This window comes from Phaseolus vulgaris, chromosome 2, assembly GCF_000499845.2.
Source record: "Phaseolus vulgaris cultivar G19833 chromosome 2, P. vulgaris v2.0, whole genome shotgun sequence".
In the NCBI taxonomy this organism is placed as follows: Eukaryota; Viridiplantae; Streptophyta; class Magnoliopsida; order Fabales; family Fabaceae; genus Phaseolus; species Phaseolus vulgaris.
The window spans coordinates 8539800-8611888 of record NC_023758.2 but is presented as its reverse complement, the minus strand read 5'-3'; the positions used below and the strand labels follow the sequence as shown (position 1 = coordinate 8611888).

Below are 72089 nucleotides of genomic sequence, written 5' to 3'. Positions count from 1 at the left end.
CCTTCTCATTTATTACTAAATATAATTTAACCTGCCTCTGTAATTCTTTGTCGTTCTTTTAATAATAAAAAAAAAAAGAAAAAAAAGATTGATAAAATACTTCTTAAAATGTTAGAGATTATAATGGCAAGAAACAAAAGTTTGATGATGAGGCAGAGCATGAAAGTTAATTGTGGTGTATCTTAACGGTGCAATGGTACTTTAATGAGTAGTATGGTTACTGTAGGTTGATTAAGAGAATTGATGCAGACAAGTTAGAGAGTCCGAAAAAAGTGCAAACTGTTGCTCCATCCAATAATCAATGGATTGTAATCCATGTGATGCAACAGCATGGTTCTTTCCTTCAATTTTCTTCTTAAGCAGAGTAATGAAGCATTTGATGATTTAGTGATTAGTCCTAAAACTAAAACGGCTGAACAAAGGGAGTGGATGGAGAGAAGAGAAGAAAGCAGACTTTATTAGGGTGAGTGGCCACTATCTCAGGTCCTCTAAGATGCCTGGCTTCTCTGTAGCAGAGGCAATTGGGCGAATGCATGAATTCACATTATTAGGTAATTATGAGAGAAATTAAAAGGGTCACAATTGATGTTGAACTTTCAGGAATGGGTACATGCAAGTTATTAAAAACCCATTCCCAAAACCACATCCCATTTTTGTCCTTTTGGACTGTAAAATTTCATGTTCTACAAAACCCTTATGTACAAACACTACAAGTATTTTGGGGTAATCCAATGTTAGAAGTAAACCAGAGGAACTTGATTCAAGATAGGTGCAGTGAAGGTAGTGGAGTTGTCGCAGGAGGAACCATGCAATCAATTATATTCCTAGAATGAAGGAAAATAATCCATACCTCACCCTAAGAGAATCTCATATAATCATTGCAAATAAATACATTAAGGGAAACAATAACTCATAATAAGTTTTTTTTTATGTATTATTGTACAACACAGTCATCAAATTGTTGCTGTTCAGGTCAACTTTTCAAGACTAAATGCCATGTTCTTTTATTTTTTACCTAAGAATTATATGGAAGCATATGTATGTAATGTGCAGGAAAGTTTAGTAACCAATTAAGATTGTATTTAGTATGGTATTGTGTCACAATTATGTTTTATTAAAACAATCCATTTATTTACTATCTATATATGACCATTTACAACTGAATTTCTTTAATCTATCTATTACAAAAAAATATATAAAAAATATCAAATAAAATCCATTTATTTAATTTTACAAATAGTTAATGATTCATTAATTAGTTATATAATTTAATAAAAAAATTAATCAATATTAAGGGATATTAAAATTACTTCAACCAGTTTTTTCATAATGAAATCTTTTTTTAAAATTTACTCTTCTAAAAATTTTCAAAAATATTCTTTTATTTTGTATTACAAAAATTATTTTTTTTAAAAAAAAACTTTTTCAAAATTTTAATTTTATGGTTGAATTGCATATCCATCCATGAAAAAATTGTTAATGGATAAATTGGACTTAATGATATTTAATGAGTAAGATTAGATTTAATTTTAATGAATTTAAATTAATTAATAAATTCTGATTCGTTATAATATAAAATAAAATTCATTAAATCCATCAATTTTTTCATTTCTAGTATTAGTAAAAAATTAAGACTTGCATTTTAAGTATAACATACTAATAAACATATCTTTATATCAGACCAAAAACTAAATATAGTCTCAGCGATCGAGACGAACAAATGTAAAATTTGTATTTTTGTTTTTTCTTTCTCCAAAAAAAGTTTTATTCTTTTAATAAATCTTTCTAAAGTAAAAAAAGAAAATAATTTAAAATAAAACATAGATAAACTCTCTTTTTCTTATTTCTTTTTTCTTTAACACTTATATTCTAAATTTTTCTTATATTTTATTTTTTTATAATCTTTTATTTCTATTTCAAAAAGATTAATAAAATATTTCATTTGAAAAAAATAATTCGAAGATTAATTATTTTAAATAATAATAAAATAATTATTTATTTTTAAAAAATAGTTATCCTAATTATTTTTTATAGAAATTATAAAAATATTTTATGACAAAATTTATGAGTCGATTAAATGAGTGATCCGATGATGCAGTTTTCAAAATCAACTAAAATATTTTTTAAACTTTGACTAGAAAATAATATCGAATAACTTCAACTAAATAACATTAAAAATTAATATTTTTTAATTATTAAATTTATTCCATTTTAAAACAATTTTTATTTGATGATAATTAAAATATTTTATCTATCTAAATAAGTAAATTAAAATTTTACAAATTAAAATTAATTTAAAACAAAATCAAATTAAGAAAAGTAAAATTTAATATATTTGCATTTCCTAAATATTATGAAATTTTCTATCAAATGTTGAAAAAAATAGCTTAATCATTGAGAATAATGGCACAAGAGTTTGGATGAATGAAATGAGTCTGCTATAATAATCTGTTCTCACATTTTACTCCATGTTATTTAGGTTTTGTTTCTTTCCATGGATGTACGGTTCACAAGGAAAGAAATGAGAGGATATTAATGGTTTGGATCCAGGGTTTTGCAGGAAAAAGGAGGAGAGGATATACCTGTGAACAATAAATATCTTCTCCCCTCAAAATGAAGAGATGTAGAGGGAAAGTCACATCAGCATGTGATATTTCTGATTTTACCTCATTCATATGCAAGGGTTTTTAATATTAAAAAACAATATCTTTTTATTTATATAATGTGATTTATTTTCTAATTTTATAGTATATATTTAATATTTTAAGAAATTATTTGAAGTTTTCTTTTTATTTAATTTGTTGTTGTATTTATATTAATATTTTTTTTTATAATTATTATGTTTATGAGTTTGTAATTTATTTGATAATAGTTTTTATGAAATTATTTTCTATTGTTAATTAATTTATATTTTTTTAGTGTTTTTTATTATTATAGGATTTTTAATAATAACAAATATTATAAGATCTGATTTATTTTCTAATTTTATAATGCATGTTTAATATTTTGAAAAATTATTTGAATTTTTTTTATTTAATTTATTGAGTACATTTTTTTATAATTATAATTTTTAAATTATATCTACTTATATTTAATATATATTTAATTTTAATTTTTAAATCTATGAAATATGTGAAAGTTGTTTATTTTTAAACAAAAATAACTCATTTCATTATTAAAAAAATTTAATAGGTGAGGATAAATTTGTAAAGTAACATTTAACAATTTAAAAAATAAATAAAATTCTCTCACAACCATCTTATCACTTACAAACTTCCATGAATTTTTCTCACTCATCCTCTCTAACATATCCCAATCCAAACCACCTCACTTTCTTCACACTTTCTTTTCACATCCTCACACATCCACTCCCAAATCCAAACACTCACTCAATGACAATTTTTTTTAATAAATAAATGTTTAACAATTAATATAAAAGTTGTAAATAATTTTTAAATAAACACTATTTCACAAAGATTGTATGTAACAGTTACTTTATTGTATTTGTTTGTAAAGTTTTATAACATGGATATTTTATTTTATTGAGTCCCGCATATTATTTTGTAGTCTTGTTAATTTGGGCTTAAAAAAGACAGGTTAAAGAGTAATTAACATATCTTATTAAAGATTTTAATTATCTGGAAAACATCAGATATTTTTATTTAGTATAATATAATTAAAAATATTTTATTTTAATGTAATATCCTTTTTTATTGTTTTTATTCTCCTAAATTAACCAATAAATATTAACTTGCTTTGGTTTTACTAGCATTTCTCTAACTTACACGTTAAAGAAATAAAAATTTGAACTTTTATCATGTATTCTATATATATAAACAAAAAAATCATATAGTATTTATTTTTATTTGATTTTTTTATTAACTACATTCAATTCTTTAATTTGTGTCAACATTGATGTAAGTAAAACTGAATTTAAATCTATCAGACAAAATTTCAAATATATGTTTTGTTAAAATGAAAATAAAAGTAATTGACTAATTAGTAGAGAAATTATTATTAAAAGTGATTAAATAAATATATATTTTATACAAGAAAAAAAAATTGTGTACTAAAAGTATAAAATAGAAAACATTTTCATTATGTGATATCCAAAATAAGAGCTCTTAAATAAGAAAATGTTACTAAAACATATTTTTTTAACATACGATTCTTCTTAGATTCTTTATTATTCTCTAAAATTCATATAGATTTAATAAAAAACATGTAGGTAATATTATTTTCTATTATTAAGTCTCTCATTAACATATTTTTATTACACTTTTGGGTCAATTTATTGGGTTGAATGTCAAACAGGGCTAGTTGCTCTTGCCTTTGGGTTTTGATTGAAATGGGTTTGAAAGTAGCCCAGTAAGTGCAGGTATTTTCTTTCTGCACCTCCACAGTTTCTTCCTGCACTTCCATAATTCTCTTAATTTCAAAATTACCTTTGGAAAAAAGTGTTGGGTTTGTTTTTTCCATTTTCAAATTGTATAATCTCTATAACTTTCAGACTCTACAATTCAAAATAAAAAATATATTTAAATTTTTTTATCCAACTTTTTTTATTTGATTATTAATTTACATATTTATTATAAATAATTTAAAGTAATATTATTAAGCTATTTATTCTTTGAGTCCAATTGTTACTCAAAATCTCTTATAGACATTTCACGTGTACATAAAGTGGGATATGAATATGGTTGAAACAAAAACCCTCACTTCATCATTCATAAAACAAAAACCCAACTTATAATAGATGAAATTTAAACTGAAAATCTTTAAAAACAAATTGTGCTTTGGCTATAAGTTACTATAACCTACCATTAACATTTGTTATACCCATTTAGGTTAAGAGGGAGCATGATGACAACATGGTAGTTTTGACCAAACCCCACATCCTATTAATAGCCAAAAAGGTTGGTCATATTTCATTGTCGTGTCCACAGAAATCAAAGGGTTATCTTTCATTTTAAATTTTATTTTCCACTTTTATCTCATAAAAAAAAGGTTTTCAATTGTTATTGCGCATATATGAAATCTCAATTTTGAAGGTGGGGTCATCAAAGTTTATTGAACCAATATCAATTCTTAGTGAACCTACATGGAGCTGAAACATTGTGGTGAGAGTACTCTCACAATTAGTTTCAAAAATGGTTTTGATGCCCCTAATTTATTGTACTAATGCTCTATTATTTACCTGTACCATATTATTATAATTATCTTCTGCATGTACAAATTATCCATTGTGCATAACTTGTTATTGATGAAAAGGTATTAGTTTCATTAATTTATATAATATCATTATTTGCATAGAATAATTAATGTTAATATTTCATTTATATAATAACACTCTAAAAACAATTATCCACTGTAATATAAATCCTTATTACCTCTACAAAGTATAATATATTTTAAAATACAACTTAAACATACACATATTATATATAATATAAATATTTATTATTGATAAAAAAAAAATATAAATATTTATAAAAGAAAAAATAAAATAAAATATCTATTGTCCCTTAGATATTGTTTATGTACATATCCCTATATCATGTACACACTATAGTCATAACAGATCACTACACAAACAATACATATAATGATAAACTTAATAAATTTCTAATATAAGATAATGCATATAAAAGGAAACAATTTTATTAACAATCTATAAACAATTCAACACAAACATACAATAACCATATAAATCAAACATAGATCTATACATCAAAGGATATTCATCTAATAAAATATCAACTAATGTCGTCTTCTAGACACGATTGTGAAAAGGCTCATAGATGACATCAACATGTCTCTTCCGTACGTCATTTTGATAACACGAATCATGTAAGTATATGACTTGGACTTGTCAAATGACTCATCAATTATGTTAGAATGAAATCACTCTTTCGAGAAGAAAATGATGAAAAAGTTGAATATATCTCAAGTAAATGGTGTATGGCATCTTGGTAGGCCTAACAACCAAGATGAAGAAGAAGAAGAAGACCTACCATTACCAGAAGACCATGTTGAAGGCGGTCAACCTTAGCCCTCAATCCCCCATGATGCGCAAATGACCAAATTTGGGGCGGAATTCAAAACATCCAAAAAAACTATGACGAGCATGAGGTTGAATATCAACACACGTTTGAACATGTTTCAACACATGTTTTGACAGGGTTGTTCAAAGGATGGACCAAATGGAAGATAAAATTAATCAGATTGAACGCCATTAACAAAAATGATTGTATATGATTATGTTATTGTTATTTTTCATGCTAAACATTATTATAGTTCTCACTTTTTTTCATGTCTTATTGAAAATTTCTTTTAATACATTTGAAACATTTTTTACTATTTCCAATAATAAAAAATAGACTTAATTACCTTTTTTTTGGAGGATTGGGGGCTTTGCTTCAGTGCACTTCAATGTTTGGGTATCACTCTTCATTATCGTAGCTGTAAGGGGTGGGATGTGTAGAAGTGTTGTACTTCTGGCCATGGTGGCAGGAGCACGAGTGCATTCGTTGCACCCATTTATGATTGTGGAGATTTTGTTATTTTGAGAACAAAAATAACTGGAAAAAAAATGTTGGGAACAATTTTGGGGTTGTCCTAAGTACAAGTTGACATTTATTTAACTATGTTTTTGTGAACATATGCATGTTAGGTGAAAGATATTGATTCTTTTAATTTTATGCTTTTCTTCAAAGTAGAGTAGGAGTGACGTAGTGTTGGGTTGTAATTTCTTCAAATGGTGCATTGAAGATGTTGGCGATGAAAGGGATGCAATTATTGTCAAACAAAGGAATAAGATATGTAGTTTAGAGAAGCGTTTAAAGGTGTCCATAAAATGGATTCAGATGTTGTTAGGAGGGGTGTGTTTTCTTACTGTTATTAATATTATTACGTTAGCAATTTTCTTCATATTGGCATGAGATGAGCATGTGTCTCTTTTGGGATTGTAATGTAATGACTTTATGTAATGTGCAGTTCATTGAATGACTATTTCAAGTTCATGCCATGTTATGTTGAAGTACAATTTAATGTGTATTTTCACATGAGTTGAGGTTATTGATATATTTTTCATTTCAGTATAATGTCAAATGAATGAATCATGTTAATAATTACAAATACGTTTAAATATTGAATAAATTATTGTTATAAAAACTATTATACAATTACTAATTGTACTGCACAAGAGGGCTCGTGATCTCGGTCCAAGTATTTGTTGAGAATAAAAGAGAAGCACCCGAGAATAATGGTGCACATGTTAAACAAAATGTTTTTTTCCTGCTGTTAGCACCTGAAGATAAGTGGTGCCAGTTCGCAAGTGGTTTTTCTGTTATAATGAAATGCTTTTATGTTGAGATTACATTTTCGTTAGAGAAAGTTGTTGACGGGATATCTATAAAAGGGGCTTGAGATCCATGATAAAGGCACGTTGTTTCTGAATAATAAGTTTGAAACTGATTTGATGTCTCTAGTGCTCTTACTGACTTGATCATCGAAGTGTAATCAATAGGTAGAGCCCCTCTGGCCGAGTTCCAAACTTGATAGAGAAGACAAATCAGAAGCGGAGCTCTCCATCCAATCCACCCAAGGTCAACCGGCGAGAACACTAATATTATTTAAATTCAATAAAAAATTATTTACTAATTATATTTTATAAAATTATGAATATTAAAATTATTTATTTCTATCTAACAATTTTAATTTTTACAATTTTTTTATAATTATGAATACCAAAATTTTATTTTTAATGCAAAACAAAATTATTTTTTGATAATTTTTTATTCACCAAAATATTTACATAATTTTTAATTTTTTTTGTTCAAAGTCATTTCCTACACATATTCGAAAATTATATTTTAATTACAAACAACTAAAATGCACAAATAAATAAATCATATTTAATTTATTTATTTTAAATATAATGGTAAATTTGTATATGCTTAGATAATTATTTTTATTACAACATTTCGTATTTCAACAATGTTAAGTAACCCGCATTTTTCTGAAAATAACAATTTAATCCTACTGAAAATAACTTACAAAATTTTAATTAACTCAAATCTAAAAAACATACCTCACATTTCATTATTCGAATATTTTTCATCACATATAAGGGTAAATTTGTAAAGTTACATATTATACCTTTAAAAAAATTAAAAATTCTTTCACAATCATCACATCTAATAAATTCAATCTATCATACTCAAATCAAAACATTCTCACTTTCTTCATAATTTTTCCCGATAATCACTTCAAATTCACTTCTCAAATCTTGACACGCCCCTTCCAAATCCAAACATAAACTAAGGCAAGCTCTCTATCAAACCCCTCTATCAAATCTATCAAGAATAAACTCTTTTTATGGTTTCAATTTTGCCTTCACTTTACAAACCTTTGGAATTTTAAAAGGCTTATGCTATAATATCACAAGGTGCAGGAAGAAACAGTCTGAAGGCTGTACTTAGTGCTGGCAAAATGGTTGATTGGCCCACATTGGCCCAGATTCTAAATGATCTAATTTGGCCCAATCTTAAATTAGTCGACGACTGTTTACATTCAATTTTTAGAAACAAAAAAAAAAGGATTTTTTAAAGTTGAAATCATATAAATAAAAGTATTTTCAACTTTTAAATTTAGTAGTATGATATATAAACATTAAAACATGTATATAATTTAATATATAATATTATTTCCATATTTTCTAAATTATAATTACTATTTTTAAAAACAAAATTATCTTACCTAAATTCCTTTATGTAGAAATTAAATATATTGAATCAAAATTAATCTACTTCAATTTAAACGACTATTATTTAATCTAATCTTAGCAAATTTACTATCTATCCAAACATGTAGGTTATCTTGAAAAGTTATATTGATACTGTGGTTGGATTGAGAAAACTATTTAATGTTATTGATATTTTTGAAGTATATTTCCACAGGTGAATACAGTATCAAGCCATGAACTTTTATGCAAACTTCCTTAGAAAAAAACAGATACGCCAAAAGTATTATATTCGCTATGTATTTTTTTATTAGGCTTAATTAAGTTTTAATTATAACATAAATTTAGTTATTTTTTAATTGAATTTTATTAAAAAAATTATTTTATTAGGTGTTTAAGATATTATATTCTTATTTTTTTCTAGGTATTCAGTTATCTATCTTTTGTTATCAATGGAATAAAGTAACTATTATTTTTATCTTCTCATCTCTAATTCAGTAATCAATTTGTTTATTACTTCTTCAACTTTTCTTAATACATCGGTAAATTTGTTCATTTTGCAAAATCAAGTTGACCAGTAGTGATTTGAAGAATATTGAAAAAGGAATGAGCGTATAAATAAATTAAAAAGGATAACATAAAAAGATAATTACGTGACAAAAATCAAACCCCACAAAATTTAAATAGAAATAAAATATATTTTAAGTATTTAATAAATAGAATTTTTTTCATAAGAACTCAATTAAAAATGTTTGATAAAGTACTTCTAATTTAATTATTTTATTATTATTATCTTTTATAATTTTGATAAAAATATATAATTTCTATTTCATATAATTTTATTTACTATATAAAAATAAGATATACAAATATATGAGGGAGATGTATATAGGATATAGGCAATTACTTTTTTTTTTGACATAACTGATATTAAATCACTACTAGAAATTATTAAATAATCTAATTTTAGACATAAAATATAAATAATCTAATTTTAGACATAAAATATAATTAGTCACTTTATTAACTAAATTAAATGTTAGAGACTATTTTTTTTTATATTTAAAGTAATTTTTATTAATAATAAAATTTATAAATTAGTTTTTAAATTGATATATAATTGATTACCAAGGTTTTAGCTACCAATTACTTTAGATTTTGTACTTGTAAAGGGACTAGACAATACCTGCTACCGGTTGGACAATTGATTCTTCTCCCTCGGTCGTCCTTTCCTTCCTCTCATTCTTCTAGTTTTTTTTTCGGCAAAGAATTAAAGAAATAAAATAAAATAAATGGGACACTTTAGGGGTGTCCCAACCCTTATACAAACTCATTCAAGCTGGGTTAAGATGCCTGTACAAAACATACCCCTTACGACATCATGTAAAAAACCTGTTTAAAACCCCTTACAAAGTCTATGCTTCTAAACACAATCTAATCATGACAGCAAAATAAATAAACTCTAAAACAGTATCCCATCAATCTTCACACTCCAACAGCTATAACTTGCTTTCAAAAGCCAAAAAGTAATTTACTACATGTTCTAACAAAACATGCTTTGTGCAGCAGAACACATTCTCACAAACTTCCATGTATAACCAAGACCAATCATACCACCTATTTGAACAACACCATCGGTAGCAGCAAAAGATCAAGAATCTCGATCGGGCATGCACCTGCAAAAGGTTCTCCAACGTTCAAGTCAGTATTCAATATTTGGATGTTATTAATGTAGTAATAAAGTCTTACCTTTACTCTTGTCTAATGTTCTTATTTATACATTTTGTAATGAGCTCTATAATGTATGAGCCATATTTAATGTGTATCATCATAAAAATGTAATTACCTGATTTGTCGTGTATGATTGTTACACTAGCCAGTCGAGTGGTCTCCAATACCGAATGTTAACGGATTGTCCGACCCCAATCGTTACACTAGGCCCCAAGGTCGAGGGCAATTCTTCCAGAAAAGTCTAGATGTGACCATTTTGTGTTTCGAGGTTGGAGGGGAGAAGACTGAATGTTGATTACTGTAAATTAGATGTTGATGGGACACTTTTCATGATGTTTCTTTAAAGTCAATGTAACTGCCCGATGAGAACAAATCTAATAGTTCCATTGGCCGTGACTTTTCGAGTTGCAACTGTTAGACCCGTTAAATGTGAATAAATCTAATTGTTCTAAGATGTATGACATTTCATGTTCCCGTGGTAGGACCTCTATAAATAGTGGTTCCTTTCATATTTTATCCTTTGCTTATTCTCTCTAATTCTGAATACCAAGTGATATTCTAAGTACCGAATTGTGGTGAGGTATTTTCCACTTTATTCAAAAGGATAGTGATAGTCCTCATCTTCTTCTTATACATCTTCTTTTGGGGGAGCTTTGGTCATGATAGGGAATGACCCAAAAAGGTTGGTTGACCTGATGTGAGTTGATTTTAGAGTTGCCCATATTATGGTGCCACTTTGTTTATGGTTTTGAATTATGGTGTGAGAACCAAAGAAGATCCCCACTGGACACGAACTTAACCAAGTGGTTAAGTAAGTGTGAATGTTCACTTCTAGAGGACAAAAGGAAAAAAACACAGTATATGGTGATTATGATGATCATTGTGGAATTGAAAGAGCATAAAATGAAGCAAGAAATGAAGAAGATGGCCGAATTGAAACAAGATAAAAACAAGAACACAAAGAGGAATTAATGGCATATTGATAAGGAATGAAAAGATGAAGGAAGGAAAGCTTATGAAAGGTGGATCATGCAACTTGGAAGGTTGGGAACTTCCAAGATGAGTGGTGAAGGCCGCCACTTGAAGAGCCCTACACCCACAAGATAAGACCAAGGAAGAGAGCACTCAAGACTCACTCAACACTCTGGCAGAGTTTCTTTTCTATTCAAAATTCAACGTGTTAATACATGAGGCAAGACACCCTATTTATAGGAATGAGTGCCTTGGTGGACAAGATGTGGGGGAGGGGTAGATTAGTCCATGAGAGGGACGAACTAAGGGGTTTGACCTAGGTCAATTTTGTCCCTTAGTCCTAGCTTCTAGAAGTTAGGACTACATTATAACTCTAATGGACTAGGCACAAGCTAAAATGATAAGTACACCTTCCCTTTTATGCTAAATGGACCCTACTTTACTGAAATTAAAAATAAAGAAAGTAGCTGATGCTCAGCTCCCATGGCTTGGGCTCTACTCTTGATGATCCTTTGAGGAATGATGGGCTCTGAAGCACTGGCTAGTGGTGTGTCCTGACCTAGCCCTGGATCCTGTGTCATGCTCCGAGTCATCCTTCTGGAGGGTTGGGCTTGGTCAGTGGGTGCACTATCTCTCAGGTCCTCATCATGCTCTTTGGGTGGGAGAGAATTCGTCCATGAATTTGCAAAACTTGCAGAGAAAGGAGTTAGATCACTAACATTAAAAGAATGACTCATTAAATACGTTTCAGGTAAATCTAACTCATAAGCATTATCATTGATCCTTTTAATGATCTGGAAGGCACCATCGCCACATGGTAGGAGTTTGGATTTCCTTTGAGTAGGGAAACGATCCTTCCTCATGTGAAGCCAAACCCAGTCCCCGGATTCAAAGATCAATGCCTTGCGCCCCTTATTGGCGTGTTGGGCATACTTGCCTACCTTCCTTTCAATTTGGTGCTTGATGTGGTGGTGCAATTTTTTAATAAAAGATGCTTTGTCAAAATCATCCTTGCACAACACCTCATCAAGTACAAGAATAGGAAGGAGGTCAAGGGGTGTCAAGGGATTGAACTCATACACAATCTCAAAAAGGGTGTGAGAAGTAGTAGAGTTGACTACTCGATTATAAGCAAACTCAATATGAGGAAGTAAATTTTTCCACACCCTCACTATAAGAAAAATTGGAATTACATACAGTCAAAATCCGTATGTAAGACTCAAAATTCGTATGTAAAACAAGTTTACATACGGATTACATACATGCAAAAATCCGCATGTAATACTGTCGTAGGTAAGTGTTCCATAATCGGTATGTAATTACATTGTATGTAAAAAAAATCATTATTATTTTTATCTTTTTTAATTATTTTCAATTATTATTTATTATTAAAGTTGGAAACAATCTGCACTGGATAGATGTCCAATTGACTCCTAGGTCCAACCATGGTATCAAACATGTGAGCGAATTTGTTTTTATCAAGTTTCTTCCATTCATTAATATTATCATCTACCTACATATAATAATATACAATTTCTTGACAAACTAATTCCTTGATAATTAAATGAAATTATCCAATAAACATTATTATACAAAAGAATAAAATATAATATTTAAATAAATTACAATTGAAACAAGTGAAATCCATTGCATCCTAATGTCTGGTGTATCTTTATCCTTCAATATTAATAAATTGTTGACTAATTGCCAAAAATAATTACTTAATCAATAATTAAAGTATTTAAATAATTTTTTTATTACCTCTATCCATGAGTCTATAAATTATTGTGTGCATGTTGTTTATTACATTCATAGTTTTCTCATTAATATGAATATTAAAATAAAAATAAAAATAATTAATATAAATCCTTATATCCAAACTGTGTCTATTAAAACTAACTAGTAACATCATCACCAATTTTAGTTACATTTCTAAAAATCTATAATTGTATCAAAATTATTGTTTGATTTTGTATTTGATTATTCCTTCGTAATTTTGTCGACATTTTTAAAAAATAGAAAAGATAAATATTTATTTTTCACTTTTTTTTATATATTTCGAAAATATATTAATATAACAATATATATAAAAAAATGCCTCAATTTGGTTTTTTATTTTAGCTAATGAAAAAGTTAACTCTAAGAGTGAAAATGGGTCTCATTTAGACTCGGAAACTTTCTCAACATTTCTTGAACCACCCATTCTTGAACATTTCTCCTCTGGTAAAAAAATTAAACAAAAAATTTGTTTCACAATGAATTAATTAAAATATACACTCTATAAGTTATCTTTTATATCTTTACATTAGTTTTGCTTTTTATTATGTTTTGTTTCAAAATTTAGTTTTGGATAATACTCCGCCCCTCTATTTTGACTTTGTTCCCAATGAGTTACATGTGGAATGGCATATTCCGTTGGTTTACCATTTTGGTGAGATAACTCTCATAACATCACTTTTTAAATTGTAAATGCAGTTTTGACAAAGTCGTGTTAAATTGGAACGATTTGTGCATATGAAGTCGTGCCGAATTGGCACGACTTGCCTAAATTTGTAATTTTTTTTAAACGAACCCCATTTTGGTAAAAAGCAAAAAAAATAACCCCATCATGGTCAAAAACCCGATTTCTTTCTACATACACAAAAGAAGACAACCAGGTACCATGTTTTTATATTCTATTCATCATCAGGGACGACAAAAAAGGAGATACAAAAATTAAATAAGAAAGTATGGGTAGAAAAGATCTCAATAGTTTGGGTCATTTTTCAAAATGAGAGTGGAAACAATTTTTACATTATCCCTTGTAAGTAGATTTCTAATTGTTTAACAGTATAAAAAGGACAATGTATCAAATTTGAAGTTGATTTCTACATTGTAAATTTTCAATTGGATTTTTATTTTGAAGATATATAGGAAAGATTATCTAAGATTGCATTATATTACGCATATAAATACTAGTTTACAACAATTAACAGATATTTGAATGGAATTTGATTTCTTTCTTTCCACAGTTTCACCTCACCAAGAGCAAACAAATTTCTATTCCATAATAAAAGAGAAACTATAGACAAATAAACAAAAAATCACCTATACTGAAGTCCTGACCAGGACCAAATCTTTTGAAAGAGTTGTAGGGAAAGGAGGATTTGCTAAGGTCTACCATGGCCGGATAGAAGATACTGACATAGCTGTCAAAATGCTCTCTCTCAACCCAAAGGTATCTGCAATTTAAGGTGAAGGTGGTATGACTAACTTCAAATATGATCATTGTCCAAAGGTACTTCACTAACTTTTTTATCTTTAAGTATATATAATACTTAAATTATAATATTTATTAATTGATGAGATTCAGTCAAAATTTGATATTGAAAAATGTGCTAGAAAGTAGATTTTAGGAAGCATATGCCCAAGTTGGAGGAACCATAAATGTCGATTGAAGGCAAAATATTTAATTTTGAAAAATGTTAATGTTGACTTAGGTTGGGTTTGTTGTTCCGTGACACATTGGGATTTGGATTTGGATTTGAGCTTGAGGTTTGAATTTGATATGCATGTAACTAACTGATTGAGTTAGATGTGGTAGTTGTTATGGTTGTTTGTGACGATTACTGTGAACTTGTATTGTTTCATTAAGTTTGAGGTTTTACTAGTTTGGTTATTTTAAGATAAGGAGAACTTGTGCCTCTATGGACATCCAAATGAGACTTGGGAGGTGAACCTGCATATAATGTTTCTTTAATTCCTTTGTGACAATTTTTCCATGTACAGGCTTGTGGGTGATAGGGGTGAACCTATTTTTGATATACTATCAGTTTTTCCTTGTCATAAAGAAATGTATGTTTATCAGTTTTTGATGTACATTCATATTGGGTTGGAAAGAGAAAACTACTACTCTTTGAAACATATTAGGAAGGGCTTCCTGCCTATGGCTTGTTTGGGGGCTTTGTGGCTCTATACAGAGAATTTATCACTAGGATAGGGGAAACTGAAGCCAAGGCTGAAGGAGAACAAATAAGCATTGAAGGATTCATAGGCAAGGGAAGGATGAGGAAGCTCAGAAGTTGTGGTTGAGGTTGAAGAATGAGGTTGCAACTTAACTAAAGGTGAAGGGTTTTGATGTTGAATAATTGCACGCTTTACAGTGAATGACTGCCAATGTCATTCCCATGATACATGAACTAGTTGTGAGACTGTAGTTGTAGTACATGCTAAGAATCTTATGTATGCTATATGGTAAATAAAAGTGACAATTTATTGACATGACATATCTAAATTCACTTTCAAACATTAAAAATTCATTGAAATACTATTAGTGTTTGTATAGACAGATTTTTATTACTAGCTTGTGTATAAAATAAAAGCATTTAAATATAAATTATTAAATTCATATGTTACACAATCCAAACCTAAGTAATCTATATAATTTTATAATCAAACAATTTACTAAAGATTTTTAGTAACATTTTTATAAGGTTACTTTTTTATTAAAAAATAGATTAGTAACTGTTCTCACCGGTTGACCTCAGGTGGACTGGATAGAGAGCTCTACTTCTGATTTGTTTTCTCTTACGAGTCTGGAACTCGGCTCCGTTGGATAGAGGGGGCTCTACCTGTTGATTACACTCAAACGATCAAGTCAGTGAGAACACTAGAGATATCAAATCAGTTTCAGTGTAAGTCTCAGAAACAGCGTACCTTCACCACGGGTCTCAAGCCCCTTTTATAGATATCCCGTCAACAAATTTTTCTATCAATAATGTAATCACAACAGAAGAACATTTAATCATAACAAAAAAAAACCACTTGATAACGGGCACCGCTTATCTTCAGGTGCTAACAGCAAGAAAACATTTTGTTCACGTGTGCACCATTATTCTCGGGTGCTTACTCTTTTATTCTCAACAACTTTTTAATTAATATATAACTAACACATATATAACTAACATGCACATTATAACAAAAATAAATATCTCTTTATCTTTTATCTTAATTACCTTTTCTGGGCCGACCCCTACATAGACCGAGCTCCCGACCCATCTCTAGGGCCCAAATGTCAAGCGGTCCTCTCCTAAATACCTGGGCTGAGGTCATGAGCTCTCTTGCACAATATAATAAAAATGTCACTTCTTTATTAAAAAAATTCACTACAAATTTTTAGTGACATTTTTATAATGTTACTCTCTTTTTAAAAAATATTATTAAAAATATTTAATAACAGTTTTAAAATGTTACTTATTTATTGAAAAAGGTTACTAAAGATTTTTAGTAACATTTTTATAATATTACATTTTTATTAAAAATTATTACTAAAAAGATTTAGTAACATTTTTAAAATGTCACTTCTTTATTAAAAAAAGTTACTAAAAATAATTATTTATAATGTGATACAAACCAAGCCAACAAGGAGATGACCAATGATGCACATTACCATTCACACCATGAGAAGTCATCTCAACAATCAAGTGAATACCTCACCAAGGATCTAGCGGACCTCACCAGAGGGAGAAATGGACAAAAACCAAATCATCTAATGTTCTTTTTGCTGGTCTTCTTAAGAATAAAACAAGTTGTAAATAATTTGGGCTCAGTTTAGGGGTTCAAATAGCAAGATAGGCTTAGAATAGGTGTCTTTAGCATAATATGGGAGGTGTGCTTAGCACTTTAGCTTGTTTTTTACCTAGTTTCTAGAAGAACAACTCTAAGGTGTGGTTTTGACTTAGTCAAACCCTTGATATGATTCCAATAACACAATATGAATGATTCTTGACATTCTTAGGAATCATCTTGAGTTGGATATGAGATAGGCACTTTAAGATAGAATTGGATCAAGGTTCTATGATCAAGAACTCACCAAGACTAGTACCAAAACCCAAACTCATATGGAAGTTCCAGGTATTGTCAAATTGAACCGAACAAAATGGAAGAAAAGGCAAAGGCACCGAACAAAAAACACAAGAACAGAATTGCACCGAACAAATAGACTAGAAATGAAGAAGAAACAATGAAGAACAACAAAGTAGAAAATGTACCGAAGCAAAACACAAATGAACTGAAAATGCTGAACTGAAAAACAAAGGAAGCAAGCTAAGACATGATCATAAAAAGAGAAGGAAGGAAGGAAGGAGAAGAGAAAGCTCATGAAGATGGAGGAATGGTTGGATGATCAGGCCACTTAGAGGATGGTGACTCCAAGATGAGTGTGCAAGCCGCCACTTGAGGTAACCATAGAACTCTCAAGATAAGACTAAGTGAGGAAGGCACAAAGCTCTCCAATTCTCTCAAAAATTGAGTATAGTTTCTCTAATCAAAATTCAGATCTGAATTGTACAAGCTAAGCACCTTTATTTATAGCCTAGAGGTGCTGAAAAATAGGTGGGAAATTTCAAATAAAACTCATTTGAAATTCCCACAAAAAACAAGTCACATGGGAGGTGTGACCTTTTTCTACTATGACACCTCCTAAAAACTACACATACACCACTCTCCTAAGTCACATGGACAATGTGACTTTCTTTTACATATTCACACTCCTTTATTTAATAACCACACCTCCTAAAACTATACAAGAGTATTTCAAAGCTTGGCCTTGCCCCTCATGGGATGGACTTGGGCTTTGGCCTTCTTGGGCTTGGGCTTGGGCTTTGGGCTTAGGCCTCATCTTTATTTTATGTCTTCTTTTAATTTTGAGAAGACTAGAAGGAAGAACTTCAAATGTGAGGGTGGATGTCCTCTTCCTCTATTAATAAAAGCCTCCTTTATTTGATTCTCATCACCCTAAAGGCAACTCCATATTTAGGTTTTCCATCCTACTCTTGCTTCTTGTTTTCCAAGGCACCATCTCCTATAAATAGGGTGCCATACTCCTTATATTTTTCGTGTTGATTTTGAATAGAAAAGTTACTTTGTACAAATTGTGTGAGGTGTTAGTGAAGCTTGTTTCCTCTTAGCATTAGGTCTCATCTTGAGTGATTGGAAAGCTCTCAAGTGGCGATCATCTCACTTATCTTGGAGGAAGACCACACTCCAAGTGGCATAACCACCTCTCTTCCATCTCAGAAGCTTTTCCTTCCTTCATTTTTTTTCATTTCTCCATACTCCATGTATCTTTGTCTTCTTATGTTCTTGTTTTTCCTCCATTGTCAATTCGGTTTCTATCATGCTCTTTTGTTTCCTTCCATGTTCATTTAATTTCTGCCCTTCATCATCAATCACCATATACCTATATTTTTCATTTGCCCTCTAGAAGTGAACCTTCACACTTACTTAACCACTTGGTTAAGTTCGTGTCTAGTGAGAATCTTCTTTGGGTTCTCACCGTATAATTGATAAAATCTCAATCCTAAGTAAAATGTCACATCTAAAATGGCTAAATCTAAAATCAACTCATATCATGTGGTATTCAGAGCTTTGGTTTTTTTAGCATATTTGCTTTCAGTTGATTTGACACTTTACTTGCACCTTTAAATTCTTGCCTTTACGTTCAAGCAAATTTAAATTCTTGCCTTTACGTTCAAGCAAATTTAAATTCTTGTCTTTATATTCAAGCAAATTTAAATTTAGTCTTTACTTTTCGACATTTTTATTCATTAGCACTTCTTTTTCGCTTTTGAATGTTTATGTTATGTCAATTTTTGTTCTTACTCTTTTTGCTTGAGTCATATGTTCTTAGTGTTTCTAGGAGTCCTTAATTGCTTCTACTTACTTTGCTTTTAATTGTGAAGGTATAAAAGTAACTAGAATTTGTTTGAGTAGAAGTAGATTTAAGTTCCAAACATAGTTTTCAAGTGTTCATTTAATTTGAATCCCAAACTTTTTGTGATAATTAGAGGTAAATGAAAATATGCATGACAAAAAATTATGGACATCTTATTTCCATAAACCAAAAACAAGTATAAAAAAAAGGAAGAGAAGTTGCGCAAATTGTTTGTTCCAATCTTTTCAAGAGCAACATTTTCAAAAATAGTGGATTCATTTTATTTGGCAAATTGATTTCAACCTTGTGGAATTTTTATCCTTTTACTTTGACAATTTCTAAAGAAAAGAAAACTTCATTGTTAAAGGTTTAGTAAGTGTCTTAGAGTCTTTTTGTGTGCTTTTCTTGCTTGTCTTTCTTTAAAGTTTTGTCATCATCTCTTTTTTCCAACTTGGTTTAGCTTCTTTGTTTTGAGCTTTTCTTGCTTGTCATTTGAAATTCTTTTAGTTTTGTTGTGTTTATTTTTTAGATCAAGTGTTAAGGGCTTTGTCTTTTTTCATTTGAGAGCTTACAACACCAAGATAGACCTTTGTTGAGAGAAATTTCTTTTTGAGTGCTTTGTTCAATTATCTTCTTTGCTACACAAAAGTGTGACACAAGTGAGGAGAGAATTATTAACTTTTCTTTCACTAATTGTTTGTTCTCTTTGTGCAATTTTTATGGCTAATCTTTCTTCGGGGGAATCATCAAAACCTCAATCTCCCCAAAAGGTCTTTCTTATGGGTGAGCTTGCGGCAACCAAAAGAGCATTAGCCAAAGAAGAAGAAGACATGCAAAAATTGGAAGAGAGACTTCGAAGACTTGAAATGGCACAAGATAGACAACCAAGAGGAAGGAGGTGGGAGCCAAGGAGAACTTCAAGGATCTATACCCACTACGGCAGCCAAAAGGAAGAAAAAGAGTGGAGGATGCACCAATATGATGAAAGGCGCCACCCACACCAACTATCCAAGCCCTCTTTCCCTTTTATTAAATTGCCAAATTTTAATGGGGAAAGTGATCCCAATGTATACCTAGGATGAGATGCTAAAGTAGAACAAATTTTCAATGTGTGTGAGGTCCAAGAAGACCAAAAAGTTAGGTTAGCTTCCCTAGAATTTTTAGACTATGCCATGCAATGGTGGCACCAACTTGTAATGGACATTGGGCTAAACATGAGACCAACTGTGGTCTCTTGGGACGATTTAAAATTAGGCATGCGCACGCGGTTTGTTCCTCCTCACTATAGGAAGAAACTCTTGTTGAAGCTCCAACGGCTTCAATAAGGACCTAGAAGTGTAAATGAGTACTTTAAAGATCTTGAAACTACTTTGACTAAAATTGACATGCATGAAAATGAGGAGTCAAAGATAACTAGATTTGTAAGTGGCTTAAGAAGAGAAATACAAGATATGGTAAACCTATATGAGTATTCCTCTTTGGAAAAATTGGTTCACTTAGCCATTAAGGTTGAATCACAAATTTTAAAGAAAACTTCTTTCAAAAGTACTCATAATGATGGATTCCACCACTCATCGTGGAAGGACAAAAATAAAACTTCAAAAACTTTTCCTTCCAATTTTGTGAAAGATACCACTTACAATCCTATAGTTTCTCCACCCTCAACCTCTACACCTAAGTCACCCACCAAAACCTAAAGTAAAAAATGTTTTAAATGTCTAGGTTTTGGGCACATTGTTAGAAAAGATGGCTTTAAACTAGAAGGGGGGGTGAATTGTTTAAAGAGGGTTTTCGAAAACTTTTCAAAACTAGAATGAATTTATCTCAGGAACCAATTGATTCAGTAATTCAGTTAGCCAAAACAGCAAGCAAAAGCTATAATACCAGAAAAAAATCGGTTGTTTCGTAGAAACAATCAGTTGTTTATACCAGCAAACAACAAATAAACTGAATTTAAAGAGTTAGAGATAGAGAGATTGTACACAGTTGTTTATATTGGTTCACTCCAAACTAGAGCTACATCTAGTCTTCTCAGAAACCCTGAGGATAACCACTAAGCAATCACCGCTTGATCACTTACACAACAACCAAGAGAATGACCTTGAACACCTCAAGAAACACACTCTCCTTGGCCAACACTAAGATTGCTGATCTTGAACACCTCAAGAACACACAACCAATCTCAGCAAACACAGAAACGAAATTGTTTAACAGAGTACAAGGATTACACTTGTTACATAAGATAATCTGAAATCAATACAAGCAGAATCCTATTCCAGCACTTTGATCAATCACAAACACTTAGCAATCTCAGCACTTTGAAAAACTCTCTTAGAAAAACTTTGTCAAAGATTCTTAATTCTTAAATCTGTTTTTCTGAATATATTCAAAGATGTAGTTTGTTATCAAATCTTAACAAACTCTTAAATTGCATTAAAAGATTGGTCAAAGCATTTAATGATTGGAGCGTAAGCAGTTAAATCATTTAAAGCTCAGTCAAAGAAAATAGTATTTCTGTTATGGTCCCAAAACAAACAATCGGTTGTTTCCTCGAATCAATCGGTTGTTTTGGTACTTAACAGTTCAACCATTCAAAACAGTTTTCAATCTTTTTCTCAAAACACCTAAGTATAAACAATCGGTTGTTTCGACAAAACAATCGGTTGTTTTTACTTAGTTTGAAATCATTTTGTTTTCATAAAGATTGAGAATGCTAATGCTTTAGATTTAATCACAGGGTGGATTACAACATATAAACTACCCGAGAACAAAGCTTAAACCAGCACAGCAACATCAAGCACAACAGAGGCTTCAACATTCTTCAAAGGATTTGGATTCTTCAAAACATTGAACACCACTTGGTTCAACACACATAACAGTCAATTGTCCTTAAAAAAGAACCATGATGGTCAATGGGGGGTTTTCATGAGTGACCATAGCTCTCAAAAGTCTAAGTCCCCTACCTCTTCAAAAAGCCAAAGTGAGGAAGAGTATGAGTTACCATGTGAGGGAGACTTGTTAGTGATAAGGCGTATGCTTAGTCAAATTCCAAAACCTTTTGATAAAAGTCAAAGGGAAAACATTTTTTACACAAAGTGCCTTATCAATAACAAATTGTGTTCTGTAATTGTGGATGGGGGTAGTTCCAGAAATGTGGCAAGTACAAGAGTGGTGGAAAAGCTTAAGTTATCCACCATCTCTCATGCAAAGCCCTACAAGCTCCAATGGCTTAGTAAAGAGAGGGAAATCATGGTTAATAAATAAGTCCTCATACCTTTTGCTATAGGAAAATATAAAGATGAGGTTTTATGTGATGTTGTGCCAATGGAAGCAACACACATTCTTTTGGGAAGGCCTTGGCTATATGATAGACAAGTTCTACATGATGGCCTAACTAATCACATTTCTTTTAAATTCCAAGGGCACAAGGTTATCTTAAAACCCCTCTCTCCCAAAGAAGTTCATGAGGACCAAATAAAAATGAAAAACAAAAGAGAAAATGAAAAAGAGCAAAAAAGAAAAGATAAACTGAGTCACAAAATATCATCTTACACAACTAAATCAATCATGTTGACTCGTGTCATGCTACAAACTGCACCTCCAAGGTGTCCTTCTTCCTTATCTTTTTCATTAACAAATAAAAATTACTTGACATCTTGGACAAAGAAACTTTGGGATGAACATCAAACACCTCCTAAGGGTTCTCACCTTTTGAGAGGATTTTTATCACCAAGCTCTTTCATCCCCAAATATTCTTTCCCAACATGGCTTGTAAGAAGAGCTTACCCTTTTGAACTCCCCGAACTCAAAGAACATAAGTTTGTTTCACATCCCACACCCTGCACTATCTTATATGTGAACAAACTAACTATGCTATCCGTAGGAGTTCTAAATTCAAGGTCGAATTCTCTCAAACTTGGGGGGCATGATACAAACCAAGCCAACAAGGAGATGAGCAAGGTTGCACATTACCATTCACACCATGAGAAGTCATATCAACAATCAAGTGAATACCTCACCAAAGATCTAGCAGACCTCTCCAGAGGGAGAAATGGACAAAAACCAGAGTATCTAATGTTCTTCTTGTTGGTCTTCTTAAGAATAAAACAAGTTATAAACAATTTGGGCTCACTTGAGGGGTCCAAATAGCAAGATAGGCAAATAATAGGTGTCTTTAGCATAATAGGGGAGGTGTGCTTATCACTTTAGCTTGTTTTTGACCTAGTTTCTAGAAGAACAACCGTAAGGTGTGGTTTTGACTTAGTCAAACCCTAAAGGCAGCCCCATTTTTAGGTTTCCCATCCTACCCTTGCTTCTTGTTTTCCAAGGCACCATCTACTATAAATAGGGTGTCATACTCCTTATATTTTTCATGTTGAATTTGAATAGAAAAGTTACTCTGCACAAATTGTGTTAGGTGTTAGTGAGGTTTGTTTCCTCTTAGCATTAGGTCTCATCTTGAGTGATTGGAGAGCTCTCAAGTGGTGGTCATCTCACTTGTCTTGGAGGAAGACCACACTCCAAGTGGCGTAACCACCTCTCTTCCATCTCATAAGCTTTTCCTTCCTTCATCTTTTTATATTTCTCCATTACTCCATGTATCTTTGTGTTCTTATGTTCTTATTTTTCCTCCATTGTCAATTCAGTTTCTATCATGCTCTTATGTTTCCTTCCATGTCCATTTAATTTCCGCCCTTCATCATCAATCACCATATACTTGTATTTTTCCTTTACCCTTTAGAAGTGAACCTTCACACTTACTTAACGACTTGGTTAATCGTGTCCAGTGAGAATCTTCTTTGGATTCTCACCATATACTGATAAAATCTCAATCCTAAGTACAGTGTCACATCTAAAATGGCTAAATCTAAAATCAACTCACATCATAATGTTACTTTTTAAAAAAAATATATATTACTAAAATGATATAGTAACATTTTTAAAATGTCACCTCTATATTAAAAAAAAGATACTAAAAATTTGTAGTAACATTTTTATAGTGTTACTTTTTATTAAAAAAACATTACTAAAAAGATTTAGTAACATTTTTAAAATGTTATCTTTTTATTAAATAAATGTTACTAAAGTATTTAGTGATAATTTTATAAATGTCTCTATTGATGTGTAAAAATGTTACTAAAAGTCTTCAGTAACATTAAGTATTCGTTACATTGGATAAAATGTTACTAAATCATATTAGTAACATTTTCTTTGATTTAGTAACATTTTTTTAATGTTACTAATTATCATATATCTAGTAGTGTTTGTATTTTGCTTCAGAGGAAGATCGTGTAACAATGCTTTGTTTGTCTTCCAAGAGATGAGAGATGACCCTAGAAAAATGTAGTAGCTAGTGGTAAAGTGTCTTGTGTTAGGACAAAATGACCAGTCTGAGACATCGAAGGCCTTGATGTACACTTCAGATGTAGCATAAAAAAATAATTCATGTGCGAGATTGGCTTTGATGTAATGAAGAATATGTTGCACAGCTTTTTGATGATGAATTGTGGGTTCTTGAATGAATTAACTGAGTAATTGGATGGTGATATAAAAGTTGGTGAGATGTAAAAGTTGGTTAATGAGTTCTCTATAGGGATTGAGATTCTGTAACTTATTTGTAGTTTCAAAAAGAAGTTTGGTGTTAGACATAAGAGGAGTAAAGCAAGGTTTGCTTGCAAGCATCTCAGTTTCTTCAAATATGTCAAGGACATATTTCCTTTTACATAAGTGAATTCCTTTGGCCACCTCAAGTCCTATAAAAGATTTAAGTTTCCAATATCTTTTATCTTAAAGGATTCAATTAGAAAAAAATTAATTCTCTCAATTTCTTGTAAGGAATCTCATGCAAGAACAATATCATCTACATAAAACAAGTAAAATAGTGAGAGAATTTTTAATTTTTCTAATAAAAAGAAAATAATCAGATTTAGACTGAGAAAAACTAAAATTATAGGATAGCATAGCAAACTACTGTCTGCTAGCTTGTTTTAATCCATACAGAGACTTTGTGAATCTACAATCTTGGTTGTCTTATAGTAATTAACCCTGAAGGAGGTGTCATATACACTTCTTCATCAAGGTCTCCGTGCAAGAAGGAATTGTCAACATCTAATTTATGTAAATGTCAATTCTTAACTACAACAATGGTTAATAGAAGTCTAACAATGGTAAGTTTAGCAAAAAGAGAAAAAGTATCTAAGTAGTTAATCCCTTCAAGTTGAGTGTAACCCTTTGCAAGAAGTCAGACCTTATGTCTTTCAATACATCCATCCACTTTGTTTTTTGATCTTGTACACCCATTTACATCCAATTGGTGTTTTCCTTATTGATAGATCAGTGAGGTACCATGTGTGATGGTCCTGTAGAGCTTTAATCTCCTTATTCATAGCAACAATCCACTCAGTATGTTTACATGCTTATTTAAAAGATTGTAGTTCAGTATTAGAAGATAAAACAAGAGTGTAATTTATATGATTTTTAGTCAAATGATGATATATGATATAGAGTCTTAAAATTGTTTTGATCACATTCAGTGATTATGGAACTATTAACCTGATGATGATAATTCTTTAGAAAATAAGATATTCTTCTTTATCTTGTTAATCTTCTCAGATTATCACTTGTAGTTTTGTTATGTCATTCTTCTTGAATCTCTTGTCTTGATTGTGGGTCTCTTCAAAATTGACAATGTCTTTTCTATTCTTGTCGTTGATCGGAAAAATATGATCTTTATAACTATTTGATGTTCTATTAGTGTTAATAAAATTGGTAATGTCATTGTTTAAGGATTCAATAAGAATCAAAACTGTATTAAGTAACAAGTCACTATTATCATTAGGGATATCATCAAAAAAATTTATAAAAGGATATATTTTAATAAAAAATATTAATAAAAACTTTCCTATTTAGTATTCGATAACAAATGCCCTTTTATTCGTAATTTATATCAAGAAAAACACATTTTTTAGGTTCAAGCTTAGTACGATTATTTCAAAACAAGATAAGCAAAATAGAGAGATTCAAAAGTTCTAAAATTAACCTTACAAAATCGGCGTATAAGGTGAAATGTCTTATTTTTAATCGATGTGAGATCTCTAACACCCCATGTGGAGACCTACAAACATGTGCATATGACTACAAATTTATGGATGATCGGATAGTGGTTCGATAATGAATAGTTTAGTAAACCCAACAAACACTTCATAAAATAAACTTTAAATGACTCTGATATCATTTAAAAGATCTCAGTATTTTTAAAAAGGGTAAAAAAATTAGAAAAACTATAAAAATATTGCGATTTCAGAAAAGTAAAAGTGAAACATCCGGTGCCTTCTACACACGCTCCACAAAAATCACTTTGCATCAGATGAAGATCACACACGCTCCGGAGAAACCACTTTGCATCAGATGAAGATTACACACGCTCGAGAGAAACCACTTTGCATCATATGAAGATTTGTAGAATAGAACCGAAGAAGAAGAAAGAATGGTCCATGAACATGTAAGAGCTAAAACGAAAAATTGTGTTTGTATGAAACTGTTGTATTATTTCTTTTACTGAAAAGCTATTAAACAAAAACCGAGAGTCCTTTCTATAAGCCTTTGGAGAGAAAACAAAAAACCTAAAATAACAAACTAAAGACCGACCAGTATCTCAACTTTGAGAAACAAGTGAAGTGCATAAGAATGAAAAGGAAGAAATGCAAATGAGAAAAAGTCAAGATTTTGGATACATGTCAACAAAATAAATATGAATAATAAAATAAAATGGCCACTATCAAATGACAAAAAATATCTACATTTGATTATCTTTAAACAAAATAAGTATGACTTATAGAGTAAATTCCTACTATCTTGTTTTCTTAGTTTTACAGTAGATTATAGAAATTAAACTTGTTATAATGTTAAAACAATTCACTTTTTCTAAAAAAATATGGAAGAATAAGGTCAACGCCAATTATGTATAAGATTGTGTAGCCAATTGAAACAAGACCATAGGAAAATCGAATAAAAATTGTTCAGAAAGTAACCTATCCTGTTCTTTCACTCATTCACACAACTCAAACAATGAATCGTAAGCGAGACAGGCACTATTTTTACCGCCAGGACGCCGCCGCCAAGCGCCGCCGCCCCTTACCAGAGCCCGTGGAGGAGGAGAGACCGACGACGAGGCCTGCGCCGCCTTCCGCGGTGGTCGTGATGGGCCTCCCTCAAGACTGCTCCGTCCTCGATCTCAAGTCTCGCTTCGAGATCTACGGCGCCATCTCCCGCATCCGCATTGACCGCGATGCCGTCGGCTACATTACTTACCGGTCAAAGGACTCCGCCGACGCCGCCATAGCCGCCGGTGTTGACCCCTCCTTCGGAATCACCATTAGCTCCAAAAAGGTGCTTCCTTTCACCCTTTCGTTACTTAGGGTTTTGAAGTTCCTGTTTTTATTACGATTCGTGAATGTTTAGGGTTTTGTCTAAAGTGTTTAGTACAACAAAACTGAATGCAGTCGAGGAATTTTCAGCTTAGTTGGTTGTAACTGAATTAAAAAATGGGAGTTTTTGAATTTGAAGAGGAGAATGAGAAGGCACTGAACAAATTTGACGAATTTTCTACCCAGCTGTTTACAATGTTGGCAAAAGCTTGAACCTTTAAGTCTGTGTTTGGATCAATGTGTTTTAATTAAAATTGATTCGGTAGTGAAGTGGGTTTACCCTTTCATCCGACGCAAAAACTGTTTGAAACTGCTATAGATCATGAACCTGAAATCAATTTTAGTATTTCTCAACATTACAGTTTATGCTTGTATAAAAGTTGAAAACACGTATTTTGAGAACTACATGTGCTCAATTCTAAAGCACAATGGAGAGGGAAGAATGTGCTGCTTTAGTGGTGAAAGAAATTATTAGGCTATGAGGAACTAACATAACATGTGCTTAATACATCGATTCTGCTTGGATGCATTTTTCTAGAAGCACATTGAGGAGAAAAAAATATTGAAATTAGTTTCTCTATGAATTATTTTTCATTTGCAAACAAGTTAATTTTAGTTTATAAAAGAACTCATTTAATTATTATTTTTTTCCTTTTTATAATAGACTTGTGAAAAAGCTGACTCAAATGTATCCTAATGGGTAGATAGATAGAAGTGAATAGAGATTTATGAAGGGAAATTTGAAAGAGGTTGCTGTGTTTAACAGGTTCAGGTGTTGTGGGCAACAGACCCTCTAGCCATGTGGAGGGAAGGAGTTGGTAATAGGAAGGATAAAGGGTATATGTCAAAGCTTGTGCGTGCTGAGGCACCTTTGAGCAAGCATGGAAGAGGTAATAGACTTGCTTCAGCTACAGGGAACACTAAAGATGGTGAGAATAGCTCAGGTAGCTCAGTTTCAGAAGTGCCTTTCAAGGGCCGAGAAATTGTTGCTTATGATGATATCCTCTAACTATCAAAATCTGTACTATTAGAGCCTTATCTTATTCTGTATCAATGATTTCAATTTGGCATTTAGATCCTTCTTGTTTTGTTGTTAAGTATGTTCTCAGTTGATTAGGTATATGTGGAATTGCTTGTGATGTTTGAAGCACACATGGTAAATGTAATGTAAATAGATGGTTTTACATTCTGATGTCTTATCCCTTCAATTCTTTATACTTGAAAGTCTGAAATTGTTCGTTTATGATTTGCTCACATCAGAAAACCTTTTATTTGAATAATCTCTTAAATTAGCTGTTGTGAGTGTTGAATATCTAATATTTTAGTTTGTTCTGACCGTAAATAAAAACTAAAATGAATGAACTTTTCAAAGTTAACCAATAGTACATGATTTTTCAAATATCTAAAACTGAAATTCTCCATTTCTATAATTTTGAAGACTCTTTCATAGGTTTACTCATTATTGTCATTTTTCTTCAATTCATTTGACTCCATGGTTTGGCTTTCATGACCAACTCAGACATTGATTACAAGTTTGAGGGCTTGTGTTATAAAGAAAGAATTAAATCTCTTGTTCTGTACGTGCTTTAATGTAAAATTTATAATTGGAACATGTTAAAATATAAAATTTAAGATTAAGTTATTATTATATGACAAACGATCAAATTTTAATTTGTTCAAATGATCAATTTTAATGTTATGATAATAACTAACGATCAATAGAACTGAATGAATTAAACTGTACGAGAAAAAAAAGGATCAAATTTAAATTTAAACAAAAAACGGAACTGAAATTATAAGAATGTAAAATAAAATAATATATATATATATATATATATAAATCTATTCTAAAATTAAGATGTAATTAGCAATTTAGTCTTTCATCTTTTCAGGTAGACTTAGTTTGATTTCTTATATGTTGATGTCTTATATTTTTAAGATGAATCCAAATAGTTTTTTTGTAAGTTTATAATTAACTCTATTAATAATTAAAATAAATTACTGCTTAAAAGTGGTCGCAAAACAATATTTCTTTATAAAATATTATATTTCATATATTTTTTAATTTCCATTAAAAGGAAGTGTTGGTAGAGAGGGAATGGTGTTTAAATTTTTAATTATTAATTTAAAAAAAAATTAAAAGAACAAATGAAGTATAAATAACATAAGATGAAAGATTAAAAGTAAAGGCGCAAACAAGAGTGTGAGATTGTGAAGAGAGGGCAGAGACATAAAGCGGTGATGGAAGAATCCTCAAAAACAGAGATAGAGGATGAAAAATCAGAACAAGTTGTGTGGAGTTGGGGTGCTGGAACCGAGGGTCAGTTGGGAACAAAGATTGTTGAGGATGAGGTCTTCCCTCAACTCCTTCACCAACCCTCTCTCTCTTCTATCTCTTCTCTTGCATGTGGCGGCGCTCATGTCATAGCCTTGACCTCTGGTATCACCGCTATATTTCTTTCTCCGTCTTTTCTCTTCTAATTTACAATTTTTCTTCATGTTAATATTATGTTAAACTAATTCTGATGATAATCTGTAGCTGGGAAGGTACTTTCATGGGGTAGGGGAAATTCTGGGCAACTAGGCCATGGGGAGGTTCTGAGTAACGCTTTGTTTCCTAAGGCTGTAACGTCATTGGATGGCTACTTCATAACCCATGTCGCTGCTGGGTGGAGCCACTCAGGTTTTGTTTCAGGTTTGCTCTCTTCTGGCTATGTCTTCACTGTTTTTGTGAATGTTGAATTTTTTTTTCCTTTTGATGTATTCTTCTTGGTTGGTTTTCAGATACTGGGTGTGTCTTCACTTGTGGGGATGGCACGTTTGGTCAACTGGGTCATGGCGATTATGCTTCACACTGTTCTCCTGTCAAATTGTCATGCTTTGTTGATCAGCGTGCTGTGCAGGTTGCATGTGGAATGCGCCATTCCCTTGTCTTGATGAAAGGTCAAGGATTGGTTTTAGTTGGTGCCTAGAATGTGTTTGTCTCTCACTTCGTACTTGCATGTGCTCCTTTATTTAGCAAAGGGTATTGTCATGCAGATTGCGTAGGAAATCAAGTTTATGGATTTGGTTCTGGGAAGCGTGGTCAGCTCGGTGTCAGCAACGATAAGGTCAAAGCTGTTAATGTTCCAAGAGTTGTTAGTGGCTTTGAAGGTATTGAAATCTTTGGAATTGCTGCAAATGGAGATCATAGTGCAGCAGTATCTGGTAGGACCACCACTTTCCCCTTCATGATATCCGTGGCACTATATTGTTCTCTAAATGGTTCTAATATCTTCAGTTGATGGGCATGTTTATACCTGGGGAAGAGGCTTCAAGGGCTTTGAAGATGCTTATGTTCCTCACTGCTTAAGCTCTTCATTGAAATTTATCAAAGTTGCTCTGGGATGGAACCATGCTTTAGCTATGACTGGTATTTATTGACACTACATTCCCAACAAATTGTGATTTCCACATTTCTATCAAATCCCTATTTAATAATTGCATTTTGTTGTCAATTTCTTTATGCATAGGTGAGGGAGAGGTTTATATACTAGGTGGAAACCACCTTGGGGTGCTTAGTGATTTTCAGAACATGAGCCCACGATCCAGGCATATACCTGGTAATGCATTTGAGTTAACGTTGAACAGTAAATACATCATAATTTACGCACTTTCTTGTTGCATACATCTCTAATAATTGAGAATGAAACTTATTGCGATCGAGTTCCATACTACTACATTTGAACTATCTATTAGCGGTCATCATCATACATAACCTTGGCCACTCTACATAGTTAAATGCAAAAAAAGTCTTGTAAACTGAGTGTCTCTGTTGTAAAGTTCTCGATGGATTCTGGCGACCAAAGAGTCATCCAATGCGTAAAATTATTAGATCATGGCACTGCATAAATTCATTGGTAATTTATTGGAGGTGAGAGAAAAATGCGAATTTTTGTGTCATGGAAAATGTTTGTTTAGCATTACTTTACTCTTATATTTATACTATGTCTTGTTATTGCGTAATATTTAGTAGATTTAAGAGAAGTCAATTTGGAGAAAGTCCCTGGCCTTGATGGGATGAAGATTAGTGATATTGCTGCCGGAGCCGAGCATTCTGTCATTGTCACAGGCAAGATGTACTCTTTTCGTTCTTGAGGAGTTTTGAATCACATAAAAGTTCTGGCTGACTTCTTTCCTTCCTTTTTTCAGATAATACAGAAATAAGAACATGGGGTTGGGGTGAGCACGGTCAACTTGGTTTAGGGGATACTTGCGACCAAATCAGTCCTGTTACAGTAAGTCTAGGTTATGATTTGAATGAAGTTGAATCAATTAAAGTTTTCTGTGGAAGTGGGTTCACGTTTGCTGTAACCATGCCCTAAATTCTCCTCAAACTCGATAAAATGCTAATTTCATATGCATGCTTAAAGAAGTTACATTCACCATCAGCTTGGCCTTGTTCTGAACTTCCAGTGACAGTAATAGAATTGGTACATTCCAAAAAAGCCTTCTTATTCTTCAATATTATTTTGGAGAACCTTGAAGGGAAGTGAATAAGTGTGATCCTCTTTTCAACCACAAAAAATAGATGATAGATAAGTTTTCCCGATTTATGGACTTTGCTAAAACTCATTTTTAGTCCCATTTAATAACTTATATTCTCCCAACAGACAGTGAAAAGAATTATTTCGGTTTCTTATTATATATTCGAATTCACTGGGACTTTGGAATGTCAAATATGGTTTCTTCCATCGTCACTGCTCATCAATTGAAGAAGCATAAATAAAGAAAAGAAAAATATCTACTAGATCTCGATCTAAAAGCATTAATTTCTAGAACTGTAAAAATAGGCTACATTGAACCATTTCTCGTCTTTTACAATATCAGAAAGTATGCCAAGAACAACATTCAAAACAGTCAAGGTGGCTATGTAACCTTATTACTAACATTTACTCGTACTGATACGATGAGGCACCTCTCCCACAATTATATGAACATGTTAAAAATGATTGAATGGGATTAGTAGGTATCAATCAAGATATCTACATCTAAAAGTAGTAATTGGACTAAGTAAAAGAATCAATGAACTTCTCACCGAATATTTTGTACAAAAGTGAAAAAAATGGGGGGAAAAATGGTAACTAACCTAAAGCATGTCATCCTCCTGTATTCTACAAATATTATCTCATGCTAACCTTCTCTTGCATCAATCACTAACGATAAGAATATTATTCTCATAGCCATCGCTGGTAACAGTAGGACGCAAAGGATCAATTTTCCATTCTCCATCAACAATGAACTTAATCTGCAACAGAAAAGCAAGTAATTAAAATGTGCCAGTACGTTATTGGGCACAACATCAATAGGTTAAGTCATTAGCAGATAATATACAACAAACCTCATATCTTCCAGGATACAGCTGCAAGCTCACAGAAAATATACCACTGCTTAACCTCTCCATCTTTCTCTGCAATATAATTACTATCTATTAATATTTTTTGCATTTAAGTCAATTGCGGTCAAAAAAGTAATCTGAAAAGCACCAGGACACTATATATACACAAAAATATAGTTATGCTTGAGTATGCATTCGATCATTCGGAATCAGAATTGATTTTGCAAATACATTGACAATAAAGAAAGCAATTTAATTTTTAATTTTATCAATCAAACACACACAATTGCCCTAGGAAAGCAAATAGTGGTTTATGAATCCATAACCCATGTTAAATGCGCAAATCCTTAAGTGATTTATCCTTGAACAAGGTCGTCTGTGAACCCTGATCAACTAGACAAGCACAAAATTGAATGACACTTATGGATAGTTCTATAAAACCTATTTACCCCAATGATATCTTGTAATACAGTACGGTTGAGTTATTGGTAAAGCATTTTTATGATATAAAACACTAAAATGCTTTTTTTGTTATATTTCTTAAAAATACGAAAAACATCTTTCAAAAAAATGTACAAGCATGCAGGCTGTAATATCTACAAGACAGTATAAGGCATTTTAACTACCTGAATTGGTACAATTTTTAAAAAAACATTGCCGAAATAGACAAATTATATGGGTAAATTATTTTAAATGTGCCCATTAATTTAATTTTTTTTTTCTAAAATTGCACCAATTCCGTTAAAAAACCCAAGTATAAGGTTCTTGGAAAGAGATTAGACCTTGTTGGACCAACCATCAAATGATCCTGTTAAAAATACTTCTGCAGCGTTGCTTGGCCAAACTACACAAGTAGTCTTCAGCATTTGCAAAGCTTTTTGAGCCTTACCAATCTTCATCTGCTTTTCTTCGACTGCCTTATTTGCGTCCCTGGGAGAAAACGATGTAACATTGTCAAGATGTTATTTATCTATCTATATAGATGATACATTAATTGAATGGTGTCTGAGGGGATACATTATTGCTAATGTCATCTTTCCTTCTAACACTGCCAACTTAGCCTGTATAGAACGCAATTTGTCCTGGGCATTCATGATCTCATTTTCCTGAAATTCCCAAGCATCGGAAAGCTTTGCCAGATCATCAGAAGAGCTCTTATGAACCTATCAAAGAATATGGAGCATGCAGATCAGGACTAGTTTAGGATCACAAGGAGAGGCCTTCGAAATAACATTTGAGAGTAAATTAGAGCAGTGTCAGCAAGTTTAAGACATTGAACAGTTATTGAGAGATTTAATTGGTGTAGTATGGGAGTAGCTATCACAAAGAAACTAAAAGAACTCCTTGCTAACAGCAGTCAAACCACACAACATATATATGTCTCTTAAGTCCGTACTAAGAGAAGATATAAAGAGAGATGCCCAAAAAAGAAAAGGTTTCGCATAAAAGAGAAGCGACAATTAAATTTCTTTAATGAAAGATATTGGATAGATTTAATACAAAATTTTAGTATCATTCAAATTCTTGGTGTTTATCATTCAATATATGGTATTATAAAGTTGAAATTTAAAAACACATTGTGTTTTTATCCTTTGTTGAGTATTAACTCCCTTGGCTTGGGTGATTCTCCCAACCCAAAACAGGTTGCGCACAAATATCCACCTCTAGCCTTCCAAAGTAAGTGGCGGCAAATTTTCTTCTTATCTATCATCATATACATCAGCCAGTCCAAACTTACCGCAAAAGCATAAAACATGCTATGAGCTAAGCGAACAAAGATCCAGTATTGGATATACTTACACTAACCATCTGCTTTGAAATTTTATCTGAGCTAGACCTCAACGAGTGAAGTGTAGATGATAGCTCGGATTCCAGATGCTGGATACGGGATTTAATGTCAATGAGATTTGGATTTCCATCAAGAGAATGTAATCCTATTTCATTGTTTGTAAGTTCAGATGAAAACTCCCTTCTGATGAGAATATCAGGTTGTCCTGAAATATCACTCGTGCCTCCTTTCTGAGTTTCAGTGGGAACAATTTCAGCATCTGTTATGTCAAAATTACAAAATTATCAGTTGATCCCCGCTACAATAACAAGACATGATCTGAGAATGTAACAATACCTTCAAAATCTGCATCTGGAAAACCATTTCTCTGAGCAATCCAACTCCTCCACATCTCTGGCTTAAGTGAATTTTTTGAATTTTCAGTACCTAATTGTGATCCATGCTGATCAGGTTTGATCTGAGAACCACTGGGATGACTGCTTGTGAGGCTCAATGAGGATTCTCTCCTATTTGCAGGGTCAGCAGCTATCTATACAACAGAGAAGATACCAAAAGAAATATTTTAAAATTTCAACATTGTGAGGGACATAAAAACTGTAATATTTCAAAAACTGATTCTCTCAGCTTCGGTGCAACACTTCATTCTCATGTTCATCAAACTGTAAAACTATATCTTCATTAGCTTTAACTGATAGGAAGAAGTATATAATATTAGAAACATTGGAAATCTGAATGTTAAATAGAAATTTCCATTATTCAAATGTACCTGAACTTCGAAATATGTAATGTTTTTTTAATACTTTAGCATATGATGTAAATAGTACTGGAAAAACTAACGAACAACCGAGAGCATTTGAAGGGAATAAAAATTACTTACTGCATCCATAGTGGTTCTATGATCCCATTCATCTCTGTCTTCATTATTTTCAGAAGAAATACTATCTAAGTCAAGTCCAAAAGATCTACACCTTTGTTTCTCCAACCGATTCAATATACCGGCAATGCCAGATTCATTTTTTTTAGCTTCAATTTTTCTGTATACCAGAAAGTATCAGTCAGGACACCGCTTGTCACTACATCAAATTCATCTATTTAACAACACGAACAATACAACGGAAAGAAGAAAAAATAGTGTATACTTATAAATTAGCTCATTCTTGCTAAATTAAGCAACAATAGCCAACCATTTTCCTACTAGGTCTGGCCAGCCACACTTGTTAAACCACACTATAATGTTCTATCATAAGTCATATCTCCGGATAAACTACTGTACTCTAAATCTCACATATTCGATTTTCTGTAGCTTTATTGGGTCTACTCACCCTCTAGCAATTGGGCTACCCTTTGTTTGATTTGCTCTCCTCAATTGCCACTGGGGTTTCAACATATTTTCTCCACACATGCTTAAACCACCCAAGACAAAGGCCTTACCTTCTTTCCCATAATAGGTTCCACTGCCACCACAACTTTCTCTCCGGTGTATCCTAATCCTATCTTGTCTAGTATGTCCTCTCATCCAACGCAACATTCTCATTTCTACTATATTTATTTCATTCTCTTGTTGGTTTTGTACGACCTAACATTCAATTCCAAAATACTAAGTGTATTTACCCCTTAAGCTTCACCTAAATTTTTTTTTGTCACGAACAACACCCAAGCACTCCTCCATTTCATCTAACCTGCAAGAATCTTGCTGCCAAATTCAAGCCTCCAAGGCCCATATGCGGCCTTCAAACCTTCCACACACACTTCAAGACAGGTACACTTTACCGCAACAAAATTCCAAACATACACAAACGCGGGAAAGTGGGAAACAGGGTACCAAGAAAAGCAAGAGACAAAAAAGAAATGCATAATCATAACGGAATTCTCACACTGAATCATCTGTTTGGGAAGAAGAGGAATGTGAAGAAACCCCAGAAGCCCTAGTCGCATTACCGTCAATTCCATCGCTACTATTATATTCAAGACCGCCAATTTCACTGGACCCGCCATTCCATTCCCACCCAAACGCAAGCCAACCTCCCTCGTTCACAATAGCGTTAACCAAATCCACCCTCCCTGCAGCAACCAACTCTTCCTTGGTGGGAAACGCTTCGGGCTTATCGGAACTCTGCATAAACTCCAGAATCTCGGATTCGAGAGAGGAAAACTCTCCGTCCCAATCCTTACACCGCCGCAAGAACCCAGTGCAGGACCAACACAAACCCTTGTAGCAGGTCCCCCTCCAAGAAGATTGGAGAACGGAACCGGGTTCGACTTCAAACCGGCGCGCCCGCGCAGTCGAGGCGGGGAAGTGGAGCGGGGCGAGGAGGGACGGGGTCAAGTGAGGCGAGAGGAGCGAAGGGGAGAGTGCGGTGTGGAAGTGCATGGTTGGAGCATTTCGTCGAACAGTTAGTGAGCGATAGAGATTAAAATAGTGGTGCGCGCGAGAGGAGAATGAAAGAACGAAAAAGGGTAGTAAAGTGCGAGTCCGCGAAGGAAGCAAAGAACAATACCTCTAGTGGAAGGAAAAAGAAGAAACTACTTTTTGTTAGTATTGTTGTTATGGTTAGCATCACATTCAGCTATCTATGATATGATGTTATCCACTTTCTAATTACGCACATTGCTCATTGAATGAAGAACCGAGAAAGACACGAGGCGAAAGGGATACTATGTTTGGTGGCATTTTATTTATTTTCACGTTGCACCCACGCCACAAACCCATATCAATACATTTTTTTTAAATAACTTATAAAATTTACATCTTAAAAATTTGAAAATATTTTATTTTTAAAATAAATATATTAGACAAACACATAAAAATATTTATTTATTAAAAGAGACACAAACAAATAGGCTAATATAATAATAGAAAAAGTGCTTATTTGCAATGAAATCTTAATTAAGTAAAGAATATTTGTAAAATGATTTTACTAATTAAAGTAGAATCAATTAAGATTTTCTTATATTTTGAATTACTTCATTAAATTTAAAATTTAATATTGTACCGGTATGTATCAAACGAGTTAGTTATTCAGTCTTGGTGACCAACCGACCGTGTCAAAGCACACTTTAAGACACTTATTAAATAACATCAATGACAGTTATGGAAACTCTTCAAGAGTCATAATCATGTCTCACTTAAGGCGGGTGACATTTACAAAAAATAAGCTAAGCACGGGTTAACCAAAAGATATTGAAGATATTCTCCAAATATAGTTATATAGCAATATACCTACCTCCTTATAAATTAGGATCACGTTATAAAATAATTTAACGACTGATATTTGATATATTCATCCCATCACAACAATGGTCCATGATTAAACACTATAAATAACTCCTTTACATAGGTGTAAGGTACACTTTTATCAGTTTTACAAATATACACTCTTTAAACAGAGTACTTACTTGATCGTCGAAGTACCTTTTTCAGGTCAACACCGACTGAGGCACAACAATCAAAGGAGGAGACTTGAAGGAAGGAACAAGGAGGCAACCGACACGTCAGCAATTGTACAACTAGTTCCAGGTACTATCTAGGCCCACTTTGTTTATACAGGTACAAATATTTTCAAACCTTAAGAGATTACTACGTAATACTTTTTTGTTTTTTTGTTTTCAAAACTTTATTCTTCTATATTTTTTCTCTAATTTTTTCACTTAATCGTTCATCCTTTTTAACATCATATCATATCACGATGTAGTAATGAAGAATAGAATAATATAAATTTAATAAAATTTGTTTTCGGCTCCTTTATAATTTTTTTTATCCATATTTTGGATTGTTTGGTAATTTTGGATGACTTAGTACAAAAGTAAATATAAATTGATACTATAAATGAATTATGATGGTTATAATTGATAAGATTTCATTATGTAACAATTTGTACAAATTTTGAGTTTTTTTTTCACATTATAGCTCGAGTGATGCTCAAGCGTCTAATTGGTTGTTTAAGTGATAAAATTTATTGGTTAAACTATAGCTTAAGAATTGAGTGAGAAACATGTTGAACTAATTCTCTAATCTATATTTTGTCACTTAGGTGACAAGTGAACACTCAAGTGAGAGACACCATAAAAGAAAAAATTTCCTCAAAGAGTTTAGTCACTCAAGTGTTTTGATGACCCTTAAGCAATCATATTTTGAAGCTTAAGTGACATTGGATATTTTAACGAAAAAATGTTCAATCAATTATTTTTTTTCTCAATAGATATATTGTACAAGCATTGGAGAAGCGTTTTTGTAACTTGTGATATTGCTCAAGTGGTGAAGGTGTAGGTCAAACAAGGGAGAGTTAGTAACTTTTTCTCTATTTTGGTGAAGAATATTTTATTGTTCAAGCTATAGCTTAAGAATCGAGTGAGAAACATGTTGAATTAATTCTCTCATCTAGATTTTTGGTCACTCAGGTGACAAGTGAACACTCAAGTGAAAGACACCATAAAAATTTTCTTTCCTAAAAGAGTTTAGTCACTCAGGTGTTTTGATGACCCTTAAGCAATAATATTTTGAAGCATAAGCGACATTGGACATTTTAACAAAAAAATGTCAAATCAATTATTTTTTTCACAATAGATATTATACAAGCATTGGAGGAGCGTTTTTACAACATGTGAGATTGCTCCAGTGGTGAAGGTGTAGGTCAAACAAGGGAGAGTTAGTAACTTTTTCTCTATTTTGGTGAAAAATGTTCCTCAAAGTAAAGTTACAATATACTTCAATGTGTGCTTTTTTCCAATATGAAATAATTGCTATACACACATACCCATGTATAGACACACATATAAGTGTTTAATAATGTGATTGATTGATTCTCAAGCTTGCATCTAGTTATACATGTGTGAATGAATTAGATTGAGTATGTTATGTTTAATTTGGATGAGATAAGTCATACATGGGGATAATATGTTGAATAAGTCTATGTATATAGTATTAAGCACATGAACTTATTGTTGAAAGGAGATAATTTTGTTTTAATATTCTTGAAAACCACATAGATTAAAACATTAGGTGGTGAGAAATTGATAGAAGTACTTGTACCACTTTTATAATTATTTTAAATGAACTTACAATGACTTATGAAGTTGAGATTTATAGACCAAAATAGTTTAAATGATTCACGTGTTAGTTTCAAATAAGACATACTTAATATAAATCTCTTAAAAAACATAGTCTAGATATTATTATGATATATTAGAGTAGAGATTTATACACAAACAATGTTTTGAAATTGATTAGATACACTTGGATTAATTTGTTTGAACAAGTTGAGTTTATGAATTATATATTTATTAGATATATTATAATCTCTTGTTGAGTTCTTGTAGTTGTATGTTTCTTTTTTGTTGCAATGGTATTTAATAATACATAAATAAATAATATTATAGATTTATGTCACTCTAAACTTAAAAGACTTTATTATATTTTTTACCCTTAAATTTCTTTTAAAACAATGATGATTTAAATTTTTTTTAGTGAAATATGTATGTAACTAAACTTTGTAAATGCATGCATATAATACTTTGATTTATAGTTAGTTTTTGGGGAGTTATATATTACCCTATAAAATATTCTACCATCTTATTACTTTATAAATAAAATATTTAATGAAATAAAAAAATCATTATTTTTTTTATCATGTAAGAAAATAGATTAACAAGTTGATGCAAGATTATTTAAAATTATTCTTTATTCAATTCCTTAACAAGTGTCCTTTTGGTCCTTTTGGTGTGAGTAGAGTAAATGTTACAAAAATTACTTGATTCTAACTCATTATCAAAGATTGTACTTTAAAGGCTCACTTTGAGAACTTATGCTTTCATCTTTTCTATAGTTTGTTAAGATCTTTGTGAGATTTAAGGAAAGTGATCAATAGACATTCATTAACAAATTTATATCCATGGACATTCATATTACTATCTTTACCTTGTTTATCACACGGATTAAAAAAGCTAGTATATCTAAAAAAAGACTTCAGAGAAAAAAAAAGGAATAAAAATTTGTAGTAAGACAAATATATATTAAAAAAAAAAGGTTATTAGTTTCAATCTTTGGAGATAAGGTGTAGAAAAGAGATTGATGGGTACCTAAGTAGTGAGGAAAATAATAAAAGGAGGAGAACAAAAATGTTAGATAGGTCCATATGACACTTGGAGGTGGCACCCAGTCAAGATCTATTGACACGACTAAAATCATTACACCTAAACAAATGATTAACAAGATTAATCAATGCTCAAGTATTAGGTAATACATTCTTAATCACAATCCAAATCCCTAATCTAGGCACAGATTTTAAGAATCAGGTACGTCATCATTCAGTACTAATAGCTCCGAGTGTTAAACACCAAAGTCTTACTTGAGCGCAGTGTCTTTTACAAGTACCATCTGAGATCGGAGTTCATGGAGACGAGGAGTAAAGAAGCAAGAGGAGTACGAGGAGATCACTCGAGTAGAAAGGGGGGAAGGTAGACCGATTGATGAGAAGGAAGGTAATCGTTCTCTTGGTTCCAACCCCGTTCGAGAACAGTTGGCACCCTGCGGTACCCTAGACATACCTCGAAGACACCCATTCACTGACTATATGATGGGAGCCCAGCTACTGCTTATGTGGAAGGGCTTGAACATAGACCGCTATGACGGGACGACCGATCCTAACGAACACATGGATGTATACACTACGCACATGAGTTTATACACCTCAGATAATGCAGTCATGTGCCGAGTGTTCCCAACCTCACTGAAGAGAGGAGCCTTAAGTTGGTTTACGAGGCTTCCCCCAAACTGCATCGACTGCTTGGAGACCTTGGTGTTCAAGTTTGGGACATAGTTTGCCACAAGTCGACCGCATCACCTATCTTCCATAGCCCTTGTCAACATTCGCCAAGGGAAAGGGCACTCACTCAGGTTGTTCATGGAGAGATTTCAGCAAGGTGACATTGAACACCTAGAGTCTGAGTCCGGACGTTTCCATGCACCACATGGTCACGACTCTTTGACCAGGACTATTTGCGGACAGTCTATGCAAGAAGTCGACTACAAATTAAGACGAGCTCAGGCAAATAGCAGCTAAGTACATGTAGCTCAAAGAGCTGAGGGAATACAGAAGTCAGCCAAGAGTCGTATGACAACCAAGTTGCAGCTTCTCGGGTGAAAGGGTAGGTACCCGAGGCTATATTGATATCTACACCATGTTTGGCGAAGAGAAGATGAGCAAAACCATGAAGATCCAATATTTGGTGATAGATGCTAACACCTCCTACAACATCCTACTAGAATGAGTGTCTATCAATAGATTGGGGGCGATCGTGTCTACCTCCCATCTAGCCATGAAATTTCCTTCGGTTTCGAGAGACATTCTCACAGTGCACGTGGACCAGAAGTTTGCACGAGAATCTTATGCAGCAAGTCTGAAAGTGGAACCTCTATGGCAAGACACTGACCAAGCAGGTAGAGATCGTTCCTGTTGAACATGGGAGCTTTGATGTTTCACATCCACATGAAGCTTGAAGTTGTGCTGCTTTTTGGTTTGAGTTTAGATTAGATTGTTTAGAATCTTTGTTAAGATCAGTTCTTATTCCTACACAAAGCTTGATCAAACAGTTTTAAAAGAAACAAAGTGTTTTTCCAAGCAAAGGGAATATAACTGGTTGAATCATCAAGATAATCGGTTGTTTGTCACTTAGCTGACTTGAGGTTTTTGAAACTTCTTTTTGAATTAGTTATGCAACTGTTTGACTCATTCAACTGGTTAAATCGTGGTTTCAACCGGTTAAATGTGTATTTTCATAACATTTTTTTGAAAACTTGTTTTAACTGATTCACTGATTAAAACTGCCTTGAACGACTGCATTTCAAGTGCTATAAATATAGCCTCTCTTTCAAAGCAAAATACACATTCAAATACAACAAGTATTGATACAGATTTGAGATCAAAGAAAGAGATTTGTTTTAGGAGTTTTTCAAAGTGCAAGATTGTTGTTCAAGCTTTGTTGTGGTAACAAGTTCTGATCATAGGAGTTTCATGTATTGTACAAATTCAGGTGTTTTCTATCCTTGTCTAGATACTTGTAGTAGTACTTCTTTAAACTGTTGTGTGTGTTTGAAATCCTGTAAAGAAAGAGGTTGTTCTGTCTTGAGGTGTTTGATATTTCAAAGAGGGTGAGTGAATCTTCTGGGTTGCAAGGTTACCTCTTTGTGTGTGTGTTGTAATCTGGTTTTGATTACTAGTGGAACTCAGAGGTTGTTCTGAGAACTAGATGTAGCTCATGTGAGAGTGAACCAGTATAAACCTAATATGTAAATCTCTCCTTCTCTCAAACTCTCCATAACTGTTTGATAATTTCATTTTTGCTGCTGGTATAAACAACCGATTAAAACGAAGGTTTAACTGGTTAAAATTCTGATAATTGTTTCTGTTGGATTGTTTGATTGCTTTCCTTAAGTGTTTATCTAGTTTGTTTGATAAAGATTCATTCTAAATCAAGTATTTGCGAAAATATTTCATAAAACAATTCACCCCCTCTTATTTAAACCATCAATTCTAACAATTGGTATCAGAGCTAGGTTCTTGAAAAATACTCAAATTCTTGTTTCTGTTTTTTTGAAGAAGAAAAAATCGATGGCTGACAAAATGCCTTTTGGGGAAGGTGCTTCCATAAACAGGCCACGACTGTTTTGTGGGGTTAATTACCAGTTTTGGAAGGTGAGAATGAAAATCTTTATGCACTCAACTGATAAGGGTATTTGGGAAACGATTGAAAATGGTCCATTTATACGTCAAGTCAAAAGAGATGAGGTTTTAATTGATAAACCTTCATCTGAGTGGACTGAGGTTGAAAGTAAAAAAGCCAAGTTTGATTGGATTTCCAAAAATATAATAACCTCTGCTTTGAGCTATGATGAATTTTTCAGGGTTTCACAGTGTAGCTCTGCAAAGGAAATGTGGGACATCCCAGAGGTCACACATGAAGGAACAAATGATGTCAAGCGAGCTAGGAAGCATGCTCTGATTCAAGAGTATGAACTCTTCATAATGCAGAAGGGAGAAACCATCTATGATGTGCATAAAAGGTTTTCTCACATTGTAAATCATTTGATGAGTCTTGGTAAGACGTTTGATAAGGAGGAGCTGAACATCAAGATACTGAAGTGTCTTGATAGATCATGGCAGCCAAAGGTCATTGCCATCTCAGAATCCAAAGATTTAACATTTATGACTGTTGCCGCATTGTTTGGTAAATTAGGGAACATGAGCTTGAAATAAATAGGCTTATTGTCCAAGAAAGTGAGGACAATCACAACAAGCGCATAACACTCAAAGCTTGTAATCACAAACAACAACCAGACTCTAGTGGGAGTGATGAAGACACCATGAGTCTTCTATCAAGGAAATTCAGCAAGTTCTTGAAGAAAAGACAAGCTTCAAAGAGGTATGGTTCTAAAAAACCTAGTGAATTTAATACTAACAAGTACACTTGCTATGGCTGTGGAGAACAGGGTCATATCAAGGTTGAATGCCCCAATAATGAAGTCAAAGAAAGGCAGACTTTAAGAAAGAGAAAAAGGTAAAAGCCAAGAAGGCCTATGTAGCATGGGATGACAATGAAGTCTCATCCTCAAGCTCTTCAGATGATGAAGAAGCAAATCTATGCCTTAAAGCTTCAGTAACAAGTAGCATGAGTTTTTCATCCTCAAGTAAAGGTAACAATTATTATCAATTGCTTTATGCTTTTAATGAAACTCATGAAGTGGCTAACCGATTGACACTTTTTCTCAACCGGTTGAAAGGTCTAAATAACTGGTTGGAAAACAGAGTCAAGTCTTTAGAGGAAGAGCTTAGCAAAACAAAAGAAGATTTTGAAAACCTTGATTTAGTTTACAAAAACTCTTCTTGCAATTGTGAATCAAAAGTTTGTGAAAATTGTGAAAATCTTGAAAGAAAGATTCACTATCTTTTGAAAACCTTGGACAAAATTACAACTGGAAAATCCAATTTTGAAGATGTTCTTGCATCTCAAAAATGTGTTTTTGGAAAAGCTGGTTTAGGGTTCTATCCTCAAAGCAAAGAAAATAAGATTTCAAAACCTTTTACATTTCAAGTGCTATAAATATAGCCTCTCTTTCAAAGCAAAATACACATTCAAATACAACAAGTATTGATACATATTTGAGATCAAAGAAAGAGATTTGTTTTTGAAAGGAGTTTTTCAAAGTTCAAGATTGTTGTTCAAGCTTTACTGTGGTAACAAGTTCTGATCATAGGACTTTCCTGTATTGTGCAAATTCAAGTGTTTTCTATCCTTGTCTAGATACTTGTAATAGTAATTCTTTAAAATGTTGTGTTTGTTTAAAATTTTGTAAAGACAGAGGTTGTTTTGTCTTGAGGTGTTTGATATTTCAAAGAGGGTGAGTGAATCTTCTGGGTTGCAAGGTTACCTCTTTGTGTGTGTGTTGTAATCTGCTTTTGATTACTAGTGGAACTCAGAGGTTGTTCTAAGAACTAGATGTAGCTCATGTGAGAGTGAACCAGGATAAACCTATTGTGTAAATCTCTCCTTCTCTCAAACTCTCCATAACTGTTTGATAATTTCATTTCTGCTGCAGGTATAAACAACCGATTAAAACGAAGGTTTAACTGGTTAAAATTCTGATAACTGTTTCTGTTGGATTGTTTGATTGCTTTCCTTAAGTGCTTATCTAGTTTGTTTGATAAAGATTAATTCTAAATCAAGTCTTTGCGAAAATCTTTCATAAAACAATTCAACCCCCCTCTTGTTTAAGCCATCAATTCTAACAGTTCCCCCGGGCAAAATCTCTCTCATGGGTGGAAATCCTTTCGCAAAGAGGCTAAGCCAGACGTAGAAAGCATACAGTTGTTCTGGTGGGTGTAGACCCCTGGACAACCAAGTCGAGGCTCAAAGCCAAGGAGGATCTAAGTTGAGTACCTCTAATCGACGAATATCACACCACTAGCACAGGAACATCATTAGCGACTGCCGAGGCCGAGATGGTCCACCAGGCATTAAAGAAGAATGTAGACCTTTTTGCCTGGAAGACATCCAATATGTTGGGAGTAAGCTCAAATATCATAAGCCACAAGCTCTCAGTTTACAAAGAGGCTCGACCGATAGCTCAGAAGAAGCATAAGCTTGGAGAAGATAAGAGGTTGGCAGCAAAGGAAGAGGTTGAGAAGCTTCTATCGGTTGGTTTCATAAGAGAAACTCACTGTACTACTTGGTTAGACAACTTAGTTATGGTGAGAAAGGCCAATGGCAAGTGGAGGATGTGTTTCGACTACACCAACCTCAACAAGGCATGGCCAAAAGACTCATACCCTCTCCCCAGCATCGACCGACTAGTAGACGATGCAATCGGTAACAAAATCCTCAGCTTCCTATATGCATACTCTAGCTATAACCAGATAAGTATGGACCCAAGGGATAAGGAAAAAAATATCCTTTATGACGGATGGAGAAACTTACTACTACGAGGTCATATCGTTCGTTCTGAAAAATGTCGGGTCAACCTACCACAGGCTGATGGAAAATTTTTCAAAGGGATGATTGGCTGGAACGTCGAGGTCTACGTGGACAGCATAGTTGTAAAGTCGGACTCGTGCAACCAACACGTTAAAGACTCAGAAGAAGTCTTCAAGGCGCTAAGGAGAACAAACATGAGGCTCAATCCAGAGAAGTGCGCATTCAGCGTTGAGGGGGGTAAATTTTTGGGGTTCATGTTAACCCATCGGGGAATCGAGGCTAACCTGGAAAAATGACGTGCCATAACCGAGATGAGAAGCCTTCAAATTGTGAAGGAAGTGCAACAAATCATTGGTCGTGTCTCGGCTCTTTTGAGATTCATCCCTCGGCTAGCCGAACAAACTTGACGATGGTACAACTCCTTCAGAAAGTAGCCAAGTAGCTAAAAACGTTCTTGTCTTCATCAGCGTTAATTCAAAAATCGAGACCCAATCAACCCATAATCATCTATCAGTCGGTCTTGGAAGAAGAAATAAGCACTATCTTGGTGGAAGAGGTGGACAAGAAGGAACGTCCGATATACTTCGTTAGCAGAACGCTCCATGAAGCCGAGACGAGATACCAAAGGATAGAAAATGGTTACGTTCGCCCTGGTTGATGAGGACCTAGGAGAGAGTGGGCCTTCTGATCAAGCCCAGCCTCCTTGGAGAATGACTATGAATATGTCTCAAAACACAGGGCTAGGTTAGGATTCTCCAGCCACTACCTCAACACCTAGCTTTCCCTAGAGGATCACGGGGAGTAAAACACAGGTCTTGGGTGCTGAGCATATGTTGGTGTCATTATTTTTAATTTCAGTAGAATTGGGTGCCTTTAGCATAATAGGGGGTGTAGTTATCATTTTAGATTGTTTTTCACCTAGTTTCTTGAAGAATTGGCCTAAGGTGCGATTTTGACTTAGTCAAACCCTAAAGGCAACCCCCCTCACACATTTACCTTCCTACCCTTGCTTCTTGTTTTCCAAGGCACCCTCTCCTATAAATAGGGTGTCTGATTCCTTGTATTTGGACATGTTAATTTTGAATAGAAAATTTACTCTGTTCAAATTGTGTGAGGTGTTTGTGAGGTTTGAATCCTCTTGGCTAGGTCTTATCTTAAGTAGTGTGAGACTCTCAAGTGGCGGTCCTTCACTCATTTTGGTGGCTACCACACCCCAAATGGCGTGAACCATTCTCCCCACCACTCTATAAGCTTCTCTTCTTCCACTCTTTTCAATTCATTTCCATTTCCACCTTTCATATATCTTTTTGTCTTGAATTCTTGCTCTTGGATTTTCTTTTGTTATATTCTTATGGTTCATCATTTGGTTCGGCCATGACCACCATTGATGTTTACCTTATTGCCATTTCCATTCCACATTGCATTCCATTTATCACTTTATATTGATTTTTTCATCTTTGCCTTTATGAAGTGAACATTCACACTTACTTAACCATTTGGTTAAGTTCGTGTCTAGTGGGAATCTTCACCATAAATTGCTAAAATCTCAACTCTAAGTAAAAGTGTCACCATAAAATGGAACCATCTAAAAATCAACTAACATCATGTGGTTATCAGAGCTTAGGTTCTTGAGCTTATTTTTTTTAGTTGATTTGGCACTTTACTTTTCTTACACCTTTAAATTCTTGTCTTTACATTCAAGCACATTTAATTTCAGCCTTTACTTTCTTGCTTTTCAATTCGGCATTTATCTTGTCATTAGCTTTGTTTTCACTTTTGGATGATAAATTGTGTCTTCTATTGTTCTTGCCTTTTTTGCTTTGAGTCATATGTTCTTTAGTGTTTCTAGGATTCCTTATATTTTGCTTCTTCTTACTTTGCTTTTAATTGTGAAAGTTTAAAATTAATTAGAAACTTGTTTTAGTAGAAGTAGATTTAAGTTCCAAACAAAAGATTTCAAGTGATCAATTAAGTTGAATCCCAAACTTTTTGTGAAAATTGGAGGTCTATGAAAATATACACGATCTCATTTCCATAATCCAAAAAAGAAAGTATAAAAAAAAAGTAAGAGAAGTGGTGCAAGTTTTTTTGGTTCTAATCTCTTCAAATAACAACATTTCAAAATAGTGGGTTCATTTTGATTGGCAAATTAATTTTAACATTGTGGAATTTTTATCCTTTTGCTTTAACAATTTCTAAAGAAAGGAAAATTTCATTGTTAAAAGTTTTAGTAAGTATCTTAGAGTTTTTTTGTGTGCCTTTTCTTGATTGTCTTTCTTTAAAAGTTTTGTCATACATATTTTCTCAAACTTGGTTTAGCTTTCTTGTTTTGAGTTTTTCTTGTTTGTCTTTTAAAATTTCCTTAAGTTTTGTTGTGGTCCTATTGAGATGTTCAACACCGAGATAGACCTTGTTGAGAGGAAAATTTCTTTTTGAGTCTTTTGTGTCTTCTCCTCTTTGTTTTACACGAGAGTGACGCAAGATTGAGGAAGAGTGATCTAACTTTTCTTTCACTAATTGTTTGTTCATTCTTTGTATTTGATGGCTCTTCCTTCTTTAGAGGGATCATGAAAACCTCAATCTCCCCAAAAGGCTTTCCTTATGGGTGAGTTGACGGCGGCAAAAAGGTCCCTAGCCCAAAAGGAGGACGAAATGAGGCAATTGGAGGAGAGACTCCAAAGACTTGAAACCGCACAAGTAAGACAACCAAGGAGGTGGGAGCATAGGAGAGATTCAAGGAGCTATAATCAATACGACAACCATGAGGTAGATGAAGATTGGAGAATGAATCAATTTGATGAAAGGCGCCAACATCAACACCGTCCTTCTAAAATTTCTTTTCCCAATGTAAAATTGCCTAGATTTAGTGGGGAAAGTGACCCTAACATTTACTTAGGATGAGAAGCTAAGGTAGATCAAATCTTTGATGTACATGAGGTCCAAGAGGACTAAAAGATAAAATTAGCCTCCTTAGAATTTTTAGACTATGTCATGCAGTGGTGGCATAAGACTATAATGGACATTAGGCTAAACAAGAGGTCAGTCGTGGTCTCTTGGTATGATTTGAAAGAATGCATGCACGCGAGGTTTGTTCCTCCCTATTATAGGAAGGAACTCTTGTTGAAGCTCCAACGGCTTCAACAAGGATCTAGTAGTGTAGATGAGTACTTTAAAGAGCTTGAAACAATTTTAACTAAAATTGACATGCATGAATGTGAGGAGTAAAAAATTGCTAGATTTGTAAGTGGATTGAGAATGGAAATCCAAGATGTGGTAGAACTTTATGAATATTCATCATTGGAAAAATTGGTTCACCTTGCCATCAAGGTTGAATCTCAACTTTCAAAGAAAACTCATTTCAAAAACTCTGATAATGATGGCTACTACCAATCATCTTGGAAAAACAAAAACAAATCTTCTTCAAAAACTTTTCCCTCAAATTTTGTGAAATAATCCACTTACAATCCTAGACATGTTAAACCCTCCACTTTTACACCTAAGTCACATACCAAAACCTCAAGTAAAAAGTGTTTTAAATGTTTAGGTTTTGGGCATATTGCATCTAATTGTCCTTCTAAAAGAAATATGATGGTTAAATGGGGGTATGTCATGAGTGATCATAGCTCACAAAGGTTTAGGTCCCCTACCTCTTCTAGATCCCCAACTGAGGAAGAAAGTGAAATTCCATGTGAAGGAGACTTATTAGTAGTGAGGCGCATGCTAGGGCAAGTGTTAAAGCCTTTTGATGAAAATCAAAGGGAAAACATTTTCCACACTAGGTGCCTGATTAATGATAAGTTGTGTTCCTTAATTGTGGATGGGGGAAGTTGTGCAAATGTGGCAAGGAAAAGAGTGTTAGAAAAACTTGGGTTACCTACCATCTCTCATTCAATGCCCTATAAATTTCAATGGTTAAGTGAAAAAGGGGAAATAATAGTAAACAAACAAGTCCTCGTAGCCTTTTCTATTGGTAAATACAAGGACAAGGTCTTGTGTGATGTTGTCCTTTTGAAAGCTACATATATTCTCTTGGGTAGGCCATGACAATATGATAGGAAAACCCTACATGATGGCCTTGCCAACAAAATATCTTTCACCTTCCATGGGCATAAAATCACATTAAAATCTCTCTCACCAAAAGAAGTCCATGAGGACCGACTTAAAATGAAAGAAAAGAGAGAAAAAGAAAAAGAAAAAGAAAAAAAGAGTTCTAAGAGAAGCCTTCTCATCTCATCACAAGAGGTTAAAAAGGTAATGCTTTCACAAAAAGTCTATTTTCATAGTTTTTCCAAAGAAAACCCTTAGGAGTGAGTCAGCGGTAGATAGTCCTAAGTGCTTGGAAAATTTGGTAAAAGAGTTTGAAGATGTGTTTCAAGATCCCCCTAAAGGACTACCTCCTCTAAGCAAAATTGAACACCAAATCGACTTCATACCCGGGGCTTCTTTACCAAATAGGTTAGCATATAGGACCAATCCAACAGAGGCCAAGGAAATTCAACAACAAGTGGATAATTTAATAGCTAAGGGGTGGGTGCAAGATAGCATGAGTCCTTGTGTTATGCCTGTGATTCTTGTCCTTAAAAAGGATGGGAGTTGGAGGATGTGTACGGATTGTCGAGCTATAAATAACATCACCATTAAGTATAAACATCCCATTCCTAGATTAGATGACTTGTTGGATGAGTTACATGGATCTCAAATATTTACCAAAATTGATCTTAAGAGTGGTTATAACCAAATCCGGATTAAACCAGGACATGAATGGAAAATCGCCTTTAAGACCAATTTTGGTTTATATGAGTGGTTAGTCATGCCCTTTGGCTTAACCAATTTCCAAGCACCTTCATTTGACTTATGCACCATGTCCCAAGGCCTTTCATTGGCAAGTTTGTAGTGGTTTATTTTGATGACATTCTAATCTATAAATTGTCTTTAGAGGACCATAAGAAGCATGTTAGGCAAGTGTTGGAAACCCTTAGGAAGGAAAAGTTGTTTGCTAATCCAAAAAAAAATGTGTGTTTGCAATAGATCACATATACTTCCTAAGGTTTGTTGTGAGTTCTAAAGGGGTGCATGCACTACAAGAAATTGTCAATTTACATATCGATTATTACATACGGATCCAAATTCGTATGTAAAGTGAGCATTACATATGATTATTTACATACGGATTTAATTCAGTATGTAAATAGACAATACATACAAATTTTTTCGTATGTAAGAACAAAAGTGATTACATACGGATTTTTCCGAATATAAGAATAAAAGTGATTACATACGGACTTTTTCGTATGTAAGCCAAAAGTGATTACATACGGATATTTACATAGAGATTTAATTCAATATGTAAACAGACGTTACATACGGATTTTTCCGTGTGTAAGCCTAAAGTGACTAATAAGGATTTAATCAGTATGTAATTTTGGCGTCATGAAGAAGGAATAATTACATACAAATTATATCCGTATATAAAGTATTACATACATAATATTTTTAATAATTGTAACAATACTAATATTAATATTTTTATTAATATTAATAATAACAATATTAATATTAATATTATAAATATTAATAATAATAAGTATAATAAAAATCATAATATGACAAAAGAACTTATCTGGTGTAGTGGTTAAAGGTTCTTTGGTCACTAATGGGACTTGACTTCGAGTCCCGCCCACTGCAGGGATGTATAGCATGTAGGAAGGCTAAGTCTAAGGTGCAATCTCATGGTTTATATACCCCTCTCCCTATCCCGGACATGCCTTGGGTAGACATTTCCATGGATTTTGTTCTAGGTCTTCCTAAGACATCACAGGGTATGGACTCTATCTTTGTGGTGCTTGACCGGTTTTCTAAAATGGTTCACTTTATTCCATGCCACAAAGTAGATGTTTTATTGCAAATCTCTTCTTTAAGGAAGTTGTTAGATTGCATGGACTTCCTAGAAGTATTGTATCTGATAGAGATTCTAAGTTCTTAAGTCACTTCTGAAGGACATTGTGGGGAAAAATTGGAACTAAACTATTGTTTTCTACTAGTCATCCCCAAACTGATGGTCAGACATAAGTGGTTAATAGGACTTTGTGTCAAATGTTGAGGTGCCTTATTTTCGGGAACCCAAGGGTGTGGGAAAACTTGATACCTCATATTGAGTTTGCCTATAATAGGGTAGTTAATTCTACTACTTCCCACACCCCTTTTGAGGTTGTGTATAGGTTCAATCCCCTCACATCCCTTAACCTCCTTCCTATTCCCATACTTGATGAGGTGTTGTGCAAGGATAGTTTTGAAAAAGCTTCCTTTATTAAAGACTTGCACAATGGCTATCAGCCTTAACGTCGACAACTTCAAGAATGTATGGATGAGATACCCTACAGGGAATTAATTAAGCAAAGGAATGGATTATGTTGGTAGAATTTATGGTAAGTGTCCTTCACTAAATATTTTACTCGAACAACTATGATGTTGTGTGTGTAAGAAATAGAAAAGAAACTCTACACAAATTGTGAGTGAGACTTGTGTTCTCTCTACTTTGGTCTTATCTTGTGAGAGTGAGAGTTCTTCAAGTAGCGACCCTCATCACTTATCTTGGAGATCCCACACTCCAAGTAGCGTGTTCATTCATTCCCTTCACCATAAGCTTTCATGTCCTTCATCTCTTTTTCCATTTTTTCATTACGCCATTTATCCTTGTGTTTATGTTCTTTTTTTGCTTCCATTTTCAATTCGGTCTCCTTCATTATATTTGCTTTCTTTCATGTTCTTTCATTTCCGCAAAGTATACTCATCTTCACCTTATCTTGTGATTTTCCTTTTGCCTTTGGAAGTGAACCTTCACACTTACTTAACCACTTGGTTAAGTTCGTGTCCAGTGGGAATCTTTCCTAGGTTTCACGCTATAATTGCTAAAATAAATCATAAACAAAGTGTCACCATTAAATGGACAAATCTAAAATCAACTCACATCACCATGACTCTTTTCCCATGCCCAATTCGGCAACAACAACACGGTACCTATAATGGCCATCAGCCTTAACGTCGACAACATAAAAAATATATGGATGATACCCTATAGGGAACTGATCAAGCAAAGGAATGGATTATGCTAGTATAATTTGCTGTAAGTGTTCTTCACTATATTTTTTACTCGAACAACTATCATGTTGTGAGTGTAAGAAATCCACATGTTCAAAATAAGAAGGGATTCACTTAGTTGATCTCATGAATTTTGTACGACGAGCCATCTTTACAACACATTTTGTTTTGACCTTATCATGTGGTGTGTAAATAGATGTCTTCTCTAGAAAGACAATCTCTTGCAATTTAGTTTTGATGTTAACCTTACCTCCAACGTCTAACACTTTGAAGCGCTTCGCGATCACCTCAAACTCTTTGCCAATTGACAACTCAATTAAACATTGTTGAGTTTGAATATCTTCAAAACTTAATCAAGTCCACATGACATGTACTAATTTAAGTGGTATGTTACCCAATCCAAATGAAGCCAATTGACACGCACACGGAACACCATGAGTACATGTATGAGTACATACACCACACCTATTTTTATCAAACCCCACAGATTAAACCCTATCAAGCTCTTCGACAATAAAGTTCAAAGCATACTTAGACACAAAACCTAATAATTTTTTGTATTCTGTAACGTTAAACCGATGTCTGACCACATGCAAACTATTTTGGAATGAAGCTTTGATTGCATTATGTTGTAAAATAATCATCTTGTTGATCAAATCCCAACAGAAACATAAATCCCCCAAGGTATTTTCAAGAATTCTCTTTAGGCTCCAATGTGCCGCCACAACCCTGTTACTTGTTATGTTTCCTAAGTGCATCACCTTATCTTTCCATGCCTTCACAAATTTTTCTTTATATGGACATAACCATGTAACCATCACATAATCAACAAATATAGGTCATGGAGAACAAACAACTTGAAAATCATTGACACGATCTTCAAAGGCATCAACAATATCACAATCCACAACAGACCCCCAAGCTAGCATTACTTGATCTCATGCCTTTCTTGGATGGACCAACATTTTACATTTTGCCTTCAGATTTTTACCAATGTGAAATCGACAGAGCAAATTATAAGCTTCGGGAAACACGATTCTAATTGCATTATTAAGGCAATATCTCTCTATCACATACTACCACCCTAGGGTATGAATCAACTCTAAAAAAACAACAGTTTCAGTCTGTCAAGGCCCACAAAAAGTTATTTTCCTTTTCAACTGCTAGTAAACAAAATGCAATGGAAAAAATCAAACCAGTTGATGTAATCACAACAACCTCAAGTAACAACATCCTATACTTGTTTTTCTGTATGTACTATCCATCAATATGACAATGTTAAACAAGTTCACTAGCTTTACTGAATTTGGGTGTGTCTAAAATATATCTTGCACGACATTCGACACCTCTTCACACCTACACCAATGCACATACATGTCTCGCTCCAGTAACAACATGAACTGTTACATTTATGTTCTATGACCTCATTGTGATCTTCGGTGAACACTCATTGCATTATAAACTTGCTTTATCATTGTCATTTTCTTCTCATTTCTCTATTTCATGGTTAGTAAAATATTTCTTGGCTTCACTGAAGTTTTAGTCATATCCTCAATCATAGTCTTTTCCTCGACACTTAAGCTTCCAACATACAGATGACCCACCAATGTCTCTGCCAAATCATGATTGTGGGAACACAAATTAATTCAACCATCCACCCTTGACCACCTTTGATTGGTTTCCCTTGCAATCTAAAAGGACACTCACGCTTCCTAATTCCCGTTTGACTGATGTCTACATCTTTTTTTATACTTTTTGTATTTACTTCCTCTCTCATAACCTAATAATACATAATTAATCCTTCCTCGTTGCCTCTTCCATGTATCTAACCTTAATATAACAATAACAAACCTATAACTATAGCCAACATTTCTCACTCACTCTAACAGCTCATCTCGATTACGAAATACCTACAATAACATATGCCAAATTTTAAAATCATTCATAACTACAATTCACACACCTAACATTTACCTTACCTCATTTGTAGTAAATGCCTCACTACACTCATGTGCCCTATGTTCATTATCTAACATGTTATAAGTTATTGAATGCTCCAGATCAACATCATCTAATCCATCACACACATTAATCTCCCCTGAAATTCCCATGTATGAGTCTGTTGTATCCATTGGCAATGCTGAAAAAAAAAACATATCAGTAACCTTCCAGATATTAATATTCTTAGGTCTTAAAAAAATCTTTTAAATGTAGAAATCCGGACCACATAAAACCATTCTGGATATTCATATCCATAACTCAAATGCTACTTCCACATAAAGTTATATGGAACTAATTTCATTTTCAAACATGTGCATTCGGAAGCTTAAACTGGAAATCTAATTTACTTACGAATTTGTATATTCAGAGTCACTAACAAAGCATTCCAGACTCATTCATCCATAAGCCAATATCTAGGCTTTTAGATATCGTTATTCGGGAACATCTCAGCTAAAAAAAACGCGAAAACGAAGATGAATGTGTTGTCTTACCTCATAACAATGTGAACCACAACTAAGAGTGAAACGTTCCCTCCACCACCACACCAACACTGCACCAACAACACCTCCTCTGCACCTCAAAAGGACACCAAGTCTCAAGTCTGATCTGAAATCATGGAACAGGGAGGTGTTTGGTAACCTCCATACTACTAAGGGGAGGATTTTACAGGAGTTGGAGGATTTAGATTACAAATATTGTAGTGGGGGCTTAGAGGAAAGCGAAAGGTTCAAAGAATGGAGTTGAGAAGCCATCTAGTAGAGAACGACAGAAAAATTGAATCACTTTTATGTCAAAAGGCTAGTGCAAGTTGGTTTAAGAATGGGGACTCTTGCACTAGGTTCTTCCACTCATCTTTGAGGTGGAGAAGGCTAAGGAACTAAGTGAAGGGCGTTCAGGTAGGAGACCTATGGTGTGAAGAACCAAACACTGTCCAGTCTGAGGCAAAAAAGTTGTTTGAAGCTAGATTCAGAGCCACGAAGGATCTAGGGGTAAGGTTGGATGAGGTTGAAATTTAAGTCTCTAAATTTGATGAATAATGAGAGTCTGGTAGCTGAGTTCAATGAGATTGAAGTAAGGGATGCAATGTGGCAGTGTGAAAGATCTAAGAGTCCTGGACCAGATGGTTTTAACTTCAACTTCATCAGGAAGAGCTGTGATTTTATAAAAGATGAGTTAATGGCATCAATGTCTTTGTTCCATGAGACTGAGTGTATCTCGAAGGGCTGTAACGATTCCTTCATAGCTTTAATCCCTAAGGTAAGGGATCCTACTAAGCTTGAGCAATATAGACCCATCTCATTAGTAGGAGCCTTATATAAAATCATTACAAAGGTTCTAGCCGAAAGATTGAAGAAGGTATTGCCTGCAATTATAGATGCAAGCCAATCAGCATTCCTAAGGGGCAGAGGGATATTAAACAGTGTGCTCATGGCCAATGAAGTGGTGGAGGATCTCAGGAAAAATGGGAGAAGCGATCTTTGCCTTAAGGTGAACTTTGAGAAAGCATACGACTCAGTCAGGTGGGAATTTCTATATTATATGCTACATAGGTTGGGTTTTCATAACTTATGGATTTCGTGGATTAGAGGATGCCTGGAATCCTCCTTTGTGTCTGTGTTAGTTAATGGGAGCCCTACGAAAGAGTTTAAGCCATCTAGAGGGTTGAGGCAGGGAGACCCTCTAGCACTCTTCCTCTTCCTAGTGGTTGCAGAAGGTCTTGCTGGGATAGTAAGACAAGCGTTAAAGGCTAATATGTTGACAAGTCTGAAGATTGGAAGTAAGGAGTTAGAGATGTGTATTCTCCAATTTGCGGATGATACGCTCTTCCTATGTGAAGATTCCCTGAATAATGTGTTAAATTTGAAGGCCATTCTGAGGGGTTTTGAGCTAGCCTCTGGTTTGAAGATTAATTTTCATAATTTAAGGCTAGCAGGTTTTAGTGTACAAAGTAATATTGTAGCATGCTTCACTAAGATTTTGAATTGTACTCAGATCGGGGTATCGTTCAAATATTTGGGCCTGGATGTGGGTGGAAAACCAAGGAAGAAACAATTATGGGAACCTGTTATAACTAAGCTAAAAGCAAGATTCAGTATATGGAAGGGGAGGTTTTTATCTTTGGCGGGAAGAATTTGTCTTATTAATTATGTTATGGCCGCTGTTCCACAGTTTTACTTATCCATGTTTAAAGCACCGGCTTCGGTTTGTAAAAGGATTATAAGCATTCAATCGAGATTCTTGTGGGGATGAGGGAAGGTGAATAAGCCAATTGCGTGGGTTAGTTGGAAAGACGTATGCAGACCAAAAGAGGAAGGAGGTTTGGGATGTAGGGATATATGTATGTTCAATAAAGCCCTCCTAGCCAAATGGAGATGGAGGTGTTTATCTTAAGAGAAAGGAAGGTGGAAGCAACTTTTGGACTCAAAGTATAATCTGGGGTTTGAAAGTGGTCAAATACCTATCAAATTTCAATCCTGGTGGTGGAGAGACCTTTCTAAAATGTGCAAGGAGGGAGGAGGTAAAGGGTGGTTTCAAGTAGAGTTAGGATGGGAATTAGGATGTGGAGATAAAGCAAAATTTTGGGAGGAGGTGTGGTTCGGTAGTGCTGATCTCAAATCCATGTTCCCACGTCTATACTCACTATCCTTGAACAAAGGGCAAAATGTAGGGGAGGTTGGTGAATGGACCAACTCGAAATGGAGGTGGAGGTTGAGGTGGAGACGTAATAGATTTGAGTGGAAGTCTCCTATGGAAGAAGAGTTAATCTCGCTCTTATCCAGGGTCATCCTGAAAAAGAATGTCAAGGACATTCAGGTGTGGGGGAAGGAGCCAGGGCCATTTTTCGTGAATTCTGCATATGAGTGCCTTTCTAATCATGTTAGAGGCCCTCAATCTGAAGTGTATAAACTCTTGTGGAAGGCAAAGGCATTTCCAAATGCAGTTGTGACAGCTTGGAGGGTGTTGATGGGTAAACTTCCAGCAAGAGTGAACTTAAGCAGGAGAGGGGTGTTGCTGGAATCCACGGTGTGTCCATTGTGCCAGCAAGAGGAGAAGTCATGCCAACATCTTTTCTTGGAGTGTAAACACGTTCAACGGGTGTGGTCTATGTGTTTTCAATGGTTAGGTATCTCCTTTGTCCAACATAATGACTTAAAGATGCACTTCCAAAGTTTTCACTTGTTTCAAGCTAGTAACAAGCAAAATCCGATTTGGAAAGGGGTATGGGTAGATGTCATTAGATGCATCTGGGATCAAAGGAACCTAATTATTTTTCAACAAGGGGTAGTAGATGCGGAGGAGGTTTTTCAAAAGGTTCAACTAAAGTCATGGTTGTGGATGAAGCATAAGGTGCAGTCTTTTAATCACTCCTTTGTAGACTGGGTTCTCAATCCAACCATATGTTTTAAAAACTGATAGTAGAATGGAGGTTGCACAGTGTTCAGTATGAGAAGGTTCTGGATATGTCGGGCTTAAAGGAATGATCCACATAACTATCCAAGTTCTATACTTTATGTTTGGGCCCATATGTTAAGGTATTGTTGTCGTGATGGTTAATAAGATGGTGTCTTAAGTATTTCCTGTAGCTGATGTTCTAGAATGGTACTTAGTATAATGAGGTAGGTTCTTGTAGTGTTGGTGTCTTGAGCTTTTTGGGAGGTTTAGTTGCTTATAGCAGCATAGTTGTGGTTGAGATGTTATTAGGGAGTTGCAGGAGTACAACCAATCAGTAGCCTAGTTGGACAACATATAAGAGGTGAAGGTTGTCAGGGGTGTTGGAACGCGTTGGTTGTTATAAACAATATGATGATGTAGCTAAGTCCAACATTCTATGACTATGTGTAATGTGTTCAAATGGTATGTTGTCCTGGAAGCAATAGAAGCAAAATCTGAGTAGCTCTACTGTGTTTTTTCTTTGGCCAATCCTAATGGTCAGGGATCAGTAGGAGTTAAGTTTAGTATCAATGGCTCATTGTACCGGTCTGGAGGTGTGGAGCATGAAAACAGATTGTTGGCACAACATTGCTTACAACAGGGAAGGTAGCAGTTGAAGCAATGCTTATACCAGGGTTAAACACAAAAGGGAACAAAAGGTTTGATGTAGCTGTGTGATGGCAGAATGTTTTATGCAGGGAAACAAATGCTAGTCTGGTGTCAGTCCGTGTTGGATCCTGGAGCTGTCTGGTGTTAATTTGGGGAGTAATGTTGCACAAATGGTTTAGCTGCTTTATGTTTTAAGTTTGTGAATGTCATACTTCCTTTGGAAGGAGGCAATACTTGTTCTAGGCATTATTTGCATGGCCAAGCTTTAGTTTTTTTCTGAAGGAAACTGAGCTCAATCGGCATATATATTTCTCCAACTTTGCAAATATAGAGATGCTGGAACTGTCAAACAATCAGCTGGAGCTTTTTGGTTTGACTCGTGAAGCTTAGCATTTATGTTGGCTTAAGTGCCTAAATGTGTTTTGGTTAAGACTGGATGGAGAAGGCAATGATGGTGCAATATGCTATTTGAATAGAGGAATCATTGCTTTTTGTTTCTTAACGCAACCATTGCTGGTGGTGCATTCGTAGGATCCTGTTTATAGTGGCTTTGGTCACATGCTCCGCTCACATTATAGGTTTTGTGCGTGGAGGATGGATGCAGGTGTCTTGTAAGTGCAGACCTGTGTTTTTGGGTCTGTATTTTTGCAGGTTAAGCTTTTTTGGTTGTTCAAGTTGTATAACCAATTTGTGGTTTGTAAACGGGTTGGAATACCCCTGAAGTATCCCTCTTAATTTAATTTATTCATTGTTGATAAAAAAAAACAAGGACAAAATGGGGTTTTAAAAGTGTTGTTGGGTGTACATCCAAAATGATATGGTACATTGAGAAATTGTCTCCAACATATTAATATGAAAAACATGGGCCCATTATGCTGCCCATCACTTTTAAGGCAAATGCTCCCTGCACCCAACACTTTTTAACATGCACCCAACATAATTTGTAAAATTCCAAAAATACCCTTTATTCTGGAAATAAAAATTCAGAAGTGAAAATAATGCATTCCGAAAAAGTAAATCTGGAAGAAATTTTTGTGTTTCGGATATAAAAATTTGGAAAAAAAACAAAATTCCATTCTGGATAAAAAAAAATCCGGAACTGAAAATAATACATTCTAGAAAAAATTATCTCTGGAAGAGATTTTTGTGTTCCGGAAAAGGGGGTCCGGAATGTAATTTTATATGTATCCCATTTTTTAAGGGTATTTTCGGATTTTCTCCTGTGATTGGGTGCAGTGATATGGTGCAGGGAGCAATTGCCCACTTTTAATCTATGTTGCCCATCACTTTTATTCTAACAGCCTCTATTTAATTTATACACCCCCACATCACTATTTATAACATTTTCTTGAAAAACGGGTCCATTCTGCTGCCCAAGACTATTATTACTCTATGCAGTCGTTATTTGTTTTTTACACCCACCAGTTCACTATTTGAAACATATTAATGAAAAATATGGGCCCATTCTGACAACTATAGCTTTTACTCTATGCAGCCCCTATTTTATTTATACATCCTAACATCACTATTGTAACATTTTCTTCAAAAACATGGCCCAATCTGCTACCCATGATTTTTACTCTCTGCCGCACCTATTTATTTTGTACACCCATCAGCTTTTAATATTTTTTGAAATAACTAATGGAAAAATGAAAAACTTTACTCTCTGCAGCACCAATATTTTTTTAAAACACAATGAAAAAATGAAAAACTTCTAAATGTATTTAATTATTACAACATAACCAATGAAAAAAAAAACTTCTAAATTTGTAATGTACTTAATTATTAGAACATAACCATTAACTACAACATTGGAAAAAATAAAATAAAAAACTTCTAAAATCTACAATGTAGTTAATTCTTACAAAATATTTAATGAAAAGAAATTAAAAACGAAATTTCCTAAATCATTTTTAAACAGATAATAATTTTAAAAAAAAATTATCACTTCTTTTATTAATTATCTTTCCTTTTATTAATTACCTTTTCATTTATTCTTGATCCGGCCAGTTGATTAAATGCAAGAATGCTGCCTCGTCACGATCTTTACTCACCAGCTGCAGCGCCACGTGCACCTCAAATTCTTGCTCCAGAATTCCTCTGCTAGAACCTGAAATGACAGAATGGCGCCACTGCGGCCGATGGCACTCCGACGCTCAAGTCAACAACAAGAACACCAACAACTCAGAGAAACTAGACTCTGTGGAACCGTGCTCAAGTGCTCTCTGTGAGAAAATGAATCGTAATGAAAAATGCGTACCTTGTAATTCTGTTAGGTTCAGTTTTTATACCTGGGATTTTCTCTCTCCAGACAGTTACACTTTGGACACGTGGCTCGCATCCAACTCTACACGTGTCATCATCTGGGCGGAGGTAACTTAAACGTCATTTCTATGTATCTTGTTACACGACTAAGTTGCCCATACAACGAAATAACCTAGCGCGTAACACACCCTGGAGTGCACACTGACAGGGCAAGTACTGGGATGCAACAAAGCACACCATCTCTGTAGTATTGTCTGTCGCAAGTGCCACCTTCTTTACTGACACGCCATGCATGTTCTAGCTAAGGAAACCTCGTCATCAATGAATGTCCATTCTGGGCAACCCCATCACCGATGAACAAGCTGCTTCCTCCAACTCACCTCTCATGCTAGGACATGAGCATCTTGTATCTCAACTTTCTATGTTTTGTGCTGATGCTAATAAACATATCCACCGAACTTATACACCCGAACTTCCCAACAGCTTTAACTAAGCTTTACCGAAACACCCGGCGATGTGCTTCTTACGGCGATCTCTGACCACCTGATCTTCCATTACCTAACACGGCGATGATATGAAAATCTGGTGACAACCGACTATGTACGCTGAAGAACGCCGCTTCCACAAACGGCGACTATGTTAACTTCTTAGCCACTCATCTTTCTCTTGACCACGTATCCCGCCAAGCACGCCCCACGTAGTCACTTGTTGTCCACGTCATCATACCCGATGACCTGATCGGTACACAAGCCCCCCAGTCTTAAGCTGTGACTTGTCCAGCAAAAAGACTGAGAAGTCGAGTTTTCGGCGATCTACGTGGCTTTGCGCGCTAGCGCCCATACTATTTACTGATTCGACATTTCACCAACTCCCTCCAATCAAATGACAGGTGGACTTATCAACGACTATTATTGATTGTCGTTTGCGCTTCTTGCAACGTTCAAAACTATTAAAACCTTCGCGCCACTTCACTGTTTCGTTACCTTCTTCTTCACTCATAACATTCGAAATACCTTTGCGAACTCTTCATCTCCTTCAATCATCATCCTTCACAAAGCACTTCTGACCATCAAAAGGTAACATTTTTATCTCTCCCACTGACATTTGTTGTATCTTAATCGGTTTGCATCATCCATTAACTGTTCTGAAGCATACGTTGTGGGTTGCCCTGTTTTTCTGCATTTAGGTTTTTTCTGTTACACTTTCTTTCTGCGAGCCCCCCTTGTTCATGTTGTTTTCTTCTTTTCAATCGAGTCATTCTGTTTATAAACCTTCATCTCTTCCCTTTTTATCTTCTTTGCAGTTCTTCTAATGGCTCGTACAAGAATCACTCCAAACCCACCTTCGTCTTCTCGAAACCCTCCTCCAAAGACTCGCGGAGTCATTTCTTCACAAAACCTTTCCTCTTCTCGCAATCCACCGAGGGATCCCAATATCCCTTCAAACCAAGCTGAGAGGCCCGCACCTTCTCAAACCAACCAACCACAGCCAACCCTACCACAAACTGGTGAAACCGCGAAACCTCTTTACGACTACAAAAAACTTTATCCTCGGGCCACCTTGACTTTGTTGGGTGAAACTTCCTCCATTAATACAGAACTCGCTGTTCTTCGCCTCAAGAGAGGTGATAAGCCCCACCTCTCATTCAGCAAAGAACATGACGACAAAGTCACCGTTCACCCTTGTCTCCCTGGAGAGCCCGTATGCACCGACGACCAAGGAAATAACGGTGGACCATTTTTCTTTGTCTATGCCACCGTCTTCAAGTAGGTCAAACTTCGCATTCCCCTCACCGCTTTGAAAGGGAGCTCCTCACTGAACTGGACATAGCCCCCGCCCAACTACACCCCAACAGTTGGGCGTTCGTTCGGGCTTATCAAATTATCTGCGCGCATTTGGGGCATCCAGCTTCAGTTGATGTCTTCATGTTCTTGTTCGAGGCTAAAAACTCGGGTGATCGGCTATGGGTTAGCCTCAATGGGATTGCGGGGAGGTCCATCCTTTCCATCTTCCAGCAGTCCTACAAGGATTGGAAAGGCAAGTTCGTTCGCATTTGCCGCAACGATCAAGATCCTACCCTCCTTGACGGATTCCCCTTGTATTGGGTGAACAAGGAAAAAAGAGAATCTAAAGAGAACTTTAGGAGGGCGAGAAGTCCAGAGAAGATGGGGGATCTTGATAAAGACTTGTGCAATTTCTGGAAAGGAATTGCTTCTTCCAACATCACCCTGACCACCTCCTCCATAATTACCTTCGAATTCCACGAAACCCAGCTGGACCTCTATATTGGTTTGTTTTCCTCTCATTCCCGAATTCCATTCTTCTGCATTTAAAATCATACTATCTTTATCACTGTTTCTTGTTCTATTCTGGTTTGCACTAAGCCTTTGTTAGCTAATCCATGCATTTGTTCACATTACTTATTTCCCTGCTCATCATCAACTATCAAAATCTCTGTACTGGTTGGTAATTCTTGTTTTTCCTACACAGATAGGATGTTGGGGAAAGAAAAAATGGCTACGTTGCGCTACATTGCCAAACTACACAACCTGGCGGCGGGCTCCCAAACTGTCCCCAACTTTGTTGCAGAAATTGCTGCAGCACAAGGCAACCCCCTGACAGTTGGCCCAACTCTTCCAGCCATTGAACGAAAGAAACTGCCATTGAATAAAACCAAGAGGAAAACCACTAGGGTGGTTTTTGACGAGGAAGAGGATGAGAGCTCGCAAGAAGGATTGGTCTCTAAGAGGAACAAACCAACTGTTGCTGAACCACCATCAACTGAAGGCGTTACACCTGACTATGCAGAAAACCCCTCGAGCGCCTCCACGCCATTTGAATCTGCTAGGAATACTCTTCCTTCAAACGCCTCAGCTGCTGGAAATTCATAAGAACAACTTGCTAACACCCACTCATCCCCTCAACCCGCAGCAGAGCAACCCACTTCTCCACCACGCCCTGAAATTGCCCTTTCCATCCAACCTTATGAAGGTGGTGGTGAGAATCAACCCACACCTTCTCCAGCCCCAACGCTTCCAGCCCCTCTCCAGGAAGCTCTGAAGTCCTTGGAGAACTTGGTGAGAAACCTTCCCCAAGTTGTTGGTGAAGCTTTGAAGGATTCTCTGAGCAAGTTTGAAATTGACAACCGCATTCATCAGGAAGAGGCGAGCACCGCGAAAGCCGAAGCTGGTAAGCTTAAATGTGACATGTTGATGCAAGGGCTAGAGTTCTCGCGAGTGGAAAATGCTCTCAACGATGAGCTTCGAAGTTTGCGCAAGGATAAGGCTGAACTGCGTCAGAAACTGAACGCCAAACTTCAAGAAGCTGTTGAGTTAGAGAGTAAGCTCGTTCCTATGAGGGCCAAAATAGCTGAGCTAGAGGAGGCTCAAAAAACTGGCGAGGCAAAGATGGCTAAACTGGAGAAGAGATCAACTGAGAGAGAAACCCTTCTGGGACAAGTCGAAGCAAATCGGGACAAGAAATCTAAAGAACTGAGCGAAACTACCACAGAGCTTGCCCAAGTGCGTGAAGAGAACAGTGGGTTAAAGAAGAAGATCGACGAGCTTGAACTTGAGGCCGCCCATGTTCTTACCTCAGGCTTTGGGGCTGCTTTGGAGCAGTTTGCTTGTGAATTCCCTGATCTCGACCTCTCTATGTTCTCCGTGTACAATGAAGTGGTGGATGGCAAGATCATGCCTTCAACTTAACTGCTCCCATTTGCCACTTCAATTTTATAACCTTAAAAACTCTTATATTGAACCTTTTGATTTATCTGTGCAATGACTCTCATATTGTATAAACTATTTTTGTACACACAGCATCATCTGCGTATGGCAATTCGATCTATCTTAACCTTGCATAACCTTTGTCTGGTGTAACTTGGTTAAATTGCTTAACCAAATTAACTTTGCACAAACTAACGCCTAATTTTCTGAAAATCAACTTATCCTGAACAAACTGTTAACTTACAACAATGACATTTAATCGTAAATCACTTACCAAGAAGTAGGTGTAAGTCAATCTAGTATTTAAGATACCGTTTGCCTGATCTGCTAAGTGAAATGCGTATTTCTATGTCATCGCCCAAAGAACTCCGCTGATCTGGTATTCGCCGTGTAATCTTTCAACTGAAAAGGCGTCCTCTGCGGAGCTACCTCATAACTTCATCTCTACTCGCCTGGGAGGAGAGCTGCCTTTCGGATCTCCCTCTACCTCCCTAAGCTTCCAACCTGAAATACCTTGGTCATTGTTCCCTCATCTGGGGGTAGAGCTGCCTTTCGGATCCCTCTCTACCTCCCTGGGTTTTAGAACAATGATCTGGATAGTGAGGTGTCCACTGCGAACCTACCTCAACCATCCTTTAACCTCTTCCACCCTTCACACCACACCTGAACTCGCTCAAGGCGAGAAGGATTTTTTCTGGTGCCTCAACTTGCCCAGGGGTAATACCTCTTTCCTCCTGGACGCACTGAGGACTTTCAAACTTGCCTTAAAGAGAGGTCTTGCCATCTATTCTCGCCTGCACCCGCTCAAGGCGAGGAGGACTTTTCAATCTTCTCTCTATTGCCTTAAAGCGCATGAGGGCGTTAAGGGCTTTTAAACTTTATGCTGATACCTCCGATCGCACGAGGGCGATGAGGACTTAAAAACTTACACTGAATGCATGCAATAATCCTTAAACCGTCGCCTTAGATCACACAAGGGCGATAAGGTCTTTCCATAAAACTTTTTTAAAACAACAAGCATGCAAACTTAAAAAACTTGGAAATTTTAAAAACTTGCAAACTTAAAAAACTTGGAAATTTTAATGAACTTTGAAACCTTCTTTGTTAGGTGGCCTCATTAAAAACCCTCCTTAGGGAAAAAATAGTGCCCCCTTTTAAACTGTTTTAACTGAGTGAAAACTGTTTAAAACTGTTCAATTTAGTCACTAATCACAATGTTTTTAACTATAGTAAAACTTGAGATGGGTGGCGTTCCAAGTTCGAGGAATCGCCCCTCCCTCCAGCGTCTCCAAACGGTAGGCGCCGTTTCCGAGTGCTTTAGTTACTCTGAACGGTCCTGTCCACTTAGGCGACAATTTGTTTTCCATCTCATACTGGTGGACCTTTCTCATCACCAGATCGCCATCTCTGAAATTCCTTGGCTTTATCTTATAGTTGTACTTGCGTTCGATTCTTCTCTTTACCGCCTCAGCCTTCACCCGAGCTTCCTCCCTGACCTCATCCAGGAGATCCAAATTCATTCTCCTCTCTTCATTTGAATCTTCCGCCACAAAATTTTGAAATCTCGGCGAACTTTGCGGGATTTCAACTGGAATCATTGCATCACACCCATATACCAGACTAAACGGGGTTTCATGAGTTCTTGACTGCTCGGTGGTATGATATGCCCACACTATACGGGAAACTTCCTCAGCCCAAGACCCCTTCGCTTTCTCTAGCCTCCTCTTCAAACCTCTTAACAGAACTCGATTGGCAGACTCAACTTGCCCATTCGTTTACGGGTGTTCCACAGAAGCAAACACCTGCTGTATTCCAACATCCTCGCACAGCTTCTTTAACTGGAAACTTGCAAAATGAGTTGCGTTATCCGATACCAAACGTTTAGGCACGCCAAATCGACACACAATATTCTTCCACACGAAACTCTGAATCTTGTGCGCGATGATCTGGGCCACCGGCTCTGCTTCAATCCACTTCGTGAAGTATTCGATCGCCACAACCAAGTACTTCATTTGCCTAACCACAATGGAAAGGGTCCCAAAATATCAATTCCCCATGTGTGAAACGGCCAGGGGCTGTAAATTGACTTCAGCTCTTCTGGAGGCGCTTTGTGCCAATCGGTGTGCTACTGACATTGCTTGCAATATTGGGCATATCTTTTGCAATCTTCCCTCATTGTGGGCCAATAATAACCTGCACGGAGAGTTCTTGCTGCCAAAGCTTGACCCCCGATGTGACTCCCACAAATCCCCTCATGGAGCTCAGCCATAATCCTCATGCATTTCTCTCCGTGTACACATTCTAGAAGAGGATGTGTAAACCCAAACCTATATAACACGCCGTCGACGAGAGTAAACTTGCTGGAACTCTTTTTTATTTTTCTAGCTTCTGTCGGGTCCAGTGGGAGCACGCCATCCGCCATGTAGCGCTGGTACGGTGTTATCCACGTGTCCGGCTCATGGATAGCACAAACCTACATCATCTTTGCTTCTCCCACTGGATATGCTCTAATTCTCGGCGTCTTCAAAGTCTCCTGAGTCAAGGATCTATGACTCTTTGCTCCTCTTTCCGTCAACTTGCTTACTTGAAGAACCTGATGGTGTTCAACAAACGCTCGAGGTGCCTTCAACGTTTCTTGTATGACGGTCCTCTGTCTGCCCCCCTTGCTCGAACTGGCGAGCTTGGCTAGCAAGTCAGCTCGGGCGTTCTGCTCTCTTGGCACGTGTACTACGTCAAACAAGGCAAAGGACCCCTTTAGCTCTCGTACATACTCCAGATAAGCCGCCATTTGCGGATCCTTGGCCTGGAACTCGCCAGTTACCTGCCCAGTGACCAACAAGGAGTCACTCTTGGCCACCAGCACCTTTGCTCCCATTTCTTTTGCCAACAAAATTCCAGCGATCAATGCCTCATACTTTGCTTGATTATTGCTGGCTTTGAAGGCAAACCTCAAGGATTGTTCTATCAAAACACCGTTGGGACCCTCCAAAATGACTCCAGCACCACTACCCTGCTGGTTGGATGACCCATCCACCGAGAGAACCCATCGGAAGTCATTCCCTTCACTCTGCGTCGCTTCGGAAGAGAGTTCGACCACAAAATCAACGAAGATTTGCCCCTTGATCGGTCCTCGGGGCTCATACTTAATATCAAATTCTGATAACTCCACTGCCCATTTTACCATTCTTCCAGCTACATCCGGCTTCTTCAAAACCTTTTGGATGGGTAAATCAGTTATTACCAACACCGTAAAGCTCTGGAAGTAATGACGCAACCTCCTTGCTGAAAACACAACTGCCAAAGCCGCCTTTTCCAAGGTTTGATACCTTACTTCTGGGCCTTGTAACACTTTACTGACAAAATAAATAGGCTTCTGGATTTGACCTTGATCTTGGGCAAGTACCGCGTTCACCGCCTTCTCGGTTACGGCAAAATACAATCTGAGGGGCGTTCCCATCTGAGGTTTACACAACACTAGCGGGCTCGCCAAATAACCTTTAAGCTTCACAAAAGCTTCTTCACATTCCTTTGTCCACACAAACCTATTGTTCCTCTTCAGACATTGAAAATACGGATGACCTTTCTCTCCACTAGCAGATACAAACCGGGATAGGGCGGCCATCCGACATGTGAGTTGTTGCACCTCTTTTACTGTAGCAGGGCTCCTCATTGCCAAGATGGCGGCACACTTGTCAGGATTTGCCTCAATTCCTCTCTCGGTTAAGAGAAATCCCAGAAACTTCCCTGCCTCAACACCGAAAATACACTTCTCGGGATTTAACTTCAACTTGTACTTATCTATTGTAGCGAACAGCTCCTCCAGGTCAGCCACGTGCTTGCTCTTCTCCAGGGACGTTACGACCATATCATCAACACATGCTTGTACATTCCTCTCGAGCATGGGCGCAAACACCTTATCCATTAGCCTTTGGTACGTCGCTACCGCATTCTTCAGCCCAAAAGGCATTACCTTGTAACAATAACACGACCTCTCCGTCATGAACGCAGTTTTTTCTTCATCCATGGGATGCATCTTAATCTGGTTATATCCCAAGAAGGCGACCAAGAAACTAAGCAATTTACACCCTGATGCATTATCTACCAGAGCGTCTATACTCGGTAGAGGGTAAGAATCCTTTGGACAGGCTTTGTTTAAATCTATAAAATCGACACACATTCGCCATTTTCCGTTGCTTTTCTTCACCAACTCTACATTGACGAGCCATTCTGGATATTGAATCTCCCTGATATGACCCGCCACGAGGAGTTTCTGCGTTTCGTCCCTGATCGCCCGCCTCTTCTCTTTGTTAAACTTTCTTCGTCTTTGTCGAACTGGCTTGACTTGAGGGTCCATCGCTAGGTGATGACACAAAAAATCAGGGTCGATCCCTGGCATGTCCGAAGTAGACCATGCAAACGCATCCAAATGTCTTTCTATCACCTTAGCAATCTGGTCTTGCATATCGCCGTCTAAAAACTTTCTGAGCTTAAACATTTTACCACCAATTTTCCTCTCAAACCAATCTGTAGCTGGTTGAGGCCTCTGTTCACTGGCGATCACCGCTCTCGCTATTCCCGACTCTCTATCGACTCTCGGGCAGTCCTTCTCTTCTTCTTCCCGAGCGGCGTCCTCGCACCCCGCCTCGACATCTGTCATCACCACTTCCCTCTCCGCAGCCATCTCAAAAGCTGTGTCCACCACCCGCTGATTCACTGGTCTAGACTCTATGCCAGGGGGCGGCATGGTGGTTACGTAGCACACCAATCTCTTATTCTTGAGGTTGTTTTCGTAACACTTCTTCGCCTCCTTTTGATCAGAGCGGATGGTGATAACCACCCCTTCCATTGAAGGCAACTTGACTTTCATGTGCCTTGTTGAAGGCACAACTCCTATCCTGTTAAGTGTGGGTCTTCCCAACAGAACATTATATGCTGAAGGAGCATTCACGACAAGGTACCTGATCTTCTCTGTGCGCGAGGCCACTCCATTCGTGAATGTGGTTCTTAACTCAACATACCCCCTGACCTCCACTTGATCCCCAGCAAAACCATACAAACAGCCCCCGTATGGTTTCAGCTGATCAGGAGATAATTGTAACTTGCTGAAGGTCAGCCAAAACATAACATCGGCTGAGCTCCCCTGGTCGACCAGCACTCGGTGAACCTTCCTTCCCGCCGTAACGAGCGAAATCACAATGGGATCGTTGTCATGGGGTGCAACATCCCTAAGATCCTCCTTGGTGAACGTGATGTCCACTTCAGGCGAGTGATCCTAAAAAACGTCGACTGACAGAACAGACCTCTCATATTTCTTTCGCTGCGATGCAGTACACCCACCACCCGAGAATCCACCAGCTATAGTATGGATCTCGACGTGAATGGGTACCTCGTGCTGTTGTCCCTCAGTGCTCGCCGGTTGTGACCCTGACGATTGGTCTGCTCGTTTCTCCAGCAAGTAATCCTTCAAAAACCTGCACTTCACCCACTCACGTTGGTGTCCCAAAGCCAAACACGAATTAATGGAATGGCCAAAGCTCTTGTCCCACTCACAATATATTCGGGTTTTGGCCCCAACACCTTATCCGTTGTCTTTTCAGGAACTTTAAGCCTGGCTGCAATATTCGGAACGGCAATCAAATCAGTCAGTTCCATCACGAACTCATACCTTGGAGGACGATTAAATTCCCTTGGTTGCCCTGGTCCCTTCCCCTTGTTTTTCCTTGGATCATAAGGATGATGCGTCCTCTGATCCTTCTTCCCAGCCGCCGCCTCCATCACCCTCTGCGCTTGGGCCCTCGCCTGAACCCGTGGTTTAGCCGGGGCCGCGTTTCCCCTCTTCTCAGAAACTTCGCTCTCAGCGGCGATATGAGCCACAACACGTCGTCGAATTTCAGCAAACGTGGCGGGGTGGCTCCTAATCAACGATTCGCTAAACGGTCCAGGCAACACGCCCTTTTTGAAGGCGTGAACGAACATGTCTTTATCTTTACCTGGCAAACGAACGATCTGAGCCCTAAATCTGTTCAGATACTCCTTTAAAGACTCCCCTTGATATTGTCTCACATCAAACAAGTCGTAAGACACCAGTGGCGGCGCCTTGTTCACTATATATTGCTCAACAAACATCTTGGAAAACTGCTGGAAGGTGGTAATGTGACCAGTAGGTAAACTAACAAACCATTCCAGTGCTTTACCAGTGAGGGTACTCATGAATACTTTGCAATAAACTGTATCTGAACCACCCGAGAGCATCATCTGCGTGTGAAACGCAGTGAGATGAGCCTCAGGATCCTCTACTCCGGTGAAGGATGCTTTCACCACCACCGTATTCGCAGGGAACACCGTGTCCATGATCTCCTGAGAAAACGACATTGGAAAATTACGCTGCGGAGACGGGGGTGCAGCTTGGTTCCCAGCTGCACGCTCCTTCTGCCCCTGAAGGGCTTTACGTAACTCTTCATTGACTATGTTAAGCTATTCATTTCTAGCCTGAGAGGCTACCAGTGCCTCGTGCATTCTCTCTTGTTCAGAACGTGACGCAGCCACGTTCTCCTACAATGCTCTCATCATCTCCATTACCTGCGCCATAGTTACAACGCCCTCCTCGGTTGACGGTGCGACTGAACTGGATCGCGTTGCCCTCATCCTTTCTCGATAAACTTCAGAAAAACACACCACAATCTCATAATTATGTAGTCACAAACGCTCTGAACCAAGACTCTGAAAATGTCGATCGCCACGACAATCCCTTGACTCAGACTT

At 35.6% G+C, this 72089-nt stretch overlaps 4 protein-coding genes across 6 annotated transcripts; 3 read left to right on the top strand and 1 right to left on the bottom strand.

Moving 5' to 3' along the window:
• The first annotated feature begins 26948 nt into the window (after positions 1-26948).
• LOC137810585 (uncharacterized protein At1g27050) lies at positions 26949-28751 on the top strand. Its single transcript, XM_068611938.1, has 2 exons — positions 26949-27527; positions 28332-28751. The coding sequence occupies exons 1-2, from the start codon at positions 27207-27209 to the stop codon at positions 28572-28574; spliced, it is 564 nt and encodes a 187-aa protein (XP_068468039.1). The 5' UTR covers positions 26949-27206; the 3' UTR covers positions 28575-28751.
• A 1005-nt stretch (positions 28752-29756) lies between these two features.
• On the top strand, positions 29757-31995 carry LOC137810584 (ultraviolet-B receptor UVR8). 2 transcript variants are annotated; one of them, XM_068611937.1, is made up of 8 exons: positions 29757-30005; positions 30105-30260; positions 30350-30508; positions 30605-30772; positions 30846-30977; positions 31078-31167; positions 31581-31676; positions 31757-31995. In XM_068611937.1, the coding sequence occupies exons 1-8, from the start codon at positions 29807-29809 to the stop codon at positions 31927-31929; spliced, it is 1173 nt and encodes a 390-aa protein (XP_068468038.1). In that variant the 5' UTR covers positions 29757-29806; the 3' UTR covers positions 31930-31995. The 2 variants fall into 2 exon arrangements, with proteins under 2 accessions (XP_068468038.1, XP_068468037.1); XM_068611936.1 differs by having other exon boundaries at positions 31578-31676.
• Positions 31996-32356: 361 nt separating this feature from the next.
• On the bottom strand, positions 32357-37409 carry LOC137810583 (protein PTST homolog 2, chloroplastic). 2 transcript variants are annotated; one of them, XM_068611935.1, is made up of 8 exons: positions 36606-37409; positions 35609-35765; positions 35068-35260; positions 34743-34990; positions 33960-34105; positions 33725-33872; positions 32946-33014; positions 32357-32852 (listed from the first exon to the last, which is right to left on the bottom strand). In XM_068611935.1, exons 1-8 carry the CDS (start codon positions 37100-37102, stop codon positions 32754-32756), a joined length of 1557 nt encoding a protein of 518 aa, XP_068468036.1. In that variant the 5' UTR covers positions 37103-37409; the 3' UTR covers positions 32357-32753. The 2 variants fall into 2 exon arrangements, with proteins under 2 accessions (XP_068468036.1, XP_068468035.1); XM_068611934.1 differs by having other exon boundaries at positions 34749-34990; positions 36606-37374.
• Positions 37410-43337: 5928 nt separating this feature from the next.
• LOC137809002 (uncharacterized) lies at positions 43338-43982 on the top strand. The gene has a single exon (XM_068610145.1). It carries the CDS (start codon positions 43338-43340, stop codon positions 43980-43982), a length of 645 nt encoding a protein of 214 aa, XP_068466246.1.
• The last annotated feature ends 28107 nt before the right edge of the window (positions 43983-72089 follow it).

What these genes read in the sequence shown, in the direction of transcription:
- LOC137809002 (XM_068610145.1), top strand. Translation starts at nt 43,338, where the DNA reads ATGGCTGACAAAATGCCTTTTGGGGAAGGTGCTTCCATAAACAGGCCA.
- LOC137810584 (XM_068611936.1), top strand. Translation starts at nt 29,807, where the DNA reads ATGGAAGAATCCTCAAAAACAGAGATAGAGGATGAAAAATCAGAACAA. An exon ending in TTCCCTTGTCTTGATGAAAG is followed by an intron (nt 30,509 to 30,604) that starts GTCAAGGATTGG and finishes ATTGTCATGCAG; the next exon opens with ATTGCGTAGGAAATCAAGTT. An exon ending in CCATGCTTTAGCTATGACTG is followed by an intron (nt 30,978 to 31,077) that starts GTATTTATTGAC and finishes CTTTATGCATAG; the next exon opens with GTGAGGGAGAGGTTTATATA.
- LOC137810583 (XM_068611935.1), bottom strand. Translation starts at nt 37,102, where the DNA reads ATGCACTTCCACACCGCACTCTCCCCTTCGCTCCTCTCGCCTCACTTG. An exon ending in TCCAGATGCAGATTTTGAAG is followed by an intron (nt 34,991 to 35,067) that starts GTATTGTTACAT and finishes TTGACATAACAG; the next exon opens with ATGCTGAAATTGTTCCCACT. An exon ending in AAGATGACATTAGCAATAAT is followed by an intron (nt 33,873 to 33,959) that starts GTATCCCCTCAG and finishes GTTTTCTCCCAG; the next exon opens with GGACGCAAATAAGGCAGTCG.
- LOC137810585 (XM_068611938.1), top strand. Translation starts at nt 27,207, where the DNA reads ATGAATCGTAAGCGAGACAGGCACTATTTTTACCGCCAGGACGCCGCC. An exon ending in TCACCATTAGCTCCAAAAAG is followed by an intron (nt 27,528 to 28,331) that starts GTGCTTCCTTTC and finishes TGTGTTTAACAG; the next exon opens with GTTCAGGTGTTGTGGGCAAC.